Source organism: Cnephaeus nilssonii, assembly GCF_951640355.1.
Source record: "Cnephaeus nilssonii genome assembly, chromosome: 20".
Classification (NCBI taxonomy): Eukaryota; Metazoa; Chordata; class Mammalia; order Chiroptera; family Vespertilionidae; genus Cnephaeus; species Cnephaeus nilssonii.
The window spans coordinates 2,500,548-2,571,427 of NC_137091.1; the positions used below are offsets into that span (position 1 = coordinate 2,500,548).

General features: G+C 50.6%; 3 protein-coding genes across 3 annotated transcripts in view; all 3 read left to right on the plus strand.

The window, feature by feature from the left end:
• Positions 1-33,553: 33,553 nt before the first annotated feature.
• On the plus strand, positions 33,554-55,333 carry CES5A (carboxylesterase 5A; the record flags this gene model as incomplete). Its single annotated transcript, XM_079799537.1, has 13 exons — positions 33,554-33,692; positions 34,973-35,177; positions 37,076-37,214; positions 39,927-40,060; positions 41,527-41,680; positions 43,876-43,980; positions 45,717-45,821; positions 46,529-46,669; positions 47,722-47,790; positions 49,343-49,490; positions 52,151-52,300; positions 54,804-54,876; positions 54,972-55,333. The coding sequence occupies 13 exons, from the start codon at positions 33,554-33,556 to the stop codon at positions 55,222-55,224; spliced, it is 1,815 nt and encodes a 604-aa protein (XP_079655663.1). The 3' UTR covers positions 55,225-55,333.
• LOC307116359 (small nuclear ribonucleoprotein E-like) lies at positions 41,772-42,053 on the plus strand (the record flags this gene model as incomplete). Its single annotated transcript, XM_079800232.1, has 1 exon — positions 41,772-42,053. A coding segment is annotated over one exon (282 nt), but the record flags the coding sequence as incomplete, so codon positions are not given.
• Positions 55,334-66,697: 11,364 nt separating the features above from the next.
• Positions 66,698-70,880, plus strand: part of CES1 (carboxylesterase 1) — a 23,418-nt gene continuing 19,235 nt past the window's right edge. The window contains exon 1 of the mRNA XM_079799536.1: positions 66,698-66,836. Within this exon, the coding sequence (XP_079655662.1) occupies positions 66,785-66,836 (52 nt within the window). The 5' untranslated portion in view covers positions 66,698-66,784. The remainder of the gene's footprint in view (positions 66,837-70,880) is intronic.

Below are 70,880 nucleotides of genomic sequence, written 5' to 3' on the forward strand. Positions count from 1 at the left end.
AGACTCCGGCTGGAACACGGCATTTATCTCCTCCTCATTTGTACCACACAAATGAAGTTAAAATAATGGCATTTTGTTGGCACGGAGGAAAGCCGGTTCCAAAGTGCCCCACTTTCCCCCTTCCGTTCAGTGTCAGAGTTGATGCAAAATAACAAATGCTCTGGCCCAGTTTGCGAACGCTGCCTGGTCATGTAGTGAAGATTAGGACTTGTCATTCCAGTGAGCGGTGCTCCATCACGGGGCCTCACATCCTACGTGGACCGCCGCCTCCCAAGCCCCTCGGCGAGCCAGTCCTGGAGTGACCATCTCTGAGGGGGAAGCAAGAGGGGGATATGGCGCTGCTGAGTGGGTGAACCTTCCCTTTGAAACCCAAAAGGACGAGGGGAGAAGGCTGGACCCGGAGTTGGAAGACCCTGGTTGAAGTCTCCACTCTCATACCCACTCACCATGGGAACCAGGACCAGCCACAGATCACAGCATCATGCAGGGTATTGGGATGAGCACTGGACTGCCAGCCAGACTCGGGTTTGAATTGTACCTGGGCATCTTCCCCGCGTCTGACTGTGGGCCAGTGCATCGCTGTTTCTGGAATGCATGTTCCTCATCTGTAAACCGAACGGGCTGTGTGGACGCGATTGAAGGAGTCATTTCATGCTAGTTCATGTTGTGATCTCTAAGGATCCATGTCCGCATCTGTGAAGTGGGGAGAGGGAGTCCTGCGGGTTTATCTGGAGAGGCAAGGGGACCAGCTCATGGTCGGTGCCGGGAGGTTCTCTTAGTATTAAATGCTTGAGAACTGCTCCCTAGATCTCAGCAGCGTAACCATTAAGCATTAACCCCACTTTCTTTTATGGTCCCTTTGATAGGCTGGCTGCGTTTTTGTCGGAGCCATTATCTTACATTAGCTGCCTTTTTAAGGTCTGTTCATTCCTCAGTGAAGTGGCAATTCCGATTCCTCACACAGAACCAGCAGAACGGCATTCCACTGGCGACTGAGGCGGGGAGAGTGCTCTGGTCCAGTTCTACTCACTCTCTCCTCCTTCGCTGCTCCACCCTCCCCGGCTGTGTGTCCTGCTGCTTGACAGCGAGTCCCTGGGAGACTAAGGCGATGAGCCCATCCTGTACACACACACACACACACACACACACACACACACACACACACACACACACACACGAGTCTGAGGTTTATGGCATTGTCCCTGGAGACAGGCAAGAACAAGGCCACGCCCTCTGGGGAGGGGCCCGGACTCCCTTGCAGGCGTGGCCGGAACACCCCGGGCGGTGGGAAGCAGAGATGCTGGCCTCAGTGGGCTCCCTCTGGGTTCGTCTGACTTCCGGCATGTCCCCACGCATGCAGTCACTCTGGGAGGTAGGGGTGTTACAGGGTCTCTGCCCTTTGAAGATGGCCAGAAGCAAGGTAGAGTCCTCCCTCTGAACTTGAGGGAACCCGCAGAGGGTCTGGCTGTCTCTAGCTCATCAGCGTGTAAGCTAAGCGTCCCCGCCCTTTGAGAATGCAGCCAGCTGGCAACATCGGAGGAAAGTGGTAGACACACCAGACCTTTCTTTATCATCTGTGCCGTGTACACGGTGCTCAAGAGGACTGGGTCTCAGTGTGAAGGCCAGGGGGGCCTGGTGCGAGGGCCAAAGGCAGGCCTGGCCCCTGCTCTCTGCCTGCTCCCGGCCTCCATCCCGAGGGGGGCAGTAGTTACAGGCAGCTACTGCCTGAACCCGCCCCACACCCACTGGAGTGACAGAGATGAGCCTTAGAAGAGCAGGTGTGAGTTCACCCACCCTCCGGGCCAGCCCCTTGGTCGGCTGGATTAACCACTTGACTCCCAGGAGGACCCAGGAGTAAGGAAGCCAGAGGCAGGCCTGGCTCCCGGAGGCCACCCTGGCGTCTCCTTTTCCCCACGCGGCACGTGGTGACTTCACGGCAGTAAAATTTATGGTGGGTAATGGAGTGCCACGCTCCTTATTTGCTAATGGATGAGTTCAAATGTGGGGAAAGGTTTATTAAATAAGCCAGGCATACACCCCTGGGAGAAGGTGACTGTGAGTGAAAACAGTTGTATAGTTACCCAAGGAGGAAAGAAAATTTAAATGCATCTTGAAAGTTCTCAAAATTGGTTTAAATGTGTGATTTTTTAAAAGGCTGGGGGGATTCTTTTCAACAAGTGACTCATCATGTTTTTTGTTTTGTTTTGTTTTCTTCTACAAGAAATCAACGACTCTGCTCGGCTGCCGTTTAAAGAGGTTACCAATTGGTGTTTGGAGGTGGAAAAAGAAGCTAAGGGAACAGGACCCGGTGTGGTAGCGTCCTACAGCGGGTTCCGCCTGAGCTGGAAGGCCTTGGGAGGACCTTTGGTGAGTTTCGTTGTGCCCATGGGGACGGTAAGGCCCAGAGAAGGCAAGAGAGCTCTCCAAGGTCACACAGCTTGTAGATGGTACGGCTGGGAGGCAGGCTTCCTCGTTGCTCTCTCTGTGGAATGGGAATAAGAATGCCCACCTCACAGGAGTGTCGGGGGAGGAAACCAGGGGCCAGGAGGGGAAGTGCTTTGGGAAGTATACACAGTTAATACTTGGAAGGGTTGTGATGGGTGAAGGATTGGCTCCGAACCTCTGTGGTGGTTCATTCTGGTGAGGGGCCCACCCTTCAGCCTTTTCACCAGTTCTGCAGCCAGGACCACAGCTGGCTGAGATCCCCAGGAAATCCTCCTCCCCTCTCCTTCCTGCCCTGCGCCCCCACCCGCCCGCCCCCCCAGCTCCCCTCCCAGGGCCCTGAGCTGAGGAGATGGCACAGGCAGCCACAGCCCTGACATTTTCTTCCAGACAGTGACAGCTGGCGGGACTTTTAACTAAAGGGATAAAGAGCACGAAGGCATAAAAAAAAAAAAAAAGAACTGTTAAAAAGTGGCTTAAAAATGCGTGTGCCATCTGTTTGGCCACCACGGCTTTCAGAGAGTGTGTGGGGAGAGAGACCTTCCCCTCTCCCACTCCTGGGTCTCCCCCTGGTCAGGGCCCACCATGAGCAGATTGATCAAGTCTGCAAGTTTTATTTTTCATGTCTCCCAGCCTCCCTTTCTGCCCCTTTCTCTTCCTGATGTATGCCCTCATCTTAGCTTCCCGAAAAGACATTTTCTTCAGGTCCCCCAATGCTAATGAAGTCCTCGATCTGCAAAGTCCCGCACACTTGGCTCAAAAGGCAGGTTTTGGATTTTGGCCTTTGCTGTCTGCATGTGGTCCTAGTGTAGCGATAACAGACTTTAAAAGACAGTTAGCCATTTAAGCTCTTGGCCACCTAACAGTATCACAGTCTTTATTCAGGTTTTTCTTCGTGTCCTAAAGCTTTATCCTTTTCAATTCCGCTGATATTTCTTCTTAAGTTTGTCTGAGGAATGTTTCTTTTTTGTGAATAAGGTTATAAAATGCATATTCTAATTAGTTACCACTGTGGAATATGACAGTTACTAAGTTGTATGTTGATTTTGTATCTGTCACCATGATGAATTCATATTTGGTTATAATATCCTTTTGGTCTCTGTGGGCCTTCTTGGTAGATGGTTCTATTGACTGCAAATACTAAGTGTTTCTGTCTCTTTCTGTTCAGTGTTACATTTCCTGTTTTCTTCTCTTGTCCTTCTCCGTGGGTGAGCCGTTCGCCCTGGCCAGTGTGGCTCAGATGGTTGAGCATCATCCCATGCACCAGAAGGTCGCTGATTGGATTCCTGGTCAGGACACATGCCAGGGTTGCAGACTCGATCACCAGTAGGGGGCGTGAGGAGGCAGCCCATTAATGTTTCTCTCTCACATCGATGTTTCTCTCTCCTTCTCCCTTTCTCTCTAAAATCAATTTAAAATACTTAAAAAAAAAAAGTAGCAACAATTATAGGCAGCCCTGCCTTGGTCCTGACTGTAATGGGGTTGTTTCTGATAATTTACTATTAACTATGATGTGTGCTGTGTGTCCATAGTAGAAAACAGTATCAAATTTTATTTTTTTTAAAGGCAGAAATGGGCAATACATTTTATTAAATGTTGGCATCCATTGAGATGATTTAATTCCAGTCAAAAACATGGAAGGTGTTCTCATGTTCAGCCGTTCTTATATTTCTGCTCATAATGCACTACTGGTTTTGCGTTTCTAATACTTTGTTTAGGGCTTTTGTGTCTTAGCTCATGAATGATATTGACTCATGGTTTTTCCTGTTTTGTCTGTGCTTTCCTGTTCCAGTATTGGAATTGGGTTGTTCCAGCCACAGAGAATGAGCTGGTAGTTTCTGTCTTCTTCTAAACCCTAGAAGAGTGTGTTGCATGGATTCTGGATTCCTCAAATGTTTTGTAGAACATTCAACACTGTAAACGTTCTCACCTTAGTGAACTGGAGAAGGGTAGAGCTTTAATTACTGTCTCAATTTCTTCTATCATTATTGGTCTTCCATGATTTTTTTGAGCTAATTATTGTGATTTATTGTTTTCCAGAAAATTGCCCAATTCCTCTCAATTTTCAAATGCTTTGGTATAAATTTGCACATATTTTCTCTTTAATTTAAAATATGCTTTGTCTATTGTGTCTTTTCTCATTCTTAATGTTGTATTTTTCTGTCATTCTTTCCCACCCTACCCCCGGTCTCTCAGTCTTGCATAAGCTATTCTAGTTTATTGGTGTTTTCAGAGAACCAGCTTTTAATTTTATTAATCAACACTATTGATGCATTTGTTTTCTAGCTCATTACTTTTTTTGTATTTGGTCTTTATTAATACCTTTCTCAAATTTCATTGTGTTATTTTGTTTTTCTTTTTCTAACTTCTTGAGTTGAAAAGCTTGGTTACTTTGTTTTCAACTTTTTCTCATTTCTAAGAACTTCATTGAAGACTAAATTTTCCTGAGTCAGGAATATACCTTAGGTTTTTTATATATGGCCTCTCCTTGTCATACATTTTTAAATAGTGATATTAATTTCTCCTTGTTAACCTAAGAATTATTTAAAAGGAACTTAACATTTTCAGGTGTGTAGAAGTGTTGGCTATTTCTATGTTATTAGTTTCTAACTTATTGCATTTTGGCTAGAAGGTAACCTGTTTGACTTCTTTCTTAAGGGATTTGTTGAGATTTCCTATATGACTTAATATAGGAATTGCTTTTTTGAACGTTTCATGGTCAAGTAAATATAACAGTCTCTTTTATTAACATCTTACCTGTTAAATCACACCTTATAATTATAGTATACATGTTATTCACATCCTCTCTATTTGTACTTGGTCTACAGGTACTTGATCTGGTGATTTCTGAGAGCTGAGAGCCTCCCAGTCAGACGCTTAGCTTCCATCCTTAACCTCTACAGTCTGTTCTCCACACAGCAGCCAAAGGGAGCTTTAAAAGCCAAAGTCTAATCCTGTGTCTCCTTGGCTCAAAGCCTTCAATCAGTGCTTCGCGTCTCATTTGAAGCAAAACCCCAAGTCCTCCCATGGCCCCTGTCGGCCTTCTCCTGAGTTACAGTTTCTCCTTTCCTCCCACCCTGCCCCCTGGAGGCATGACTGCAGGGGGGTTTCTCTGGCTTAAGTTCCCCGTGGAGCCTGGGTCCAGGAGCCCTTCCTCGCGTCATCCTACCTGCTTGACTCTCCGTTTCCTTTTTCACCTTCTAGTCTTCCTCTGTGACTTGCTTGGGCCTCATGTTGAACAGAGCGTATGCCCTTGCCTTTTGCTGTGATCGATGGGGTGTGAGCAGGTGCAATGCCAGCCATTGCCTGAAATAAGCTCGGGCTGTGGACTTGCATTCTTGGTCTTCGGTCATCACCATAAGAAAGACATGGTCAGCCACGCCACGGGTCCAAGAAGAATGAAGGGATACCTGAACCAAGCCAACGTCAGAGCCAAACCCAGCTGAGTTGAGATCAGTTGAGTGAGATAAGCAGAGCTGCCCCAGCCAACCCACACATGTACGAGTAAGAACATACTATGGTTTTAAAGCACGTTACTCAGGGCAGTTTGTTACGTGGCACTATGATGGCCATAGCTGACTGATACACCAGTCTTCCGAAACCCAGCCAGAGTACTCACTCTCCCAGAAAAAAAAAATCCCTTAATGCAAAGACTTTGCCTAACAGTAGGGATTTTAGGTCTGTTTCAAGTCAGTGGGGTCAGTGGTTTGTGGTCTGTAACAGAAAAAAGGGGCAGCCACTATTGCCCAATTGTACCATGTGATGACTGCAAACAAGAGCATAGAAAGGATTTCCAGGAGGAGTAGGTTTGCTGAGGCTGGGCAGGGCTTTGTGCCTTGGGGCTTCTTCCCATTCTTTCCACAAGGCCTCCCTCCAGGACCCGGGGCTGGTCACCATGTCCTTGGCCTGAAGTGTGGTCTGACCGCGGGCCCCTGGGTCTGTGAGACTGGGCAGCAGGGCACTGCTGTTCTGGGAGAGGAGAAGACACCTTCCAAATGGACATCGTGGACATGTAGGACCGAGTCTTGTCAAAGTCTCGTGCTTTGCCTATTAGGAAAGTCACGGAAGAAGCTATTTTTTTCTTCTCACCCAGTGAAAAGATAGATGATGTTTCTAGTGCTTAAGTGAGTTCCAAACGGTACTGTAAATTCCATCTATTATTTATACAGCTCCAGCTCCCTGGAGAGCCCGCATGCCTTACAGGAAGAAAGGAGCGTCAAGTCCATGCGGAGTACGAGAGAGTGCAGGGGTTGCATCAGAGGGCATGGGGAGAGGTCTGAGATGTTCCTGGCGGTGTCTGTCGCAGGCGACCAGGAGCCTGGCTGAGTGGTAGAGGGATCAGTGTGGACAGAGCTGGCAGAACCTCTGAGATGATCTGGGCCTAGGATATTTTTCTATCTTTCCTGGTCCTGAGAATCAGAGGTCACTTGCTAAAAATCCAGATGTCAGATCTCTCCTCTGGAGATTCTATTTCGGCCACACAAAATGGGATCCACACATCCATACTTTCTGTAAGGATTCCTGGTTAATTTTGACCACGAGGCACGGGTGGAAAACAGTGACCTCTCAAGCTGCCCCATTTTATAGAGGAATAAAAGAAGCCCCAAGGAGGGATTTTGCCCCAGATCGCGAAGCCCCAGTTAGTGCTCAAGGTAGTCCAGGAGCAGATCTCTGAGAGCCGAGCGGCACAGTTTCAGAGGGCTGGTGTGCAGCCGCCCTAGGACTGACAGTGTCGCCTCTGGATTCCTTGCCTTTGGGGTGCTCATTTTCTTTCTTTAAGAGCAGTGGAAGGCAGGGGCCCTGAAGTCAGACAGGACCAGGTTCAAATCCTGCCTTTACTTCTCTCTTGCTGAGCAACCTTGGGAAAATGGTTTAACCTCTCTGAGCCATTGAAATGGGCATTAAATCAGATCATGTACCTATACCTGGTAGGCGTTCAATAAATAATGGCCTACAAAGTGCCAGATCCTATTCCAAGCACCGTAATAACCAGTGTTAACTCACTTAATACTTAAAAAGTCTGTTATTAACCCATCGTTAAATTAAGGCATGTGAGAACACAGAATTAGAATGACTTGTTGAAGATCATGCATATGTCAAGTGAAGCAGAGGTGAATTTGAACTCCAGCCGTCTGAACTCAGTTGAGATTTAGAGGCAGGACCAGAAAGTCACTTGCAGCATACAGGAGGGTGGGGCGTGGGGCATTTGGAGAGAGAGGGCGAGAGGCCTTTGGGTAGAAGGGCCTGTTCCCAGGGAACGGAGCAGGGGCTCCCAGGACCAATCCCTGGGAACTAAAGACCGGTTTCAGGGGCAGTAATCAGCATCGAGATGCGCAGGAGCCAGGAAGTTTCCTTGCACGGCCGCCTGCGATAAAGGAAAAATCCAGCCTGCGCAGGCTGCTTCCATCAGGAGTGACTGTAACAAGCCGGCTTTGGCCTGGTTTTCTTCGGCAGGCAGCCCCCTGGCTCTCCACACCCTTTTCTGAACCTGCAGGTGACACCGACCGCCATCTAGTGGTCTGCACAGGCACTGCACAGGCGTGGGGAAGAAAGGTTGGAGCCCGTTACTTGGAAGATGGCTCTGGTGTGGGCGGGAAGAGATCAGCCAAAGGACCTGTATGCAGAGATGCATGACCCATGGACACAGACCGCGGGGTGGTGAAGGCCTGGGTGGGGCAGGGGCGGGCTGGGAGAGGTCACTGGGGGAAAAAGGGGGAGATACGTAATACTTTCAACAATAAAGATTTTTTTAAAAAGGTAAAAGCCCTTTATCTTAGTAGTGAGTTTTATTCTGTTCAAAGCATATCCATACTTTTTACTTCAGTATGTCTTCTCACCAATCCAGGGAGGTTAACTCGGTTTTATGGGTGAGGCAACAAGTCCCTGTAGGGGAAGGGTCTTGCTTAAGAGCTGCATTGTCAGCTATGAATGGGACTAGAACTAGGACCCCCGGCTCCACATATAGAGGCACGGTCAGGTCCTGTGAAATCTCCTTGGACGAAGGAATGAAAAATAACGTATCCTGGAGGTCTGGCCACCTCCCTACATTGGAGAGGGGGTCCTTTTCAGCTCAACGACTGGTGGGATTTTTCCCTTGGAATGGGAATCCTCTGGGGAACATCTGGGTCGATAGTGTTTGTAGGGAGGTTTCGGAAGAAGACGAATACTACCTGTCCAGCTGCAGACGCGAGTACAGGGCAGTTGTTTAGGGCTTATCCGGTTCGGGTCTCTGATTTTAAAGATGGGAAACCAAGATTCAGGGGCGGGGGGTGGTGACAGGACTGACATCACACAGTGACAGAACCCTGGTGAAGCCTTCCCTCTCCATCTGGTCGTCCTGCTTTACGCACGCCAATGGAGTAGCTGGGGCGTGGAGGCTGCACTGTTTCCGGCAGACATAACTGTTTCAGCCCAGAGTGAAAATCAGATTCTCCTGTCTTACACGTCAGGCCACACAGGGTGCAAAGGAAAAGAGGAGCCCCTGGACCAGTGGTCGGCAAACTCATGAGTCCACAGAGCCAAATATCAACAGTACAATGATTGACATTTCTTTTGAGAGCCAAATTTTTCTAAACTTAAACTTCTTCTAACGCCACTTCTTCAAAATAGACTCACCCAGGCTGTGGTATTTTGTGGAAGAGCCACACTCAAGGGGCCAAAGAGCCGCATGTGGCTCGCGAGCCGCGGTTTGCCGACCACGGCCCTGGACAATTAGGCTTGTTTGGGCATCTGTAACATCAGCAGTTCTCAGACTGTTCGGATGAAATCTCGGGCAGAACCTGAGTATGTAGAAGGGATGAGTGGCGAGGAACGTGGAGGCTGCTGAGTGTCTCTGTGGTGCCTGAGAGCCAGGGAGAGCGCAGGCTGAAAACCAAGGCATTGGGTGAGGCGCACTGGCTATGGGGTCCTGACACCTGGGCGCTGGCCCTGGCTCTGGCACACGCTGCCTGGTCTTGAGAAGGACTCCCAGACCCCGATCCTCTCTCCCAGTGTCCTCACTAATAAGATGACCCAGTCTTCCTGCTTCCCAGGGTTGTTGAGAAGATCCGATGGAGGGAAGAGGGGAATGGTGTGAATGTGGTTTGTAGAATGTCAAGGCTGTATTCCTAAAGGGTTTCTTTTCGTTTTACTCCACGAGGGACCATTTATATGCAACAGAAATGCGCAGCGCTTAAATGATCTTTTCTGTGAGTTCAGACCGTTGTAATCAGCTGTGAAATCAACTCTCCAAAACAAGATATAAATAAGCATTTCCCTTGCTCCAGAAAGTCCTCCAGCGCTCATTGCTGGTCAACCTTTCCCCCAGGCAGCACCTGTTCCGATTTCTATCATCGTAGCTTAGTCGTGCCTGTTCTAGAACTTTGCGTGGATGAAATCACAGTATGTACTCATTTGTGCCTGACTTCTTTTGTCCACCATAATGTTTTTGAGATTCATCCAGGTGTTCTTTCCTTTAACTGCTGAGTAGTATTCCACTGTATGGACCTACCGTTGTTTATTTTCCTGTTGAAAGCATCGTTTGGGTTATTTCTGATTTTGGGCCATCATGCTTAAGGCTGCAGTGAGCATTGTTGTACATGTTTTCAGTGCACATATGTCTACATTCGTGTTGAAATGGGAGTGGAGTGTTGGAGCATCTATAGATGTACGTTTACCTTTATTACAGATGGCCAAACTGATATGCAACATGACTGTACCATTTTACATTTTTACAGCAATGCATGAGCGTTCCAGTTGGTCTGTAGACTTGACATTTGGTACTGTGGGTCTTTTTGATTCTAGCCATTCTGGTGGGTACCCACGCCGCCTTCTCAATCTGAGGGGAAAGCATTTAGTCCTTAGAATACTCCATGTATTTAGCCCAGGGTTCAAAGTTGACTTTTCTTTGGGGGAACTACCCCCTCATACTTTCTGTACACGAGGTGAGAATGGCCTGGCCTTTGCTCCCAGTTCCGTGTGCCCTGCTCTGCCCAGGTAGTGTATTCTACCCTCAGGGTACAATGATTGGTTTAGGAATGGGCATGCGACTCAAAGTATGCAACGAGAGTTATTTCTGAGACTTTTGTGGGAACCAAAATTTCTTTTCACTGGAGTTAACCACTAGGATAGAATCTTGCCAAGCCTGGGAAGAGTTTGCCCAAGTGTGAAAAGGTACATCGAGGAAAGTGGGCTGGGGAGGGAGAGAGACAAACTTCCCATGAGCTTGCCCAAGCACCTGGATCCAGCAGCTCCTGAAACCAGCAGGAACCCCTGGCATTCTTGAGTTTTCAGGTACATGAGAAAAAAATGTCACTTCCTTGGCATTAGCCATTGTCAGCTAGTGTTTCTACCACTTAATACGGAAAGAACCAGAATATATATTTTTGTTTCCTTTCAAACCTTTGAAGTTCCTTAGTCAAGATTCTAGGGACCCATTTCCCCCTCAAGCCCTAGGGTAGAATTCCCTTCCTTGAGATAGCAAATCGCTGATTTCATAATTGTCCAAACTGGAACGGTTGTCCCTAGCGAGCCTCAGCATGAAGACTGCTGGAGAAGCAGCGCCTGGGCGAGTGTGTGTGCGAGTCCACATCTGTTGGCAGGATTAACGGACGAGGCAGGCTGTGGGCCAGGGTTTATTTTTAATAATCAGAGGCCCATCTTGTTTTTGAAATGCGCTGCAGCTTCCTGTGACGACAGGGAAAAGAGGTTTCATCCCTACCTGCCCCCTTACTGGGCTGTAGGCTCCTGGGGTTTGTGCCCCCAGGGCCTTCCCAGCACAGAGCATGGCACAGAATAGGTGCTCAATAAACCCGTTGAGCTTTCTGGGACCTAGCTTTCTGGGGATTTGGAGATGACATAGCGAATCCACCCTGGGACTCCATATTCAGGAAGGAAAAATTAAAAGGAGCGAGGCTGGGGAAAAAAGACAGGAAAGGAACATTACCTGTTTCTCTGTAGTGCTTTGCTGTATTTGCTAAGATTCATCAGGCTCCCACACTGTGGGGAAGATGACATTTTTGGCAGGTCCTTGAAGCATATGCCCAGCTTGGTTGTCAAGATCATGGAGCCTTCGAACCATAGAGACCATGAACTTAGAGCCCAGGATTTTTCTGGTGGAGAGAAGAGGACCCTCGATGGAAAAGGGCTGTGCCCAAGGTCCCATGGAGAATCAACCGCAGAGGAAGAATTATGTTCCGTGTAGGCTTCTCCGCCCCCACCCCAACGCCTCCCGGCACAGCCCACGTGATGCAGAACTCATTGGTAGCTTTCCCACATTTCCGGAAGTGCTCCTTTGGGGTGGAGAGAGGTTCCAAGGTTTGGATATGCCAGTGTGGCTTGGCCGCCTTCCACTTGTCTGTCACTTATCCATCTGTCAGTCCCCGTGGAGGTCTGTGCAGCACGGTTGAATTCGACCAGGCAAAGTGTGAGGTGCAGAAAGTGCAGCCAGAATCATGTGACTTGCCTTGGCCAATGGGATGCGAGTGGAAGTGACATGTGTCGCTTCATGATGGAGGTCGTCAAGGAGGCCTGGCTTACTGCTGTGTCATCTAACGGGTTTATTGAGCACCTATTCTGTGCCATGCTCTGTGCTGGGAAGGCCCTGGGGGCACAAACCCAGGAGCCCACAGCCCAGTAAGGGGGCAGGTAGGGATGCAGTTGTCACACAGGGTGAGCACAGCACATAGCCAGTGCTGTGTCCCAGGCAGGACGGGCCAGCGAAGGGAATGGTCTTCCCTGCTGGTCACTTGAGCTGGAACTCGAAGACCATGTCAGGTTCTCCAGATAGGCTAGGCCAGTGGTCGGCAAACTCATTAGTCAATAGAGCCAAATATCAACAGTACAACGATTGAAATTTCTTTTGAGAGCTGAAAACCGACTTCTGCACATGGGCCACGAAGTTTCAATCGCACTGTACGCGCGTGCCTGCACGTGGTATTTTGTGGAAGAGCCACACTCAAGGGGCCAAAGAGCCGCATGTGGCTCGCAAGCCGCAGTTTGCCAACCACTGGGCTAGGCACGTAGGGAATTCCAGCAAGAGAACTGCCCTCTCCACTCGCTCCTCTTTGGCATTTAACTTACTCTATCCTTCTTGATATCACCCACGTGTCTGCCAGATCTCCGCAGCCCATTTGCTGCTATGCTTATCCTCTTTGTGTCTCAGTTTTCTCATCTGTAAAATGGGTAGAATAACGGTGCTCCCATTAATGTTGTTTTGAGGATTAAATCGTTTAATATGTCTGAATAGGCATGAAGAATGTGGGAGAACAGCCAGTACATGGTGGGCACTCAGTATGATGCTCTCTATATAATACATGCTCAAAAATACTTCCTTCACCAAAGTGCTCCTTCACTTCAAGTAACTCCTCATGTAAAGTAAGAATTGTATTCTGGCTGTTGGGAGCCTCAGGCCTCCTGTCAGAGGGCACCCTTCCCTCCGTGAGCTCATTCTCTGCTCTGTGCTGGTGTCAGTCCATGACCAGCCGGCGTTGAAGAGACAAAAAGAAGAGCCCTCGGGCCTGGCTTGAAGGCTGAGGGCCAGATGGAGAAACACTAGGTATCCTTGGATCCAACCATAAAGAGACCCCCATAGGAAAACCCTACTTCCAGCTCGTAGGTGCTGTCACATAGAGACCATCACCACTTAGGAGAATTACCTGATTTGGCAGAGAGAACCAGAGAGAACCCAGCAGATTCCCAAATGGGCTGTCCAGCAAGTGTTCCAAACAAGCACGCTAGGAACGGGAAGAGGTTGGCCTGCGGGGCCTCAAAGATGGCATTGTGCAAAGGAAATGTCAGGTCTCTCCTTTCTCTTCCTCTCCGTTAATTCTTGGAGACATAGGAGGCTCAAAATCACAGGAAGTCAGAGATGCTGCTGAGGGGGGTCCAGCAATAACAACACCGTTACTGGGGTCCTGGGAAGACCAGAGATGCCAGAGGCTGCAAGGAGGTCTGGGAGTTGAAGTGCTGAACTCAGTCAGGAGGGAAGACCTGAGGACATGGACTCTCCTCTCTGGCAGCTGTGAAGGACCCATCTACATATTGGGATTTTGGCAGCAAAGGCCATTTCAGCTTTTGTGTGTCATTCTCTGACTCAGTGTTGTTCTATGTTGCTTCCTGTTTATTAAATTCTATTCCTGATAACTTCCTAATGAGAGGGTTGGCAGGCACACTTGTCTCATATTTCAGATGGCCCCAGGAGGACTAGGTGGAGTGTGTGTGGAAGGGAGGTTATGCCAAAAAAAGGCATGAATCAATGAAACTGAGCACCAGACGGGTTCATGGAAGATGGGCTGACAAAGCAGTTACACACAGACATCTACCCAGAGAGAACCTGAGGTCACCTGGTTGTAAAGAAGAGGGTGCAGAATGCAGAGCTGGGAGAGAGTGAGCTGGAGGACTTCTAGGAGTAGGTGGTTCTTGACTGGCCTTGAAGAATGACTGGACTCTGGATATATGGGAAGGATGGTGTTCCAAGATGGAGACCATAATTTTCGAAGCAAAATTGTAATAAATAAATACTTATTGAGAATCTACCATGGGTTAAGCACTGTGCTTGTTACCTTCTGCATGAGAGGTTGAATACGCTTCTGAATCTGGCCCGTGGGTCAATACTGTACCAATATATAATTAACAAATATTTATGGAGTACTTACTATGGACAAGAGTTTTTTCCATCTCATATGTTGACACATTTCACATATTCATTTATTTAACCAACAAGTATTTACCGAATGTCTACTATACAGTTTGATATTTTGCTCATCATAGACCTTTTTTGCATTGGTTTTAATTTTTAAAAATATTGCTTGAGGATATTACATATGTTGATTGCTGAGTACTTTTGGTGCCTCACCCTAGCCCCTTGCCCTGGTTTGGGGTGATGGGAGGCTTGTGGGGAATGGAGACCTTACTGGGCCAGTGTGGATCGGAGAGGTGAGTAGGGGGATGCATGTGAGAGATAGAATCAGGTTGTGTAAAGTAGGAGTATCAGCTAGTGTCACAAAGATGCTGTGTGACAAATCAAACCCCACCAAGTCTCAGGACCATAACACAGCAACCATTTATCCTCATACTCGCAGCTCTGAGCTAGGCTGCCACTTGGCTGGGCGAGGCTGGCCCCGGCTCCAGGCTGCGGGTTTGGTGATGACAGGATGTGTGCTCTGCTCCACGGTCACCGCAGCACAAGGCAACAATCAACCTGGGAAAGCAAGTGTCCGGCCACTTCACATCTTCTAACTTCAGTGAGCCAAAGCAAGTCACCAACCCCCAAATCAAGAGGCTGGGCAGTTTACTCCACCCACCATGAAACTATGGCAAAGGTGTGGCTATGTAATCCTGCTATGGGACCGGGAATTCACCCTCGCACAGTTGGGGAAGACAAGAATGACTCGGGGGATGGGAAAAGGTGCTACACTTCAGGGTGTGGCCACTCCACCTCTACCTGCTCCTTACCTGAGTCTCAGATCTGCCCCAGAGCATCGGCATCCCTAGCCAACTCAGGCTTCAAGAACACCCAGGTCAGGTGTGTGGTGATACGGCACCCGGAGCCTTCCGTATCGGTGATAACACAAGAGGGACTCAGTAGCCGCCTGTTTGCTTGTTTGTTTTTTCAAACCTTATGCCAGCCTACCATCCTGGGCTTCAGCTGTGGAGACCATCCCACCGTGCTTCATTCCTCTGGCAGCCTTTGTGTCGCTGTGCAGAGCCTGGGAATGAAGCCAATGGGAAGTGCAAAGCTGAGCAGTTCTAAGAGACCAGGTCCTGATCCATCATCGGAGCTCCTTGATACAGCTGTGCCTGAAGCCAGACCTTCTCAGTGACATGAATCAATAAATTACTTTTTTTGTCTTGAGGCGACATTTGCATTAGGTTTTCTGTCACCATGGCAAGAGTGGCCAGTGCTTGATACAAGAGCTTACCTACCCACAGGACTCCACGTGGGAGGGAGGGGGGCAGGTACTTCCTAGCCTCAGTGTGGTAGAGAGCCTGCTGCTCCAAGTGTGGCTGGTTGGAGGCGTATTAGATATGCAGAATCTTGGGCCTCCCCCCCCCCCCCCCCTCAGCAGAATCCACATCTTCATTTTGATACATTTTAACAGAGCCCCAGGTGGTTTTATGCACCTTAAAATTTGAAAAGCATTGGTGTTGAGAAGGTCACGGCGCCCTACCTCCCTGAGCCTTTCTTTTGGACCTGGGTCCAGTTTAGCAGACGACTAGAGTTTGAGACCAAGGTTCACACCATGGCTTTGTTACTTACGAGTTAAGGGGCAAAGAACACAGGTGCGTTTTTAAGTATCTCTGCGTCTGTCTGTTTTCTCTTCTGGAGAATGGGGGTAGTAACGGCTGCTTCCTCTCAAGCTTTTGAAAGGACTCGGTGAATTGAACTCACGGGAAGTGCTTGGCATACTTTTGGGGAAAGAGGAAGAGCTCAAAATGTACAGTGATGATGATTTCCACAACTCTACACTGTGGCTGCTCTACATTCAACCTGAAAAACTCGGATAGAGCAAATGAGACAACGGATGGGAACCATTTTTAGAATGTGTGCATTGATGAAAAAGTGATTTTTCTAAGTCTTAAAAGAAAATCGTGCACAAGGGTTGTGCCATTTGCATGTAGTTGGCAGTTGGTTGTTTTTGACCTGTTAGCTTTGAGCCGGGATAGGCGCCAGGTCAAGAGCAGAGGCCACGGGGGGGGGGGGGGGGGGGGGGGGGGGGGGCAGAGCTCTGAGCTAAGAGTCAAAGGGCAGCAGGGGCCGTGCCTTCGAGGTAGGAGAGACCGGAGCATTTGGACAGGCTGTCCTGGCTGAAGACAGACCCCAGAGAGGCCTGTCGGGAGGGGCGGGGGGACTTTGGGCTTTACCCGGCAGGCACCTGAGGTAGAACTCATCATAGTGACCCTGCCTTCTCTGTGGCCCTGTGCCCTGCTGGATTAGGAAACTGTTTCTCCAACTGTGTGGCTTCCATGTTGCACAGACCTCAGAAAAGCTCCAAGCCGGCCTTCATTGGCTGACAGCCCAGCCCTACTGCCAGGGAACACAGGGTGTCATGGCCTGGAAGCTGGTGAAGGCCATGGACAAGGGGAGGCCTCCGGCCTGGGAGTAACTCAGGAGGCTTGGCCCGTGGCCTTCTGCTGGTGATTCTGTGTGTGGCTAAGAGTCGGGCTACCAGCGCAACTGAGACCATGAGCCGAGGCAGGAGGGAGGTAGGAAGGGGCTCTGGCAGGGCACTGCCAAGGCTACAGCACGAGATCTGCCGCCTGGTCTTGGAGAGGACACGTGGATCCTCTGCTCAGAGGAATCCTGGGTGTCCTTGACTGCACCCTGGGGATCCACCCCGGGGGAGATACCAACCCTGGCTGTGAGATCGGTAGTGGCTGGGAAGTGGGAAAGGATAAAAGTGTATTTAGTGCTATTAATGCTCACCATCAGTCTCTGAGGTTACCTGTGGTTTACAAATGACATGGACATTGAGAGAGGGAGAAACTCGCAGCTCCAGCTTCAGGCGGGAGGAGGCATCACAATGGGATGAAGACAATGGCCCAGCAGTCAGGCAGAACCAACCAGGTCCCAGTCCCCCTCTTACTGTCTCTTCCTTTACTTACGCTCTGAGATCACGGGCAAATCACTTCACCCCTTTGTGCGTTCATTCAAAAAGTAGGGATAAACATACCCTTTTTTGGGAGACGGATGTTAAAAGTATGCGTGGTAGCACAATTAAATCCATAGTGCAGAAGATGGGACATAGTAAGGAGGTGAAGGTTGCCGACTGTTAGCTCATTCAGAACCTAGTGGGCTAGAGGGACTAAAACATGGACGGGGTGGTGAATGCAGGAAAGGCCTCTCTGAGGAGGTGACACTTCAATGGAGACAAAGGGAGCATTCTGGGATAAAGGGCTCATCATAGGAATTCATTATATATGGTGATGGGAGGAACTGGAGAAGTGACTTCTGGAAGGGGAAGGAAGAATTAGAGGACCAGGGGAAGAGCCGGTAATAGTCCCGGAGACCGGGTGTAGGTGGATAAGTTGGAGTTGTAGGGATGTCCACGAGGGGAGGTTATGGAGAGGGCTGTGGGTGCTGTTGCCTCTGTGTGTCTTCCACCTACCTGGGCCTGCAGCTACGCACCTGGAGGTGGACCTTGGGTAGCTGTTGGTCATTAGGGCCTGCAGCTGGCAAGATGAGTTGGGGCTCCCCAACATTCAACAGATGGGACACAGAGCAGAGGAGAGCGAGGACAAGCTGGGACGCTCCAGGTACCTCTGTGTCGGCTCACTGGCATATCTGACTGTTACGATCTTTCGAGAATAACGGCTAATGCTCACTTCCTTTTCCTAAGTCTTGTGCAAGTTCCCATGTTGGCTAACTCTATCCCAGAACCATGCAGTAGGGCGATTCTGGGAGATGGAGTCCTCGCTGATCCGGGTGGATAGTGCGATCCATCCCAATGCTGGTGCCTTAGTTGCCAAGATAGGGAAAACACGGAGGGAGGCACGTTTGGGGTGGGAAAGGCAGGAGTTGTGTCGTGGACTTGTTTAATCTGAGATGGCCCCCGCGACCCCTGTCTCATGCTGCTCGTACTGTGCAATTCTCACTGGAGAGCGGGCTGGACTTAGACACTCCGTCTAGCAGGTAGGATTTGGCAGAGGTGACGGAATGGCACATCTGAGATGAAGTTACGGAAAGACCACGCTTCTGTGTTCGTGCTCTTCCTTGTTCTCTTGCTCACTTTCTCTGAAGCAGGGCAGTTGCCATGTCGGAAGCACTCGATAGCGAGATTCCCATGACAAGGAACTGACGGAGACCCCTGGCCAACGGCCAGTGAGAAACTGGGACTCTCAGTCCAGTGACCTTTCAGGAACTGGATCCTGCCAACAGCCACATGGTTGAACATAGGAGCTAAATTTTGGGGTAGTTTGTTACGCAGCAGTGAATAACCAACACAAATACCTTAAGTGGATATTTGTGCTTAGGACTCAATGCTTAAGGGAGAGGTCAAGGGTGGACATATATGTTTAGGAATCATGAATATGTCATGGTATTTAAAGCCATGGAACTGGATAATATTATTTAAGTAGAAACAGTAGCCAGAGAATAGCAGCTATCTGAGGCGTGAGTCTTGGGCCTCCCCAGCCTTTCAACAGTTGGGCAAAGGAGAGAGATTCAGCAGAGCAAGTGGGCGTGAGGTGGCTAAGGTGGAAAGAGGAAAAGCAGTGGGGTACGGTGTCGGAAGTCAAGAGAAGGTCATGTGTCAAGGTAAAGACAGAGAAATGCCCATTGGCTGCGACCATGTGGAGTTGGTTGGTGACCTGGACAAGAGCAATTTGAGTGGAGTGGAGGCCCACCTGAGGACAGTGGGGAGGGGAGGGGATTTGCCCACCTGACTGTGTAGCATGAGGCATGCCCCCCAAAATATGGACTTTCCCTTTCAGTGCCAGAATAACTGTTGGTTGGCTTTCCTGTGAGACTCTTGCCTTGGGAGATGGGGGGCCAGAGAAGACGACAGAGGTTGGGCAGAATGGAGCCTGGCTTTGGGGAAGTGGGTGCAGCTGGAGAAAGGTTGGTGGCAGAGCCAGGGAGCTCAAGAGGAGAAGAGGTTCATTAGTTAAGGTAGATGCTTTGTATGGCCTGAGCTAGAACTCTGTCCTTTAGTCATTCAACAAACACTTAACTGTTGTGTAGGGCTCTGCCAGGCAGGGGCAATCTGTTATTAGGTCAGAAAACACCCCAAAGGGAGAGGATGCAAGTCTAGGGGAAGACAGATGTTTAAAATTTTTGGAACCTTGAAATTAGTCAAGTATAATAAAGGTATGTCCTGTGCTATGAGAAAGCGAGGGAAGGTAGGCCGGAGCTTGACTGGAGGTGGGAGAGTGGGGGAGAGGTGGCGGCGAATGAAGACTTCCTGGAGGAGGTGGCCCTGAAGCAGAGGCTTAAAGACTGGCTGGCTAGCACTGTGCTGGGAAGATTGTTCCAAGGCCCTTCTCTCCACTCCTCCCCAACCCCACCTGCTCTTCCTCCTTTTCCAACTCCTCCCCCTTCCCCTTCTCCCCTTCTCCTACACTCTCTCTTCCTTCCTGGCCCATGATGAAAGGCCTTCTGTGGCCTCCCTCCCAGCTGATGAATTATGCATGCCCTTCAGCGGTGTGCCTGGCATCCAATTAGGGCTGTGGCCGGGTTGATAACAGATTAAAATGTAATTCATTGAGGCTGACATTTAAGCCCCAGTGTGAATGGCAGGGAAGAGAAGCAATGCTCTCCCAGACCTCGTGCGTGCGTGAGTGGGGCTTCCTCTCAGCTACCTGTGCTTGCTGGGCCAGTGCTGGCCTGCATGCTGGGCCTTCTGAGGCACAGGGGGCTGGGGAAAGGTCCCTGGCAGGCTTTGGACCAAAGCAGCTTTTTTTTTTTTTTTAAATTTGGGAATAATTTGAGGTTTACACCAGAGTTCTGACAATAGAACAGAGAGTTCCCATATACCCTTCACTGAGCTTTCCCCAGTGTTAACATCTTACGTAACCTCGGTACAACGATCAAAACCAAGACATTAGCATGGGTACAGCACCATTAACGAAGCTACTGATGTTTTCCGGATTTCATTCAGTTTCCCACTGACATCCTTTTTCGGTTCCAGGATCCAGGCCAGGATCCCACAGTGCAGAGCAGGCGTTCGAGATCATGCCTCTGCAGAGACAGCCATCCCTCCCCGCAGGGGTTCTCAAACCTTTGAGAATTAGTTTATTATTATTATTATTATTATTTAAAAGGATTTTGTTTAAAAAGCTCATCCTTCCCTAGATATTCTGGTTCTGTAAGTCTTGGGGAGAACCCTGGCATCAGTATGTTTAACAAGCACCCAAGGCAGCAGAGAATGGCTGCCCTGACCAGCACTCCAAGCAAAGTTGGGTTGGTTCCCATTTCCTTTGGCAAATCAGTTGTCAGCTTGCAGAGTCCCCTCATCCTCTGGCTTGGGCTTAAGTCAGAGCAGGGCTACCTCCATCCATCACCTGTTAACCAGCCTCTGGCAGGGAAGAGGGCTGGGCTCACATGCTGGGTGGGGCAAAACCCCAGAGAAGCCCTGCTTGGAGCGGAGAGGAAAACATTCAGCTGCCAGTTACGGATATATATATATACATATACTAGAGGCCCGGTGCATGGGATTCGTGCACTGGTGGGGGGCGTGGCTGGCGGGGATCTGCCCGCTATGGGAGCGCTGCTCATCCCAGTCAGCTGAGTGGCTGTGGACCCACCCTCTGAGTGGTTGCTCCTGCTGTGGGAGCGCCGCTCATCCCGGTCAGTCAAGCCCCTGCACTGAGTGTCTGCCCCCTGGTGGTCAGTGTGCAACATAGCGACTGGTTGACCCATCATTCTGGTTGGTCTGCCCTTAGGTCACTGGGCTTTTATTATATAGGATATGTACTTTCTCATTTAATCCACAAAATAATCCCTGTGAGTAAATGCTATTTTCCCTGTTTTAGAGATGAGGAAACGGAACAATAGTGATATTAAGTTCAGGGCTGCCAGATTTACCAAATAAAAATACAGGAGGTGCAGCTAAATTGGAGCCTCAGCTAATACTGGGGACATACTTATATCTGAAAATAAACTTGTGTTCATCTGAAATTCATATTTCACTGGGCCTCTTGTATTTTATCTTGCAACCCTAATTAAGTGATCACCTTTGGTTATAGAGCTGGTAAGTAGGCCTCATCCTAGATCCGGCTCCAGTGTCTCTCTCTCACTGCCCACCTCACCTGCTGGACCATACACTACAGGAGGTGGGCACCATGTATATTTGTCCCCCGCTGTATCTCCAGTGTGGGCACAATGTGGTAGTAGGTGTTTAATAAATATTTAGTGAAGAAATGAATGGCTAAATGCACACATGAATGGACTCACTCCTTCCTTTGTACCAATGGAACCTGCAAATGATGGTGATTAAATGGAAAGGCTAAGCCGGGGAGGTGATGTGAGACCACCTTGCTGATAGAAGTGCAAGAGGAGCGAGGGGGCTGGAGGCCTCATGCCCACACCTGGGAACCCCAGCCCTTGCACCCTGAACCGGGGAAAACAGCCACCTCTTCCCCTCCCCTCTCAGGACCCCTGCTTTCCTGACCGGGAAGAGGATTGGGCCCCTTCTAGCTCCCGGCTTCTGCACTTCTCTGATTTTGCTTTCTCACTTCACCTTCCCGAGTAGGTTAAAAAATATGGCCAAATTAAAGGGTTTGCTGCCGACTACTAGATATTTACTTCCAAGTCAATATGTCTTCTCTCTCCTTGTCTTCCCCTCCCAGCCTCCTCCTCTACGACACTTTTCTAAGCACCACCATGGAGCCTGGCCTTGTGTTCCTTTCCTGAAATGCTCCCTTTCCACTTCTTGGACGAAATCAGAAGCCCAGAGAGACCCGGCCCAGCACAGTTCCTCGCAGACAAGGAAAGACATCGGGAGTGCATTGTATCTTTTTAAAATAGACCGGTTGTCGTCGGGATGTATTTTTAGCTGTGGGAGAGATTGGCACACTCTCCGTGCCACCATCTGCCAAAGGCAGTTGCTAGGCAACTGACACTGACGACAGCAAGGGGATGACTTCATGGAGGATCTGGGACCCTGGCTGCCGGATCCTGCTCCGCTGTCTAATTCCAGCGTGCCGACAGACAGGCCCAGCGGGCTAAGCATTCCCCCGCTTCTGGGAGAAGCCAGGAAGCTGCTGCAAGGCCTGGGAGCTGAGCTCAGAGGATGCTGTGCAGGTAACAAGGGAAACTGAGGCATCAATGAAGCTGTGGAAACTTGAGATGCTCCTGTGGTTTCAGGCTCTGGACTCAGTGACTACAGTTCGCACACCCTTCCCTTTGGCAGCCCCATCAGACTGGTCTGAGCCAGAGAGGGGGCTGCTTGCAGGCCGTTCGCCCAGAGCAGGCTTTCTGGACCGAGCACTGGCCGGCCGGCTGGTGGCCAGGCTTCCTGGCTTCTGGCCCGATTCTGCCTTTAGCTCTCTGGGTGGTTTGGGGTGAGTCCCTGACCATCTCTGACTCCCACTTTTGTCACCTTCAAAGTTAGGGTAGAGAACCAGGTAAAATGTACTTATAAAAAGGCAGAGTAACCATGCAGTAAAAATAATCCGGGAGTCAGCCCTGGGTTCAGATCCTGACTTTACCCCTTCCGGCTCATGTGTGACTTCAGGTGAGGTACTGAGCTTCTCAGGACCCCAGTTTCCTTATCTGTAAAGGACAGAGTAGCACTCTCATTGTGTCGCGGGGATTCCACAAGGCGGCACATGGAAGGCACACAGCAGAGCACCTGTATTTTGGAGCTCAGGAAATGGGTAGGTGGTGTTCCATTTCTGTTGCAGAGGCTTTAAAGTATTTACAGCAATCATTTCTCCTCTTCCAGAGTGATGGACTTTAAAAATATGTCTTTGTTGGTTTTAGAGAAAGAGGAAGGGAGAGGAAGGGAGGGGGGAGGGAGGGAGGGAGGGAGGGAGGGAAGGAAGGAGGGAGGAAGAGAGAAACATTGATGTGTGAGAGAAACATCGATCGGCTGCCTTCTGCACGCCCCTGCTGGACCGCCTCCCAGTTCTCGGCTTCTCGGCCACCTGATGGACAGCCCCACATGACCTAGCCTGCAAGGCCTAGCTTCACAGTCACCTCTTCTGGGAAGTGTCTGCTGGCTCCCCCAGCTCACCTCAAGTATGCTTCAGCTCATTTGCCTCTTATTTCCCTCAAAGCAAGAAGCCACTCTTTTTCTTTTATTGTAGCATTTTTAAGTACATGTGCAATTGATAAATAAAGAAACTGCATTTTGGTTCAACTTCATGCCTTTCCTCTCCCTTCCACGCCAAGGTCTGGTGTGAAGTAGGGATTTAGTAAATATTGGTTGCATGGAGGTATCTTTCTACCCCCGGTTAGCTCCTCTTCTGACCACCCCACTCCCGACTCCTCTGTGTGGGAGAATCTAGACATTTTGTACAGCTGCAGCTCAGCGGGGCCCATTTTGGCTGGAATTCAAGGAGTAATTACAGACAAATAAGTATTCTTACAACCCACATCAATCAACGTCCCTCTCCTCAAATGCTCTTTCCAGGAAACAGGGATGGTCTGAGTAAGACGCTGTCTTGGACAGCCCAAACTTCTTTCTGGGGCCCAGGGAGTGTGCATACTCAGAGGGGCCCCAGCATCAGCCCCTGCAACAGTCCGCAGAATGTCCGGCGGGCCCCTTCCAGCAGACAGGCCTGAATTCAGCTCCCGTCTGTCACTGTCTTCCTCTGTGAACTTGGACGAGGGATTTAACTTCTCTGATCTTCAATGTCCTCATAGGTCATATGGAGTCGTTGATATGTCCTGGGACTGTTGTTGCAATGATGAAACGAGATAGCATGTTTAAAGCATCAGAAGATGTCCCACCCCTTACCCTCCTCCAAGGCGTTTGAGTTGTAAAGAAGAAATCACCAATGGCGTTTCAGGCAACAGGAGGAGCTGGACATTGATATGCTGCCCTCCTGTGTGTTCCTGTCAATCAATGCGTATCAGGGTGTATCTAGCAGGGACCCCATTTTTGTGTCCTCTGAGTGCCCTTCATACCTCACTAGGCCCAGGACTCGGACAGCTGTGGATTATAGCTCTGATAAACCCTACTCGATTGTGAACATCTTTTGGGGAAGGTTTGAGTAAACAATGATCTCATAGAACGTTGGTCAGAACAGAGCAGAAACCAGAGTAATCTCCCCCTCCTCCTCCTCCTCCTCCTCTTCCCCCTCCTCCTCCTCCTCCTCTTCCTCCTCCTCCTCCCCTCCTCCTCCTCCTCCTCCTCCTCCTCCTCCTCCTTCTCTTCCTCCTCCTCCTCCTCCTCTTCTTCTTCTTCTTTTTAAATATATTTTATTGATTTTTTTTTATACAGAGAGGAAGGGAGAGGGATAGAGAGTTGGAAACATCAATGAGAGAGAAACATTAATCAGCTACCTCCTGCACACCCCCTACTGGGGATGTGCCCGCAACCAAGGTACATGCCCTTGACCGGAATCGAACCTGGAACCCTTCATTCCGCAGGCCGACACTCTATCCACTGAGCCAAACCAATTAGGGCCAGAGTGATCTCTTCTTGCATCCATTCTTGTGTCTTCTGTGGGCAGGTCCTCAGGAGGTCAGGCCTGGTGGTCCCTGACGAAGTTGTGCCATCACATCCCACCTGCGGGCGGAGAAGAGCCCTGCTGGGGGCTTGGCCAGACTGGACAGCAGGCAGCATGTAAGAAAATGTCTACTGCCCATCCGTGCCCCAAAGTGTCCAGTTACCACGAGAGAGAGAGGATGTCTACGCCTCTCCCTCCCTGGCCCTGGTTGCCCTGGCCTGCCAGGTGGTGAAATTTCCGTTTCATTCTAAATGGAGCAGGGCTGGTGGGAAATCTCTGGTGGCTTCTGGCAGGTGACAGATCAAAGCAGGGCTCAGCAGTCAGAGGCGCAATCAGAAAGGCTGGGATCAAAGGGGAAGGGCTTCATTCGAGAGTGAACCCTTTGAGCCTCATCCCAGCCCTCGCCAAGGCTCCTGGCATTCCCGGTGGAAAGGAAGGAGGGCGAGGAGTTTGCGCTAAAGCTGGCTGCTGAAGCCATGTGCTAACACGCAGGCCGTCCCAGAACAGCTGCCATGTCATTGTAACGCTTGAAGTTAAAATAAAATGGATGGATTTATAAGTGGAAAAGGGGATCAACATTAGTGGGGTCAGAAAAGCCATTTTCAGGAGCCCTTGGGTTGGCCTAAATCCTGCCTGTAAAATGGGAGGTGCAAGAGTTCGCCATGGAAACTGTCAGAGGGAAGCTGATTCCAGGGCTGCAGGGCGGTGGGCGGGCGCTCAGCGCACCGGGGGATGACTGAAGCCGCAGTGAGTAGGAGATTTGGAGAGGCCGGATTTGAGGCTCAGGTGCGTTTTGTAAGAGGCAGGCTTCCTTGCTGAGGGTGGGGCATCTGCTTCCCAAACTCTGTGGTCGGAAGCTTCCTGTATTTTGTTTGTGTGAGGGTGTATTCTAACTTCATAGTAAGCCTTTTTATCTATTTATTTTTTAAAATTTATTGATCGATTTTTAGAGAGAGAGAGGAAGGGAAGGGTTGATTCTTGTATGTGTTCTGACTGGGGATCGAACCTGAAACTTAGGTGTATCCGGGCGACAATCTAACCGATGGAGCTATTCAGCCAGGGCCTACATTTTTATTTTTTTTTTTTATTTTTTTTTAATATTTGACTAGGATGCTCACAAGGTATTTGCTTGCTGGCTTTTCCCCCCTCCCTGTGTGGGAAATGGAAGAGGTCAGAAGCTCTGCCCCTGACTCAGGCAAACCCCTCCCCTCTTTGTGCCTCAATTTCCCCATCATTCAATGAGGATGTGAGACTAGATGAGTGCTTTCCGGGTGCACTTTTCAAAAAAGCGTTTAACTAAAGCTTGGGCAAGGCACGGGGTGGGTGGGATTTAAGCGTCCTAGTACTCACGTGAGTGTGTGCGTGTTGAGTTCGAGGTGGCGTGTAACCTGCCACCAGCGCCCCGCTCCCTCCTGGCTGCAGAGTGTGGGCAAGCTGGACTCTTGCTCCTGACCCCGAATCTGCCTCATGAGGCCCCGGGTCGATCTCCAAGGTCCTTCCCGACTCTGACAAGCAGGGAGCTCTGCTGTGGGCTGTGAGTCCCCTGTGCCCTGAAGTGACTGTGTCATCACAATTTCATTTTTCTTGGAGGACACGTTCCCCTGGGCTCCCGGAGGGCCCCCTGCCCAGTGTTATTATGGGATGGCACCGGCTCATTCTTTCAGAGTGAACAGCTTCTTGTCCATCAGAGGCAAAGCTGTTGTTCCTGAGAGGAAAGCCTTGCCATGCTCCGGGTGCTTCTCCGAGGCCTTTTCTGTCTCCATCAACGTGAGTGGGTATTCATCTCACTGAGTCCCCAGCAGCTGGCCTCACTTTGCATGGCTGTTTGGGGATATAGTTTTTTGTTTTTTTTTTTTTAACCGAACAGATTTTCTTTTGAGTTCTGGATGAATGTCAGCCCAGGTTTTTGGTGGGAAGCAGGCTCTCTTTCTGAAACAACTTCTGGGCCCGGCACCCAAGCGGCAAATTGGGAAGAAGCCATTTCCCGCAGCTGGAGAACTGAGCCGGGGTGGAGGTCAGGCTGCTGTGTTGACAGGAAGGGTGCACAAGGGTTGAGGGGCCGTGCTCTGTTCGGACCCAGCTCACTTGCTGTATGACCTTGGGAATCCCCTTATCCTCTCTGGACCACATGGCTTGCCATCTGTGCAATGAGGGGTTTGGATTTGATGGATAGTTTGCAATGAGGAAGAACATTTTGGAACCCTCTCTTAAATGGAAATCTACAATGAGTGGCCAGATTATTATGATCTCTGAACGCATAATAACCTGGCCACTCAATGTGTGTGTGTGTATATATATATATATATTAGAGACCTGGTGCATGAATTCGTGCATGGGTGGGGTCCGGCCAGCCTGGCCAGGGGAAGGGGACATGGGCGGTTGGCCGGCCTGCCTGCTGGTCGAACTCCTGATCGAGGGGACAATTTGCATATTAGCCTTTTATTATATAGGATATACACTGAGTGGCCAGATTATTATGCGTTCAGAGATCATCATCATCTGGCCGCTCAGTGTATACAAACCCAGTACGAACCAGGGGGAACCCCTGCTTTTGTACGTCAAGAATGTCAGCTATGGGCTGTGTCATAGGGTTTAGCCCAGGGTTTCTCGGCCTCAGCCCTGTTGACCTTGGGGGTGGACATTTTGGGGGGCTGTCCTACAGGGTGTTTAGCAGCATCCCAGGCCTCTACTCACTGGATGCTAGTAGCACCCCCCCAAGTTGTGGCAACCCAGCATGCCTTCAGATATTTCTGAATGTCCCCTGGGGGGCGGAGGGGAAAATTGCCCCTGGTTGAGGCCCACCGTTTTAATCTAATAAGACAATGAAAAAGCGAGATTTTCCTTTGAAGGGAGGTGGGAGGGAGTGGTACCCAAATCCATTGTCTGTGGCCCCAGACACTCTTCTGACACGTCAGTGTGTCAGGAGACAACGACTAAAACCTCATAGTCTCAGAGGCCAGAGCGTCTCTTAGCTCAAAACTTCCATGGGAATCCAGGGTCCACTTTCCAAGTCAGATTTTTATTTTACTTTAGTTTGTATTTTTATTGATTTCAGAGAGGAAAGGGGAGAGAGACAGAAACATCAATGATGAGAGAGAATCATTGATTGGATGCCTCCTGCACGCCCCACACTGGGGATCAATCCCCCAACCCCGGGCATGTGTCTTGACTGGGAATCAAACCATGACCTGGTTCATGGGTTGACACTCAACCACTGAGCCACACCAGCCGGGCCAGATTTTTAACTAGAAAAGCAGAGGAGGGAGCTGTGGAGGGATGGTCAGCAACTTCCTCAGTGCTCCCAGGCCCTGCTTCTGGAATGAATGTTTAGTCCACAAAGATTTATTGTGCTTTTATACTTCATTTGGAGCTTTCCTCCTTTATTCTGAAGTCATTTGCTCTTTTTTTTCTTTTGCTTCAACTATGTCTTGCCTTAATCTCTTCCAGAAACTCCTCACAGACACACCCAGAAATAGGCCCAGTCAAACTGATGCATAAAATTAACCATTACAGCGGGCTTGAACAGATCACTCCCTTTGGTTTGCGGGGGAGGGTGACAGACAAGAAAGGCCAACCATCCTGGACTGTGGGTGCCTCAGAGGGTCCCAGCACCATTTATTCTCCTTTCCTGAAAACCCCTGTCCCCCTAGCCTGAAGGTGTCTTGGCCTTTTGGTCAGATTAGGGAACAGATCACTCCTCCTGCCCCTGGCTTCCTGCTGGCTCTCCCCTCCCCCGTCTCTGCCTCCAGGCAAAGTGCTTTGTTCCTCACTGAGGACCTCAGGGAGTGGTCTCTGGCAGTTGGATGCTCTCTGCCAGGGCCTTGGGCATGCAGAACACGTAGCATCCCCTGGAGACACACGCTGGAGAAGAGCAGAGAGCTCTCGGCACCCGCGTGAGTGAGCAGGCCAGGCCTCCCGGTGCAGCCTGGGGCGGTGGGGGCTGGTCTAGGGATGTGGGAATGCCCTGGGGCCCCCAACACACAGACACTGTGCCTTGTGAAGTCCGGACCTGGGTGAGCACTCCCCTCCCCCAGGCAGGTGGAGTAGGACTTAAGAGCACAAGCTTCCTAATCAGAGTTTTCCTTTCAAATGCTGACTGCCATTTAGCGTCCAGGACCTTTGGCAAGATAATAACTTTTGGAAACACCAGTTCTGTCGTATTTAAAATGAGGATAAACCGCGTCTCTCAGGGTTGTCGTGAGGAGTAAATGAGACGGTGCGTGTCGCCCTGGCACCTGGGGCGGGCGGGGGGGGGGGGGGGGGGGGGGGAGTGAGAAGCCTGTGCCGTTTGTGTGAGAATAGTGGTCAGGAGTCAGGCACCTAGGTTCTTCAGGTCCATCGCCCTCAAGATCCACTCCCTCTGTCCCCCAGTGTCCCATCGTGCTGAGGAGGAAGCTGGCTTTGGTCATCTCTAGACGCCCCCTAGTTGTAATTCTCTTAGAATCATGTGGTCAGAGTTGTTCCTTCCAGAGACAAATCTGCAGCGTAGAGGAGTGCGTAAAAGCTCAGACTTACAAGTCAGGAAACTAAGTAGTCAGTTCCCCTAAGCCTTAATGCTCTCATCGATAAAGTGGAGTAATAATACCCACTTCATACAGTTGTAGGAACATCAAGTAAAGGGACGTGTGCAAAGCACTTTGCACCATGGGGCCATGATAATAACAAGAACAGTAACTATTACATAATCCTATATAATAAAAGGATAATATGCAAATTGACCCTAACCGTGGAACGACCGGGAACGACCGGTCACTATGATGCACACTGACCACCGGGGGGCAGACGCTCAATGCAGGAGCTGCCCCCTGGTGGTCAGTGCACTTCCACAGGGGGAGCTCTGCTCAGCCACAAGCCGGGCTGATGGCTGTGAGCACAGCGGCTGTGGTGGGAACCTCTCCTGCCTCCTTGACAGCGCTAAGGATGTCAGACTGCGGCTTAGGCCCGAGGCTTAGGCTGCAGTTGGACATCTCCTGAGGGCTCCCAGGCTGCCAGAGGGATGTCTGACTGCCAGCTTAGGCCCGATCCCCCAGGGAGCACACTGACCACCAGGGGGCAGCTCCTGCTCTGAGCGTCTGCCCTCTGGTGGTCAGTGCGCATCATAGTGACCGGTCGGTGGTGGCAGGTGGACATCCCCTGAGGGGTCCTGGACTGCGAGAGGGCACAGGCCGGGCTGAGGGACCCCCCCCAACCCCACGAGTGCACAAATATTTGTGTACTAGGCCTCTAATGATTGTATAATATTGATACAATTACTCCTATAATTTAAATAACTATTCTCCTCCAGTTGCAAGGAGCTGAACTTGTCGATCTTGACTCCCACAACAATCACGGAGGTAATGTCACTACCTCAAACTTGGTACCAACATAGGACATTCTTTATTGTTTACAAGTGCTAAGTTAGAATGCTGAGCCCTCACTCTGCTCCAGTGGTGGGAAATGTGGCCTGAATTTGTCCTGGGTTTGCTTCTTCCCTCCAGTTTTGAAGATTGGGTCCTAATCCCTGGGCCTCAGGGCCGAGGCATGGATTGGGGACAGGAGGCTTGCAGGGCCACGTACTGCTCCCACACTGGTCCCCACAGGGTTCTACACCCAGAAGGTGTGTGTCCTTTGGGATGATGACATTTGGGGCATTGGATTTGGCCGCCTGTGCGATGGCTCTTGGAGTCCTCTGCCTGGGTGCGTGTTGCCATTCCATCTGGGGCTGGATTCACCCTCTCACGAGCCGGGAACCTCGATGCAGGCTCCCGCTGTTCAGGACTCGCAGGGTTCTCCTCCCCACTCTCCTCCACCCTCTCCGCCCCCTCCGGGGCCTGACTTTCTGGAGACAATAGTCTAGAACTGAAGTGTTTGACAGAAGTTGCTTCTTTTTCTGCCTTCCCACATCTTAGCATAAGCAGCTAGGAGCCCACTAAATGAGGCAGCATTCGGTCCCGTGAATTTTAGGTTTTTTGCTATGACAGCCTCCAACGTCTGCATACCAACGTACGTCCCTGTTATATGTTGCTGTGCAACAAGCCACCCGGATCAGAGTGACTTCAAAAATAACCACTTCTTCAGCTCGTGTTCCTGTGGGTCAGCCGTGGGCATTGGGCTTGCTCGGGCAGCTCTGCGGTCTTAGCTAGGGCTTGCTCATGCCTCTGTGGTCAGCTGCCAGTCGGCAAGCAGACCCCCATCCCTGAGCCTTCTGATCTCCTCCTCAGAGCTCTGCCATGGCAAGTCCAGCACCTCCAGCTCATTTTCTGTGAGCTGTCATGATGTCCAAGCTCCCGAGAGCCACTCCTGCAGCCTGTTCGACCAGCCCCAAAGCGTTCTTTCAGGACAATAAATCCGGAGTCATGAGAACATTGCTCTTGCAACTAGTTCTCTCCTACGCAGTCTCCTGCCTCATGCTCAGGTCCATCGCCCTCAAGATCCACTCCCACACTTGTTGTTCTGTTCCTACCAGGACACATTTGCCATGTCATGTAATTAACTCAGGGAGAAAGCCATTTCCTCCCAGAGAATGGGGCTGTATTCCTTGCTAGGGCTGTGCTGAGACCTGGCCCCAGTTCTTGGGCTGGGGCAATGCATGGAGTAGAGTGATCTTTTTTAAAAATATTTTTTATTTATTAATTTCAAGTATTTATTGTTGAAAGTATTATATATGTCCCCCTTTTTCTCCCATTGACCCCTTAGAGCCTGCTCTCTCCCGCCACTGCCTCAGCCTCCACCATCCTATTGTGTGTGTCCATGGGTTATGCCTATATGCATACAAATTCGTTGGTTGATCTCTTCCCACCTACCCATCCACCCCCACCTTTGCTCTGAGATTCCACGGTCTGTTCCATGCTTTATGTCTTTAGATCTATTGTGTCCAACAATTTATTTTGTTTGTTAGATTCCACATGTGAGTGAGATCATGTGATACTTGTCTTTCTCTGACTGGCTTATTTTGCTTAGCATGATACTCTCCAGGTCCCTCCATGCTGTCTCAAAGGGTAAGAGATTCTTTTTTACTGCTGCATAGTATTCCATGGTGTAAATGTACCACGGCTTTTTTATCCACTCATCTACTGATGGGCACTTGGACTGTTTCCAGATCTTAGCTATTGTAAATTGTGCTGCTATGAACACAGGGGTGCATACATTCTTTCTGATTGGTGTTTTGGGTTCCTTAGGATATGTTCCTAGTAGAAGTGGGATCACTGGGTCAAATGGCAGTTCCATATTAAATTTTTTTGAGGAAACTCCATACTGTTTTCCATAATGGCTGCACCAGTCTGCATTCCCACCAGCAGTGCAAGAGGGTTCCCTTTTCTCCACATCCTCGCCAGCACTTGTTGTTTGTAGATTTGTTGATGCGAGCCATTCTGACAGGTGTGAGGTGATAACCTCATTGCTGTTCTAATTTGCATTCTTCTTATGACCAGTGACTTTGAGCATTTTTTCATATGTCTCTTGGCCATCTGTCCATCTGCTTCGGAGACGTGTCTATTTAGGTCCTTTGCCCGTTTTTTAATTGGATTGTTTGCCTTCCTTCTGTTAAGTTGTATGAGTTCCTTATATATTTTGGATATCAACCCTTCATTAGATGTCTCATTGCCAAATATGTTCTCCCAAACAGTGGGCTCCCTTTTCATGAGGGTGATCTAGATGAGGAGAAGCATTTTCATGTGACACGCATGTCACAGATCGAGTCTGCTCTCCACCCTGAGGTCATTGCCCTGCTACCTTCAGGTTTCCTCTAGCTTCTCCCGTGAGGATCGGAAAGTGGGCTTTGAACCGCACTGCCTACCACCTGGCACAGATGAAGGTGTTTTAAAGCCAAGCCTTGGACGGAGGTCCTCTCGTTGTGGTTTCCCCCTCAGGGTATCAGGAGCGTGATCTGGGAGAACAGAGAGAACCCATCAAAGGTCTGCGCCTCTCAGGGGCCATCCAGGCCACTGGTTTGTCTACTGATGAGGACATCAGGGTCTTGGAGGTGAGGTCAAAACACGATCCTCAGGGCATGAGATATGTAACAATTGCTTTGGGAATCTCAAGTACATTGCTGGTCCAGTTAGTAGTGGGAATGGGACAAATTGTGGAGCTGAAGGTCTGTATCCAGCAGGCACTTCATACCTGCTTGTGCCTACCCCACCTCTCTCAGGAAGTGACTACCCTGGGAAACCTCCCATGTGTTAGATTGATGCTTCCCAAAGCCTCTATTGATATTGTTAAATTCCTGCCCCAACATCTCTGAGGGTGGGGCAGAAGGATGCATTTTCAGCAAGTGCGCCAGATAATTCTGATTCCACCAGCCCCGTCCCAAACATTTGGGAAGCCCCATTCTGGGCCCTCTGCCGTGACCCACCTGCTGTGTCTCAGAGCATGGCCTTGTGACGAAAAGAGTACAGCAGAGAGAACCCAGAATGCTGAGGGCAGGTCCCAGCAGAGCCTCCTCAGATTTACACTGGAGGCCCTGGGTCTAGATCAGAATTGCTATGACACAACTCAAGCCAGTAGAAGTGGTGCATTGGGCTCACATTGTGGGTGTGTTGTTGTTGTTTTTTAAAACAACTGAGGCCACATTTAATATTGTATACTTCTGGTGTGGCCTACCAACATTGTCACAAAACAAATGTTTCCTGAGGTTGAGAAGTCACTGCCCCTTTAGACAGAGCATGGGTGGTCCAGTTTTCCACAGTCCCCACCACTCCCTATTGCTCTCCTGACCAGCTACATTCACTGCTTGTTTGCTACCTTCCCAGTCTCTGAAGTTGAGGTCTCTGGCTTACCTGATCCCAAATCTACTTCTACTCCTCTGTGAGCCCAAAGCCTAACAAATTATTTTTCCCCAGATCAAGGCCCAGTCTTCAGCTGTTTATGCAAATCAGAACAGGAAAGTCTTGCTTGGCCAAGTCCTTCCTTGAATCTTGGCCTGATGCTATGCTTCACCAATCCTGTGACCTGTGTCTGCCGGCTCAACATTTGTCTGCTAACAGGAGGCTCTTTCTTGTCTCCGACGGAAGCTCTCTGAGGCCAGCAGCAGCCGTGGATGTCCAGAGAGTGCAGGCGGGCCAGCCAGATGAGTGGAGAGTGGGTGCACCCAGGCCAGACCCTGATCTGGGCTGTTTGGGTCCTTGCAGTTGCCGCCGAGGGTGAGACACCCAGTGGGAGAGAAGGGCTCTCAGAGGATGAGGTAGGAGGGGGATTTCCCTATCTTGGAGGATTGTCCACTGGTGGAAATGAAATTATTGCTCAGGGGTCTCTGAGGGCCCACGGCGGGCTGTGTAGTCACCTCAGGGCACTGACCAATGTCCTGGTGTTGTTGAAAGCCCCAGGGCCAGGGTCTCTTCCTGGGGCACATGGTAGAGCACAGAAGACCTCCGGTCCTGCCCTTGAATTTCTCACACCCTGTGGGGGGCTTAGAGAGCCCTCTGTCCTGGGACAGAGCCTGTGCTTTTGTGGTGCTGGCTGCCCAGGCAGGAGCTTCACTATTTTAAAAAATATATATATGTTTTATTGATTTTTTACAGAGAGGAAGGGAGAGGGATAGAGAGTTAGAAACATCGATGAGAGAGAAACATGCCTCCTGCACACCTCCTACTGGAGATATGCCCACAACCAAGGTACATGCCCTTGACCGGAATCGAACCTGGGACCTCTCAGTCCACAGGCCGATGCTCTATCCACTGAGCCACACCGGTCAGGGCAGGAGCTTCACTATTGAAATGACCTTAGCTGAGGTAGCACCAGCACACCTGGGTCCCACTAACTCAATAGCCGGGCTGCTAACCTCCGAAGGCTCCACATTCTATGTGGCAACCGGGAAGCCCACGCTCTCAGTCTCAGAAGTCTCACCCTCAGACCCCTGGAGGCAGACGGGCTGATTGCAGGTGTCATCTGCGTGAGAATTTTTTATTTTCATTGCTGAATATTTACTTTATTCAAAAGCATACACCTAACTCAGCAAAACCACCACTCCATAGATGTGCTTGCTTAAGATTCCTCTGGGTAAATGTGAAAAGTTAATTGAGATTTAATTTTATGAAAAACAAAAAGTCGTCCTATAGGTAGGTGATGCACAGACAGTTGTGGGTTATGAAAATGATGGAAACCCTGGGCCCAGTGATTCTGTGCAGGCCCAGGCTCTACAGGGCCTGGTGTGTATCGTCAGTTCCATAGGAGGAGGCTTCTGGGCACAGAAGGGAGAAGGGTTTCCACGGTAACCAGGGGACATATGGCTTGGTGCTGTGTTCCCAGAAGAGACTAAGCTTGTGCTCTGATACAGGTGACTTCGAAGGCAAATTTGAAGGAAGCAATGGACATGGGTTCCTGAGAAGGAATCCAGATACTTCCTGTTGCACCACTTCTGGGCCCAGAAAGAGCGCCCCCACCTGGGGAGCTCTGAGTTGGGCTTATTCCTGGCCTCTTCCCAGCCAGCTCCTGATTCCTCCCATGTGTGTTCCCTTAGGGACAGCTGGAGATGCACCCGCCCGGAACACCAGGCTGGGCTGGGTCCGGGGCAAGCAAGCCACTGTGCTGGGAAGCACCATGCCTGTGAATGTGTTCCTCGGGGTACCCTATGCTGCACCCCCACTAGGACCCCTGCGATTTACAAACCCAAAGCCTGCATCTCCCTGGAATGGCATCCGAAACGCCACATCCTACCCTAATTTGTAAGACTGGGCTTGGTCCCATGGGTGGCCTGTGTCCTGGAAGTGGGGGCAGGGCATTGAGGGGGAATAAAGGTCATGCAGCCCAATGGGCAGGGGGGGCATCGGGGAGGAGGAGGAGAGGACTACAGACGTGGCTTCCGTGATCACATGGCACTGTTCAGAACATGCAGATCCCCTGAGCTCCCGTCCAAACTTCCTGAATTGGAATCTTCAGACCTAGAAAACTGGATTGTCTGAAAGCTCTCTGAGTTCCATCAGGTTTGGGAGCCACTGTGATGGGCTTACTGATTGGAAGGGATGGTCCGCCAGGCCTGGTCTCCTTGGTCAGACTGGATAAGGGCTGTAGAGTGAAGAATCACACTAAAGGGATGTTAGTTCTAGCTATCAGCCCTGTGCCCAATACAGAGCCTAGCCCCCCAGGGAAAATCCATAACAACCTGTGGAATGATGGCACGGGTGTGTCTCTGTGACACGGAGGGACTGGGCGGTAAGGAGCTCCCAGTCACTGCAAGGTTTCAAGCTTAGGTAGGCAACCAGTTTCCTGGGGAACTGTGGAGGGGCCTCATGCATGAGGTGGGAGCTGAGACTTGGAACTCCCCAAGAATTTTCTGACTGTCCAATCTTGTCAAGTCCTCAGGTTGGTCACATTCCTGGCATTGCTTTCACAGGCCAAAGGTGTACCCTGGTGTCAGGAAGCCCCCTAAGCCACAGAAGACCCCATGTGGCCCAGGGACTGAGGACACTAAGCGGACACTCATCTGTTTGTTTGTTCATTTGTTCATTCATTCATTCATTCATTCATTCATTCAGCTCATATCAATAGCTAGATTCCATTAGGCCCTGGATGACACCACTGTGGGTTAGACATAGCTGCCCTCCGGAACCTGCAGACTGGTAGTGGTGGTGGGGACATAAACAGTAATGACAATTAAAATATAGAGTGACAAGGGCCACCACAGGGGATCGGAGAAGGTGCTGAGGAGGCACAGAGAACCACTTAGCCTAGCTCTGAGGGGAGGTCGGGGATGGCTTTTCTGGGATCCTGAAGCCTCGATTTCTGATAAACAACTTACAAAGGGGCAAAAGGGCATACAAACTGGTCAGGGGGTAGATTTGCAGCAAATCTGTATGCTATTCTACCAAGAAATTAAAGTGATTGAGCACTTTGTAGAAATATTCATATGCACAATCTCATTCGATCTTACTGTGTGTCAGGCTTGGGGATAGGGGCTCTGAGGTACTTAGGTGACTAATACAGAGCCCTAGGCTTCTAGCTGCTCAGTTGAGCTGGGGCTATAATTACACTCATATACAATTCTAGGAGAAGTTCTAGGGAAAATGTGTGGGTGTTTCCGAAGATACCTATGGTCTATATGGAGAAATCTCAGGAGGCTTCTTGGAGGAGGTAGCATTTAGACGGAATCTGAAAGAAAGGGAAGAACATGAGCAAACAGAGGAAGACAGCAGTCTAGCCAGAGGGACCAGCTTGAGCAAAGGCCTGGGTGCAGGAGTCTCTCTGCCAACCTGCCTCAGTTGGTTCCTGGAAACTTCCTTTTGTTCCTCTGGGGTCAGAAGAGGGGGCTGCCAGAGCCACGCTCTTCATTAGCAACCCAGTGTCCTGACCTCTACAGTTTGGGGAAGTGCTGAGCCAGCCGGGGTCTTTGTGCGTGTGTCTGGATCGTGGTGGTGGGCGCTGGGGGTTAATGGTACAATTAGTATACACCATGTGCGTTCCCTCCTGAGAACCAGATCTCAGAGAATCATGATTTGTTCACTTGTGTCCCTGGGTGGAGGGGGCATGATTAACTGTGTACCGAAAGCCCTCATAGGCATCTTCTGCTCAGGCCCAGGCGACAAGTTTGCTGACAGCAACTCCAGGGGTTTCTCCTCTTTCCAAGGTGCTTCCAGAACTCAGAGTGGCTGCTCTCAGATCAACACATCCTCCGGGTGCATTACCCCAAATTCAGAGTGTCAGAAGACTGCCTGTACCTTAACATCTATGCGCCAGCCCGTGCAGACACTGGCTCCAAGTTCCCGGTAAGGCTGTCTGCCGTGCTGGGGGCAGGTCCTGGTGCTGGGTCCCTGGCAGAGTGGCTGGGGGTCTGGAATCAGCCCCAGCCTCCTATTGGGTAAAATGGAATCATTGACATGTCAATAACTTCCTTAAAAAGTCATTTGAATGACGTATTCACTTTACCTTCTTTTTGCTTCTTTATTGGCAGTGACTTGACCTTTGATTTTTATGTTGTTTTGTGTTTCCCCCTCTGTTGAATATTTAACGGTCTGTAAACATTTAGAGAAGGCACTGCTTAAAAGGACTCTGATTATTTTTGTGTTTGTTTGTTTGCTTGAAAAATCCTTCTTTTAAAGAAAATAATTGCCTTCTCCAATTTTTCTGTTTGCAAGGAAGTCAATCAGGTAATAATGCGAAGCATCTCATTTAAGATTGTGAAAGGTCCCTGTATAAGTGAGTAAAAAAGGTGCAGTATAATTTGTAACCACACCCTCCCATCATCTTTTCTCCCCCATGCCAGTACAATGGGAGACTCGCTCTGTTGCATTACAACAGCAACATCTATTGATTGCTGACGTGTGCTAGGCACAGTACATTATCTTATCGAACCCCCCATAGTAACCCAAAGGGTCAGGATTATTGAACCCATTCTCTAGATGACGAAGATGAGGCACAGGGAGAGAGAGTGTAAGCGCCTTGCTCCTTGCTCTACCCCAATAAGTGGCAGATTCTTGTGTCAAAGCTAATGCTTTGTCCAGTTCTCCTTTTTCCTCAGTGGCTTCCTTCTCTCTTCCTGCCCCAAGAATGGCAGTCCCTAATACAACCTTTAAAATGGAGAATGGAAGGCATTTATTTTCCTATCTAATAAAAGAGTAATATGCAAATTGACTGTACCTCCACTATACCCACCAGCCAATCAGGAGCGAATATGCAAATAAACCCAACCAAGATGGCTGCAGCCATGGAGAGCAGGAGGGAGGCTTGGGTTTCCCCAGCAATGGAGGAAGCCAAGCTTCCCACCTGCACTTGCTGGTCCAGGTCTCCACTCCATGCTACACAGTTTCAATGATAGAAGATAAATAAATTCCAACAAAAATGACGGCAGCCACAGAATTGGAGAGAGCAGGAGGCTTGAGTTGCTCCAGAGATGGAGGAAGCCAAGCTTTACGCACACCCTGGTCAGCCCAGGCCTCTGCTTAAGGCTACAAAGTTTTAATTATAGAAGATAAATAAATCCCAACAGAAATGGCTGCCACCACAGAGGGAGCAGAAGGCTTGGCTCCGCTCCAGGCTACAAAGTTCCAATTGTAGAAGATAAATAAATCCCAGATACCAGGGCCTCTGCTTGGGTCGACGGGGGACATGGCCAGCCTGCAAACCACCACAGGTCCCTCACCCAGGCTGCCCCACGCCCCAAGGGAACCCCCACCCTGATCCGGGACACTCCTCAGGGCAAACCAACCGGCCCCACCCATGCACCAGGCCTCTATCCTATATAATAAAAGAGTAATATGCAGATTGACCATCACTCCAACACACAAGATGGCTGCCCCCATGTGGTCAAAGATCCTGCCCCCATGTGGACAAAAGATGGCCACCACAAGATAGCCAGCAGGGGAGGGCAGTTTGGAGGGACCAGGCCTGCAAGGCAGGGCAGTTGTGGGTGATCAGGCCAGCAGGGGAGGGCAGTTGGGAGGGACCAGGCCTGCAAAGGAGGGCAGTTGGGGGCGATCAAGCCTGCAGGGGAGGGCAGTTAGGGGTGACCAGGCAGGCAGAGGAGGGAAGTTGGGGGCAACCAGGCCTTCAGGGGAGGGCAGTTAGGGGCAAACAGGCTGGCAGGGGAGCAGTTAGGTGCCAATCAGGCTGGCAGGGGAATGGTTAGGGGGTGATCAGGCTGGCAGGCAGAAGCAGTTAGGGGCAATCAGGAAGGCAGGCAGGTGAGCAGTTGGGAGCCAGCAGTCCTGGATTGTGAGAGGGATGTCTGACTGCCTGTTTAGGCCCGATCCTACCAGGCAGTCGGACATCCCTCAAGGGGTCCCAGATTGGAGAGGGTGCAGGCTGGGCTGAGGGACACTCCCCCCCACCCCTGTGCACGAATTTCGTGCACCGGGCCTCTAGTTAAGTATAAATAGTGATAATAGCATTTGAATAATTATTTATGTTCCTCAGTCCCAGTTTTTGTAATCAATATAGTAAAGTTTCTACACTTCTCTTCCCTTTTTTTCTCTCTTCTCTTCTCTTTGTAGGTAGACAAAAGCCTTAGATTAAAAAGCTTAAGCTGCTTTTGCTTTCATACATGGCTTACAATGATCTCCATCTTCCTGTGGGTCACAAATTCAATATTTAGTTAATACTTTCTGAGCACTTGAAATGTGCCAACATTGTTCTAGGAACCTCAGATGGAGACTCTTGTTTAAACCTCATAATAGCCTCATAAATGAAATACTTGGATTCTTCACATCTTACAGATGAGAAAAATGAGGTTCAGAGAGGCTAAGTAATCTGTCCAAGGTCACACAGCTAGTCAGTGGCAGAGCTCAGACTTAAACTCAGGCACTCAGATGCTGGAGCCCACATGCTTACCCCTGAGCCTTCTTCCAAATACAAAACCTCTGATGCTCTTAAGAAAGGAAAATGAGACATTTGCCTTCATAAAGAAAGAAGGACCCAGAATTCACAGGGAGGGGATGGGGATGCTCCACAGGCTGACCGGAAAGTTCCTCTCTCCTCCTTAGGTCATGGTGTGGCTTCCGGGGGGTGCCTTCCAGACTGGCTCAGCCTCCATCTTCGATGGGTCGGCCCTCGCTGCCTATGAGGATATGCTGGTTGTGACTACCCAGTACCGGCTAGGAATGTTTGGCTTCTTCAAGTGAGTGCCCCCAAATGATTGACACCCCTCATCCCCAAGGGGCAGCTGTGTGCAGCCATAGGAGATTCAGTGCCCAGCATCCTAAGGAGGAGCCTTCAAGGACATTGAACAAATTTGGCCCAAATTATTAGGTAATTTTAGCAACTCTAACAGATAACCCCCCCCACACACACACGTATTAGTGGCTTAGAGCAATAAACATATTTTCCTGACTTCAGTAAAATCTAATTGAGGGTTCCTGACTGACAGACATCCTTCCAAATGGTCAATCAGGGACCCAGGCTCCTTCCACCTGTGGCTCTGCATTTGGCCAGCAGGTGGAGAAAGAGGTTGGAGGATCATGTGAGGGCCGGCTTTCTGGGGCAGCCTGGAGGTGGCGATCATCTCTTCTGTTTCCACAGCATGGGCAGAACTCAATCACATGGCCATGCCCAAGGCAGACGGGGCAGCGTAGCCCTGGAAGTCAAGGACACAGAGTGTGTGAGCCATTAGTCGTCTCTGCCATAGGGCCCCATCTCAAGGCTCCTCAAATGCTCACCTGAGAATAGTCACTGCATTGCATTGTCTTCCCATCCCATTAATTGTCCACCCATCCTGGGAAGCATGCTCTCTGCATGGTTGCAGCATGAGGCCATGGCCAGACCATGACCCTGAGGTCAGACTCATTGGGTTTGGATCCCAAATCTGCAGCATTTTAGGTCCTGGGCAAGGGATTTGCTCTCTCTGTGTCCCGATTCCCTGTCTGTGAGGGGCCGAGGTATCCAGCAGTATCCTTAGGGCTTGATTGCAGATTTCATTGAAGGGAATTCGTGTGAGCTAGGCCTCAGAAAATGCAGCCACTGCCAAACCGCCTCCCAGCAGAGGGGCCTCGAGTGGTGTATTAAACATAAACATACTGGTCTCTTGATATCCCACCCTCAGCCCCTGCTCCTTGCCTCCCCTGATCGCACACATAGAGGTCAGCCTTTTAGCGGGAAGGTGGAAAAGGTGGGGATAAAGCCCAGAGGGGCAGACGGAGAAAGACCAGCACCACCTACCTCACAGGTGTGGAGGATTACGGGAGCATCAGCCAGAAAGCCTTTAGGACAGTGCTGCCGCTACTGTTATTGTTGTCATTATTTACTTAGGCATTCATTGGACCCTCTGTGCCCAGGGACGTCTTGCTCCTGGTGCAGACCAGCTCTCAGGAGCAGGACTCTTCTGGAACCCCTGGATTCAGGGGAGCCCATGAATACCCTGAAATTGCACTTACGACACTGTGCATTTTTCTGGGGTGCATAACTTTCCTCAGATTCTCAAACCAAAATCCCAGCAGAGGGAGAGAGCCAAGCCTGGTGTTCCCACTGCCCAGGTCTGATTCTCAGCCCTTCCCTGGAGGGCGTGGTGCTGCCCTGACGCCTGCCCACAGCCTCGGCCGCCAGCTCCCAGTGGCCACTAAGGGTTCTCATTCCGCCTCTTGCCCCTAGCACAGGGGACAAGCACGCGCTGGGGAACTGGGCCTTCATGGACCAGCTGGCTGCCCTGACCTGGGTGCAGGAGAACATCGAGTTCTTTGGTGGGGACCCACGCTCTGTGACCATCTTCGGCGAGTCGGCGGGAGCCATAAGTGTGTCCAGCCTTGTGAGTTCTCTTCGGTGGGGGAGGTTGCAGAAATGAGGGTGATGAGAGTGGCTCTGAGAGGGCGTGCGGCTTAGTGTGGTCTTCGTGAGCGTCCACCACGTACCGCGGCCAGGGCCGGAAGGTGCAGGAGGCGAGGGTGCCGCCCACCCACCTCATCTTCAGATACTTGCAAAATAGGTCTCGGATTCAGGAGTGGCTGTATGAGCACGTGAGTATGTGGACAGAAGGCTGTAACATCGGTTTTGATGAGTATGTGAACCTCGTATTAGATGGTGCAGAGGAGAGTCATTCTAAAACAAAGTCAAGAAAACAACTAGGTCGGATCATGCTAAAAGGAGGTGATGTCACTCTGCTCCAACGTGTCTCCACCTAGAAATGACTTAATGAGACATTATTGAGAGGCAACACGGTTTGTGTTTTGTAGGTGTCCTTTGTTGGGAGAATATTCTTACCCATTTATTCATATTGGCTTACAATCCCCTTATGTGACTACCAGATGACATTAAAGGATGTTGAATCATTTTTGTTAAAAAAAAAAAAAAGAGGATGATGAAACCCGTACATCTGATTGGTGCTTCATGTTGAACAAACACTTCCATACACATGGTCTCCCTGGAGCCTCACACCATCAGTCAGGGGCTCCGTCTCGTTTTAAGGACGAGAGCTGTTGTCGGAGAGTTTCCATAAATCATCCAAGATCACCTAGTGAGAGGTAATTCGAGGAAAACTCACTTATGTGCGTACAGCTGAAGGCCTGGCATCCAGTCATCAGGACTGGTCATCGTTGAATAGAGGAGCTCAGCTAAAAGGATGCATGTAAACATTTTCACTTAAAACGTAAAAGGTACCTTCCTTCGCCAGTAGTTTGATGCAGGGTCTTACTTTCCAGAGTCAGTCTGCGGACTGGAGGCCCAGCAAGGCTCTCCTGCATAACCCCCCACAGGATCCGTTGCCCTTAAATTGGGGGTTCGGTGTCCTTACGGTGAGCACCCACTTACAGATGCTGCAAAGAAATATGTGGATGCAGCCCACGTAGGGAGCTTTCTTTCCCCTCATGTGATTTACTCTTATCTTGTTCTCCCTTAATTTGGTAGCCATATTAGTTAGCTACCTACCTCTATCAAGTTACCCCCCCCCAAAAAAAAAAAATAAACCCCACATCATTTTGTTTTCTTTTTACACACACACATCCATTGGTTCCCATGATAGTTCACTGGTTAAGTACTGACAACGGCAAGTGTAACTGACAAAGCAGATCTGGAAGCAGACACACCTGGCTCTTGGCAAGAAATGGATGGGAAGAGAGATGTGCAGAGGGGCCGGAATACGCTCCGGGCTCTGCGTTCGGAATGGTCAGTACTTCCCGGGCATCCGGTAACATGCTAACCACAGAAGTCAGTCACATGGAGGTGGGTTAAGCTCCTACTGTATAACATTTGACAACATACAAGGTATTCTTTACCTTCCATATAAACTTATAAGGTGGATTATACCAACTTTACATAAGTGATAGCAGCCACTATACATGTGTGCTTATTACTTAACCGAGCGCTGTACGAAGCCTTCTGTATTCACACTTCTCCTGCTCCTCAGGACAAGTTTGTGACGTGGGCTCAGTTTTTTGTTTTTGCTTTTTAATATGTTTTGTGTTGATTTTAGAGAGGAAGGGAGAGGGAGAGAGAGATAGGAACATCAATGATGAGAGAGAATCGATTGGCTGCCTCCTGCACGCCCCCTACTGGGGATCAAGCCCGCAACCCCGGCATGTGCCCTTGACTGGAATCGAACCCAGGACCCTTCAGTCCGCAGGCCGATGTTCTATCCACTGAGCCAAACCAGTTAGGGCAAGTGGGCTCAGTTTTTACTGCAGTTTCATAGTAGAGTAAATAGATGCTTAGAAATATCCAGCAACTTGCCTGAGGTTGCCCCATCGGGAAGTAAAGGGGCTAGCACCCAGACACCAGAATGCTTACCCTCAAAGTTCATGAGGAACATGGGGCTCAGAGATGTTATTTAACTTGCCCAAACCTTCCCAACTAGTCCTCGAACCCCCCAACCAGGACTGTTCCTTCTCTGAGGTTAGCTCTCTAAAGCAGGCTTCCTGGGAAGTTTTCCTTACGGAAGGGGTGGGTGGTGTGTGAAGGGCGGGACGCCCCTGGATAACTTTTGCGGGATCTCCTGTGCTCTCTCTCCAGATTCTGTCCCCGCTGGCCCATGACTTATTCCACAAAGCCATCATGGAGAGCGGGGTGGCCATCCTCCCCTACCTGAAGGCCCCGGAGGAAAAGAGGAATGAGGATGTAGGTATATGTGAACACCTCTCCGGCTTCCTCCCCTGGGTCAGGTGTTAGCGGACCATGTGCTTGGCCTTACTGACCTGACGGAGAATCTGACGTTGACTTGAGGCGAAACATGTTGCTCCATGGAAGGCCTGCTTCAGTAGGAAATGGGTCCAGGTGCACAGTGCAATGCTGCTGGTGTGCCTGTGTGTGCGTGTGCATGTGTGTGCATGTGTGTGTTCATGTGTGTGTGCATGTGTGTGTGTATGTGACAGTTCTCACATTGTATCCATCAATCTTTGTTTGTGATATATATCTTAGTCCCCTGTACCTACTCTATTCCATCTAGAGTACTCTGATAAGATCCTGATGCTCTTGCCAGCTCAGTAGGAAATAACACTGTGACTTATTAATATTGTCTGGCAGGAGATTGGGAGGGGGAGAGGAGGCGTATGTCCCAGATGTTCGTCATCTGTCATCTCGTCTTTGCACTCTGCCAGATAGTAAGGTCCTGGAGACCAAGGCCCCTGTCTCTTCCATGTCCCAGCATAACGTCTGGTGTACGTTAGGCGACTCGAAACGTTTGCTCGAGGAATGAGTTCACGAATGAGCTGATTCATTGAATGAATATTAATTAAACAATGGGCTATGGAGTCATCTCCTGGGTATTATTCATGTTAGTGGTGCATTTTCTTAAACACCTTGTAGAAGATAACAACACACACCAAGAGCAAAAACAGAATCATAATATTGCAAAGATACAGTCACTGCAGACGGAAAATTGATTTTGGTAACGTGATATACCAGGCTAGTTTCAGTGTGTGTGGTGTGTGCGTATTCATCCACCACACACATAGGGAATGCCCATTGCTTCCCCGCTCTGTGTTGGGACCTGTGGGTTTATAAGTAGAGAAGGCACATACTATAATCATTTTGTGATAAGGGTTTCAAGCCCGCAATCCATGGGGATGTTTGGAGGTGGTCCTCAGACTCTTACGAGGGCTTTCATTGGGTTCTCAGAGCATCTGTGATCCCAGAAGACTAAGGACCACTTCTTTCAAGGGACGCCTTCTACGCATGTGGAAAGTTCAGTGACAGAGCAAGAAGGTGTTTAGCAAAGGGCTGGGTTGAGAAGGTGGGGACCCTTGGGGTGATGGGAGATCAGAGGAGGAGGGGATTCGTAGGGACTGCAGTGTCTGAAAGGACATCCGAGAGAAGGTGGGACTTGGGTCTTAAAGAGTGAGACAGAAAAAAAGGACATCAGGGCATTCCAGGCTGGGGGTGAGGGTGAGGCTGGAGCAGAGCTGACCAACAGAGACTCTGAGCTGGACTCAGGCCTCAACAGACCTTGCAAAGCTGCTCCTCTCCCTTGGGGGCTCCTGACTCCATGTGGCACCCCAGAGTGGGGCTTCTGGGCTCTGTGGGGCCCACTGCCAATGGAGCCAACGTCACAGGTCTGTGACATCACAGGTCCAGCCATGACCAGGAATCCTGACTCTGTTCCATGGCCACAGACTGACAGATCCTCACTCCCAGCTCCTGCACTTGCTAAACATGACAAGGAGGGTCAAGCGAGAGCATAAGGATGACCCGGGCCCGCCTGCCCTCACTGTGTCCATTCTATGACAGGGACACGGGAATGGGGAGGGCCAGCAGGCTGGGCGTCGTACAGGAAGGACCGGCCTGGGACTGGACAGAGGATGTCGCCACGCTTCATTTCCCTACGGTGCTCTAACCTGGTCCTTCTCTGCCGACAGTTGCAGATGATTGCGAATATCTGCGGCTGCAGAGCGGACGACTCGGAGGCCCTGCTGCGGTGCCTGAGGGCAAAGTCCTCCCAGGAGCTGCTGAGCATCGGCCAGGTGAAGGGTCTGGGCGGGGCTGCCCTTTGAGTGGAATGGTGGACAAACCTGACCGCTCTTATTTACTTTGACTTGGGACTTGGAAAGGTATGGGGGCTGGGGATTCATGGTAATGGCTGTAAAAATGTGGACTGTAGGTCACTTAAAAATATATATACTTTTATTGAGTTTAGAGAGGAAGAGAGAGAGAGAGAAATAGCAATGATGAGAGAGAATCATGGACCAGCTGCCTCCTGCACGCCATCTAGTGGGGGATCAAGCCCGAAACCTGGGCATGTGCCCTGCCTGGGAATCGAACCGTGACCTCCTGGTTCCTAGGTTGTTGCTCAACTACTGAGCCACGCCAGCTGAGCTGCAGGGTAACAGTTGGCTGCAGGTACTCCCAGAGCTTCAGTCGGTGGGAATTTGGATTTCTAACGAGTTCGCAGGTAACACAGATGCTGCTAGGAGCCAGGCTTGGAGAACCACTGGCTAGGCCACTGTTCCTCGTAGGTGGATGCTATGATTACCCCTTATTTGCAGATGAGGAAACTAAGGCACAGAGACGCTGACCCCCTTGCCCAGGCAGCCGGATGTATGGGGATGGACCAAGACTGGCTTAATTTCCCTTTCCTGTCACATTTGCTAGAGTGGGTTGGCTCGGAGGCTGGGGTTCGGGGCCGGCAGAATTTGCAAACAGAGACAGCTTCCGCCCTTTCTCATTTCAGGTAGCCAAGTCTTTCACGCGAATGGTGGATGGTTTTTTCTTTCCTGACGAGCCTCTGGAACTGCTGATTAAAAAAACATTCCGTTCAGTTCCTTCTATCATCGGGGTCAATAACCACGAGTGTGGCTTCCTGCTGCCCATGGTAAGAAGTCTCACTCTGCCTCCTGTCGCCCCCTCCACAGAGGGGCAGGGGTTTGCTCCCACAGCCGGCCACTCCCCGGATGACGCATGTGTTTTGAGGGATGGAACCCATCCGCCGAGCACAGAGCGGTCGTCCTTCCTCTCTCTGAAGGAAGGTGACTAGGGATTGGGGTCAGCCAGGGCAGGTGTCCGTCCTGCTCCTCATTAGGTTTATGGCAAAAGAAACAACTCTGTTTAAAACACTAAGAGACAATGGGATCCATTTGAGCTCTGCTCAAAACACCACAAATGCTCGTTTCAAATACTGGTAAGCACAGTTCCTACTTCGAAGCTATTAAAATCCATGCAGGTTTGGAAAACTTCAGGCCTTTACACCTTCACGTTCTGGCATTTGGATGTCCAAGAATGCTCTCTAACCTGGTGCACTGGTGCAAGCTGCAAAAGCATCAACTCCTTTCGTTCATCCCACAGGAATGAGCTGAGCACGTACTGCATGCTCTGAGCTCTTACAAAACCCAAGCAGGCAACAGTGAGCAAGTCATACGGATTCAGGTTTCCGCATGCCTCCGTGACCCCCTGGTTCATAGGTCAATGCTCAACCACTGAGCCACACCGGCCGGGCACAAATGCCCTCTTCTGATGAGGACATCAGTCAAATTGGATTAGGGCCCAGCTAGCATCCTCATTTTAACTTCATCACCTCTTTTTAAAACCCTGTCTTCACACATAGACACATTATGGGGTCCTGGGGTTAGGGCTTCACCATAGGAATGTGTGGGAGACACACACACACAGCCCATAATGTGGCCTTTCCACAGGGCAGCTACGGGGTCCCACAAGCTACAGATATAACAGATGGCTGTCTTTTATCAAATGAGAGGAGAAACTTGCTTAACCGATGCACGGAAGCTATTTCTACCCATGGCCCCGGGGGCTGGCAGGGTCACTGCTTTTCCCAGCCTCCCCTCTGGAAGGGGGCGCCTGCACCCTCACAGAGACCAGCTTCCCTTCCGATGCCTGAGGTGCTCACAGGTGCCCCGCTTCTCTCCACAGAAGGAGTTCCCTGAGATCCTCGAGGGCTCCAACATGTCCCTCGCCCTGCAGCTGCTGCACACAATCCTGGTAAGAAAGTTCTGGATTCTGAAACCCACCTGGGACCGGGGACTCATATTCGCTGCATGCCCGCCAGGCTGTGGCCTGGGTTCTAGCAATACTGAGGGCCATTCTTCAACCATTTGTTCATTCCCTCCCTGCACACAGGCATCCCGAGCAGGAGGATGGAGAGCCGGACCCCTTTCCTTCCTCCCTTTCGTCTTTCCATAAGCATTTATTCAGTGTGTGCTCTGCGCCAGGTCCATTTCACCCACTTATTCATTGACCAAGTGTTAAGTGAGCGTCCACGTGCCCCGCGCTTCCCTAACACTGGGGTGCAATGATACGCAGGCACGTCTCTGCCCTTGAGGAACCTGTAGGCTGTTGGGATGGACAGACCCCACGAGACACTTCCGTGCGTCGCTGCACCAATCAGGGCAGAGGGATGCCCAGGGCTCCGTGGTATCTGTGTTGTCCGCGGTGTCCGTAGGAGGGAGCAGTTGGCTCGCTCAGGGGAGGGATTTGGAGTTGGAGTTAGGTTTGTCTGGCGAATGGAGGATCAGGGCTGAGAGGAGCGGGCGGAACCGAGAGAACCAGGGGGGGCAGAACAGTGTGAAGAGGTCAGGGAAGGGGTCGGCTGCCGCGTATGGAAGGCATATAAGGTTCCATCCCAGGGGCTGGGACAGAAGAGCGACATGATTCGATGTCCATTTGAGAAAGGGTCCTGTGTCCGCAGCGTGGTCCAGGCTGGAGGCAGGGGAGCCTCAGGTCCTAAGGCTTAGACAGGGTGTTGGATGAGTCGTGGCTGCCTGGTGATGACAGCTGGGACTAAAGTGTGAGTGCCGGCCCGGAGGCAGCGCTGGTACCAGGGGCAGGGCTGGCTTCACGGGCATGGGATCTGTGTAGTGCCAAGGGCCTTTTGCTCAGAAGGGTCCTACACGTGGTTGGATGTCCTGTTGTCACCATCTTGAAATTCCTGTAATTTTGGAACCATTTTTCACTTGGCACTGGGTCCCGCAAGTGGCATAGCCAGTTCTGCCCAGGGGTGGCTGTTTCTGAAACACTTCAGAGAGGTGTGTATACTGTGATTAAGAGCATGGGATTTTTAAAAATATATTTTATTGATTTTTTACAGAGAAGAAGGGAGAGGGATTGAGAGTTAGAAACATCGATGAGAGAGAAACATTGATCAACTGCCTCCTGCACACCTCCTCCTGGGGATGTGCCCACAACCAAGGTACATGCCCTTGACCGGAATCGAACCTGGGACCCTTGAGTCCGTAGGCTGACGCTCTATCCACTGAGCCAAACTGGTTAGGGCAAGAGCATGGGATTTAGATGCAAATAGTCTTGTGAAAGAATCATGGTTCCACCAGTGTGGGGCCAACCACTTTAGCTCTCTAAGCCTTAGTTCCCTCATCTGTGAAGTGGGGCTGATTCTGATCATTTGCACCACAGGCTCGCAGTGTGGATTCCATGGGCCAGTGCGTGTGGAGCGCTCAGCATCACGCCTGCACAGGCAGATGGCCCACGTGGGGGCTGCTGTCGCTGACCTGGATCTCCTGTGACTGATCTCTTGCAGCACATCCCCAGCCAGCATTTACACTTCGTGGCGGATGAGTATTTCCACGAAGAGCAATCCGTTTTTGAAATACGAAATCGTTTTCTGGACTTGCTTGGAGATGTGTTCTTTGTGGTCCCGGGGCTGATCACGGCTCGATGTCACAGAGGTGAGTCCCCGAGCCACCCCCCTGCAGGACCACAGCACAGCAAGGCTGGGCCTGCGGACCGGCCCCCGGCTCAGCCCTCTGTCCCCTCACTGAGGGGGACCTCTCAGGGGTGTCTGGGGTATAACCGTGAAGGCCAACTTGTGTAGTTGCCCTGCCTTTCAGAGTTCAGGAATGGTGATCCTTTGTTATTGTTTGTGTTCCTTCTGCTTCTTCAGGGCCGTGGAGAAAACTCCCACCTCCCCATAATTTTCTGGGGCCAAACTTCCAGGTTACTTTCTGTTTGTAAATGTCTTAGCTATAAGGAGGGCTGGAGCATTCAGAAAGAGAAGATTATTTGTGTGGACACAGACCCACTCTTCCTCCCTCTTTCCTTCCTTCCCTCCTTCCCTCTTTCCTTCCTTCCCTCCTTCCCCTCCTCCTTCCTGCCCTCCCTCCCTCCTTCCCTCCTTCCTTCTTCTCTTCCTTCCATTCTCCTTTCCTTTCCTATAAGAGACTCACTTTAAAACTAAAGATGCAAATAGGTTGCAAGTGAAAGGATGGAAAAAGATATTCTATGCAAGCAGTACCCAAAGGAGAGTGGGCATGCCATCTTCATGCCAGACAAGAGGCATCAGGATGGAATTGTCACAGAATTGTCACAGACTAAAAGAGACAGAGAAGCACATCATATAAAGATAGAAGAGGGAATTCATCCAGAAGATAGAACAATTATCAATCCATATGCACCTTACCACAGAGCCCCAAAATGTGTAAAGCAATAGCTGACAGAATTGAAGGGAGAAATAGTTTTGCATCAATAGTTGGAGACTTCAGCCCCACTTTTAATAATATCTGGATCAACTCTGCAAAAAATAGGCAACGAAATAGAAGATTTGGACAACAACAGGTCGGGGCACGTTCTTCTCAAGTACGCATGGAGCATCCTCTGGAAGAAAGCGTATATTGGACCACAGAACAAGTCTCAATAAGTTTAAAAAGATGTAAATCATCCCTAGTATCTTTTCCAAACACAATGAACGGAAATTAGAAATCAATATAACAAAAGGAAATTTGGAAAATTAACAAATACTTGGAAAGTAAACAGCACACTCTTTTTTTAACATTTAAAAATTATGGCAAAATATGTATCACCAAAAAAATTTAGCATTTCAGCTATTTTTAAACATATGGCTCAGTGAAATGGAAGTTTATTCCCATTGCTGTGCAGCCGTCACCACCATCCATCTCCAGGACTTTTCATTATCCTAAACTGGAACTCTGTCCCCATGACACAGGGACTCCTCACTCCTTCTGTCTCTATCAATTTTGACTATTCTAGCTACCTCATATAAGTGAAATCAGACAATATTTTTTATTTTGTATCTGGCTTAATTCACAGCATAATGCCTTTGATATTTACCCAGGTTGTCCCATGTATAAGAATGTCATTCCTTTTTTAAAAAATATTTTTTTATTGATTTGAGAGAGGGAGAGGGAGAGGGAGAGGGAGAGGGAGGGAGGGAGGGAGGGGGGAGAGAGAGAGAGAGAGAGAGAGAGAGAGAGAGAGAGAGAGAGAAATATCAATGATGATAGAGAATCATTGATTGGCTGCCTCCTGCATGCCCCCTACTGGGGATGAGCCCACAACCCAGGCATATGCCCTTGTGCCTTCAGTCCACAGGCCGATGCTCTATCCACTGAGCCAAACCGACTAAGGCCGAATTTCATTCCTTTTTAAGGCTGAACAGTATTCCACGGTACCACATTTTGTTGACCCCTTCAGCATCCACGGACATTTGGGTTTTTTCTACCTTTTGGTTATTGTGAATAATGCTTCCATGAACATTGATATACAAATATCTGTTCAAGTTCCTACTCCCAATTAGTTCGGGGGCATGTCCAGAGGTGGGATTGCTGGATCCGAAGGTAATGCTATGCTGCACATTTTTGAGAAACCACCATATTGTTGTCCACAGTGGCTGCAGCATTTTAGGTTCCCAGCAATACATAAGGATTTCAGTTTCTCCACATCCTCCCCAGCACTTGTTATTCACCGTGTGTGTGTGTGTGTGTGTGTGTGTGTGTGTGTGTGTGTGTTAAACAATAGTCATCCTATCCATGGCTGTGAAGTAGTATCATTCTCGTTATGATTTGCATTTCCCTAATGATTAGTGATGTTGGTGTTTTAATGGGAGACTTCGTAAGCATGATCGCCCTTATCCAGTAGAGGAAAATAAAAAGAAGATTCAGAGAAAGAGGGGGAAGCTAGAGCACAAAGGCCTTTCGTAGAAGAGAGGTGGAGGAATGTGGGGTGCGCATGGGGCATCTTGGAAGCAGGGAATAGCTTTGTTCTGTTTGTCAAAGGCCGTTGAACCGGGTCAATGAGAGGAAGTCACGGAGGTAGACCTTGGGTCCATGTGAAGGGCTTTTTTTGAAAACTAGAACCCTTGCCCTTGCAGCCTGCCCTGGACGGGCATCGAGCCCTTTGCCACCAGGGCTGCGAGGGCCTCTGGAGCAGGAAACGCTGGTCTCCAGGAAGGAAGAGGGAAGGCAGCGTTGTCCAGGTCGCCTCTTGTATGGGGGCTGCCCCACCATAGGTTTGGGAATCGGGCCGAGCCGGCGGGGATGAGCCCCAGCCCGCTCCCCCGCAGGGCGCTGACCGGCTCTCTCCCCCGCTGCAGACGCGGGCGCACCTGTGTTCTTCTATGAGTTCCAGCACCGGCCCCACTGCTTCAGGGACAGCAAGCCGGCTTTCGTCAGAGCCGACCACACGGATGAAATCCGCTTTGTTTTCGGAGGCGCCTTCCTGAAGGGGGATGTCGTCATGTTCGGTAAGGAACCCGCCTGGTTTGGGGCGGGGGCGGCAGGACCACGGGGGAGGTGGGAGAAGACAGGCCTCCCCACCGTTTGCCAAAGCCCCTCACCCGCCCCAACACTACGGGGCGCTGGGGGACTGGTTTTCATTTATTTGTTTACTCTGTGGCTTACAAACGTGACCTTCCCCCAACGTGCCCTCCCTGGTGCCTTTAGAAACCGCGATGCGAACCCCGGCTGCTGGATGCGTGTTCCTCGTGTACTAACGCCTGAAGGGTGGGGCGCGGGGGGCAGTCACACAGTCTAATTAAAAAGATCAGAACCGCCTTTCCCATCTCCCTGGCTGCTGGTCCACCGCCCAGCCCTTTTCAGAACCCCCGCGGGGCTACCACCCAGGGCTTTAAAGGCAAGAACCTCCTTTTCCGTCCTCGCAGCCCAAAGTGGCCCGGATGCCAGCGACCTCGTGTAAATGCTGTGGACGGTTACTGCTGAGGGTCACTCGTGTGTCCCTGAATTGATGGCCCGTTTGGTGCCAATCAGATGAGGTTATCAACAGAAACAGTGACAGGAACTGCACACAGAAACTACCCTAAAATACTTCGCTTTAGACAGTGTGCCAGGCGGGCTCCTGGCCAGTTCCCGCCGGCCTCCGGCACTGAGGACAGAGCTGCTCCTGTAGAGCGTGTGCGTGTGCGTGTGCGTGTGCGTGTGCGTGTGCTGCGGCGCATTCACCCCTTCGTTTGTCCATTCTCGTCTTATCACACCGATCATAGCAACCCCCTCCGAGGTCGCCACGGGGTGAAATGAAATAATTCTCACAAGCACACTTATTGTTACTCAGCAGCCATCACAGAGCCTGAACTATTGATGGGTACACACTCTCCACGTGGGAAAAATAGAATGGCATATGTGTCAAAGCGTTAAATTCCGTGTTTTCTAAAGAGCTTCTAAAATCAATGAGCAAAGAAACTGGGCAACAGAAACAGACAGTCTGTGGAAAAGGAAATGTGTCTGGCTTTGAGATGTGAAAACCCACTCAGCCTCACTGTCAACAAGGGGACCGAGGACTTGTCTTGACTGAGGAACCGTTTTCCATTGGGAAGAACAAGACATTCCCATCGTTATTGGGGCAGGTGTGGGGAAACAGGCAACCTCATAGTTAACGGAAAAGCCGACGAAAATCTGAAATGCATATGGTCTTTAGCCTAGCAGTTCTACTTCTAGGGTGTTTGTGTGTGTGTGTGTGTGTGCAATTATACTTCCGCACGTGCAAAAATAAACCTGCTCACTAACACATTGGTTTTACTAGCAAAAGCCCAGAAATAATGTAAAGATACCTTAATAGAGTGTTGGATACAGGAATTATATATTTATACCAGTGGCCCGGTGCATGAAATTCGTGCATATTAAAAGGGAATTAACTAGAGGAAATATTTTAATATTACTATTTGCCCTTTCTCTATAATAGAAGTGTCAGAGATGAAAGAAAATTAGTAAAATGTATATGCAAATCTTCCTCCTTTCAGAGTCTGGGGCACACTGTGGGACCCAGAATCAAGTCCCCGCCCACCCGCGTGTGCCTTGAAATCGTGCGAGACCCAGACCCAGCCTGCCCCACCCCCGTCAAGCCCTGCAGAGCGGGGAGCGCAGCCTCAGGTCCCCCGGCCTGGCCTCAGGTCCCCCAGCCCCAGCGTGAGGGCGCGAGGGTGCAAGGGCACGAGGGTGTAAGGGCGTGAGAGCGTGACAACCATCTTTATTATATAGGATAACTGCATATAAACATATATGTAGGGTGTCCCAAAAATGTATACACACACTTTGAATATTTATAGAGGCAGTGTTTATTAAAATACATTTCATTTTCAAAATTGAGCTATCAGCTGTTAAGTATGTATACATTTTTGGGGGGACACACTGTTTTATAGAACAATAAATAATAAGTGGAAGTTTTATAGGCGACACTGTGGAACTATCTCCTAGATAGAATTTTAGTAAAAAAGAAGATGCAGAATCCGTGTCCATTTTGCTACTGGGAGTATAAAAACGTGTCCGCCTAACCCTTGTACATGCCTAGTCGGCCTTCAGAGGGCGCCCAAGAACCTGGTATCAGTCACTGCCTCAGGCTGGTAACAGTGGAGAGAAGAGATGGGAGGGAAACTCATTTTTATTAGATACTCTTTCTGCACTTTAGGTTTTGTGCTTTGAACATAATGCTTTGAGCATTACTCCTTCAAATAAAGAAATGCAATCATTAGAGAGAGGAGAGAGCGAGGGTCCCTGTCCCCAAGGCACTTGTAGCCTCAGGGGAGTGGCTGGAAGAGCATTGTGCACAGGGAAGATGTGTGTTCAGCCTCACTACTTGGAGGCCATGCTTTCTCGGGCAAGTCCCAGGTGCCCTGAGCCTCAGTATCTGCAAAAGCAAAATGAGAAAACCGGGAGGAGGGATGTGAAAGGCATTCATCAAATGCAAGGCACCTCGGCACCATCCTGGGAGCCGGATTTTGTGATTATCTCCCTCAGAAGGAGCCACCGAGGAGGAGAAGTTGCTGAGCAGGAAGATGATGAGATACTGGGCCAACTTTGCTCGTACGGGGTAAGTACGCCTCGGGGTCTCCCACAGCCGGCGCTTGAGGATGAAAAGCTCACTGCCCCCCCCCCCCCCCCCCCCCCCCGTTTCTGCTCTCCCAGGAATCCTAACGGAGCTGGCCTGCCTCTGTGGCCGGCTTACGATCAGAAGGAGCACTACCTGCAGCTGGATTTGAACCTGAGTGTGGGACGGGGATTGAGAGCCCAGAAGGTGGAGTTTTGGACGGAAACCCTCCCCTTGGTCATGGCCACTTCTGGAGGGGGCCGCCTGGGCCCTCTTTTCTCCGTAATCTTCCTTTCCCTGCTTCTGCCTTTCTTTGCCTCTTTTTCTCATGGAGGGGGTATCTCCGTGTGAACTGGATTTTCCTCCTCCTGCTGCAATTTCTCCCGCTATCGTTGGCTGCTTTCTGTTGTTCAGCTGCTTTACAGAATCAGCTGCTTTCGCTGATCCTTAGGGAATTCTCTGCAACATCAAAAAAGTGCAATTTGCCTTGAAGGCTACCAGATTTCTTCAATACATCTGCGGGGGGGGCGGGGGGGAGCTGGCCTCTTAGTTGGCATAATAATGATCGTGTTATGCATATGAAATAAAAGCAGAATGTAAAATACATGCAGGGAACAGAATTTAATTCTGGGCTAAAAACTACCCCCCCCCCCCACACACACACACCACACCCAAGAGGAAGCAGATGTCTATCAGAAAAGGTGTCTGCTTGTGTTACCTGAAACGTGAGTCTTCCGACCCCATCCAGGCAGGCTGCAGCCACAGCCAAGCGTGGATGGCCTGACCATCACTGGCTTGAACAGGGCTCTTCTGTGGCTCAGAGAGAGGTGGGGAGGGAGGCATGCCAGCCAGCCTCCTTCTCAGCAATGGAAACCAGACACCTTCTAAGGTCAGGAACCCAGAAGTCGCACTCCAGGCAGCAAGGTCAGGCCAAGGACACCAAGGAGAAGAGATGTTTCCCTGATGGGGTGGAGGCGAATCGATCGTTCAGGAAATCGACACTGGGTGCCTGCTATGTACCAGTGTATCCCCACTGGGAGACAGTGGTGAGCAAAGACATGCTCTCCCCCAACTGGTGAGCAGACAGACAGACAGGGAGCCAACATCCACCCAAGTGATTATCTTTCCGTTTATGGTTGTTCCCTCCACTCAGCGGAAGTAAGGTGTTTTAAGGAAGTGTAACAAGGGAACCTGCTTTAGATTGAAGTCGTAGGGGGCTGTCTCTGGGAACATAACACTTATAATTTTAAGAAGGAGGGATTGCAGTTAACCAGAAGGTGGGCAGGGAGAATGATGCATACCATCATTCCAAGGATGCACTTTTACTTCTTATATCCACACCATCCCTGTTATATCCTGATCTCATGGACCAGGGTAATTCATGTTTCTCTATGATGGCTTCAAGATTACACATGAGGTACACAGAATAAGAGGGTTCCTGAGATGTCAGTCACTTAGGGTTCATCTGGTTCATCAACTCCTAGTCTGAATCTGGTCCCCAGAATTGTTCTCTTTAGCCCACGTAAGGCCAAAACATGGTTTTGGAATTCGTTTCCAGCTAGTTTTAAATCAGGACTGTCACATTAAAGGCCACGTTTCTAGATTCTCCGGAAAACAAAGAGGGAGAACTAGCAACATTGGAGCTGCTTTCTCACGTGGGAACCAGGGCCTCCGACAGCTCACACAGCACCTCTGTGCACAGTAGAGGCGTCCTGTCCTCACGACCCCACAGACATCTTCCAGGACACGGTCACTGACAGGTCTCTAGCCTGCGACGTGAGCGGCAGCACCTCTGAAGCAGCGCCCGGGTGCCCTGCACGGCTGTTCTCAGGGACCCTGACAGCACAGTCCGCAGGCCTGAGTGGCGATGCCCCACGACAAAGGCAAGAGCTCTCGGCTTTCCACAGTCCCCACGACTCGCCCAAGGCCTGTGCCTGCCGTTTTCACTCACTGATATTACCTGGCCTCGGAAGGTATTTAAGTGTGGAGCCCTGACCTCTCATTTTACAATAATCTGAAAAGGTGCAGGGATCCCCCCAAATCCCTTAGTGAGCCAGTCCGGCGTGGCTCAGTGGTTGAACATCGATTTATGAACCAAGAGGTCACGGTTTCATTCCCAGTCAGGACACATGCCCGGTTGTGGGCTCGATCCCCAGTGTGGGGCGTGCAGGAGGCAGCTGATCAATGAATGATTCTCTCTCATCATTGATGTTACTATCTCTCTCTCTCTCTCTTTCCCTTATTCTCTGAAATCAATAAAAATATATTTTAAAAAATCCCTTAGGGCCCTAACCAGTTTGGCTCAGTGGATAAAGCGTTGGCCTGTGGACTGAAGGGTCCCGGGTTTGATTCCGGTCAAGGGCATGTACCTTGGTTGTGGCCACATCCCCAGTGGGGGGTGTGCAGGAGGCAGCTGATCGATGTTTCTCTCTTATCAATGTTTCTAACTCTCTATCCCTCTCCCTTCCTGTCTGTGAAAAATCAATAAAACATCTATATTTTAAAAAATCGCTTAGGGCGTCAGCAGCGGGGCAAACCCAGGCCCAGAGTCTTGTCTTTCCTCTCTCAGCACATGACCCCTGGCTGTTGGATTGCCTCCACCTTAGGTGACTGTGGGAGTGGTGGATCCGTGATGCTCCGGCCACTTTATGGCTCTAGAAAGAGGGGCTGAGCCATAGGCAAGCAAGCTGGAACTTCAATTGCTTCTGCAACTGCGGAAGGCTGATTTCTACATTGGCATTTCAGGAAGCTAACAGCTAGAAAACACCACTCAACCCATTTTTAAAATACTATCCTGCTAAGTGGCATCACACGTATTATTTATATACTGCTCACAGTCCCTGCATCCTCAAATATGGTTGTAATTTTGGTAGGTGCCTTGCAAGAGAGAGTATATGTTCCTGCTTGTTCCCGTCCACGTGCAATCAGATGTACCCCTGAATTAAAGTTGAAATATAAATGTCACCGCATCCTGATTTCTTCCTTTAATTCAGGGGTTTCTATGGGGTATAATTAGGAGACTGACTTGGAGGGCTTTCCCAAAATTCCAGTGCTCAGGCCATGCCCCAGGTCATCTGAAGCAGGATCTTCTCGGCTGGCTCCTGGAAATCCATATTTTCAGTTTTGAGGCATTCAATGCACCTCCCTGATCAAGAACTGCTGAGGATTGTGGCTCCGTGGTTGAGCGTCGACCTATGAACTAGGAGGTCATAGTTCGATCCCCATCAGGGCACATGCCCGGGTTGCGGCCTCAATCCCTAGTAGGAGGCATGTGGGAGGCAGCTGATCAATGACTCTCTCATCCTTGAAGTTTCTATCTCTCTCCCTCTTTCTTCCTCTCTGAAATCAATAAAAACATGTTTAAAAGTATATTTTAAAAAGAACTGCTGAGGATTAATATTGTGTCACATGCATCTTCCAAGTTGCTGAAGGATCTTTTAAAAAACCAGCCTGCACATCTGTCTGCTGTGGCAACATCACCGTCTCTTTAGCCGCTAGCTGGCTCCTGGGCGTTTGTGGGCATCATTTGATGAACACCTTTGAGAATGAGTGCTTTTAGTTAAACTTCTTTCTGGCATCTGGATTTACAGGAGAGGCACAGGGTCAAAGGCCCTCTACAAATTCACTTCCCAAAAGGGTCATGTCACTTCATATTCATGAGAAACACGTGCATTCCATAGTCACCTCTGCTTTCTCATCATTGAGAAAACAAAATATTTCATTGCTTTCTAATTAAACATGTAGGTTTTTACAGAAAATCCTTTTCTTCCCCTCCCAAACAATCCTGGATCTGAATCACTAAATTGAACCCAAACAAAACTGCAGAAACAAACCAGATGTTTTTGCCTGTGAATTTCCTAATGGCCAGCAGAGGGCAGCATCACAAAAGGGGAAGAAAGGCTTCCCTTCCAGGCTTCTAGGTGGTTGTGATGGGATGGAGACTGGAGAACCTGGAGGGAAAAGAACAAGTCAAAACAGTGAAATTACAAACTACCGCCACTTATCCTTGTTCCCCCCGTAGCATCTGGAAGGTGAGAAGGGCTCTCTGACCTGGAGAGTCTGACTGAAGGAACTCGCAGGAGGGCAGAGGTGGGGCCAGCCGTGGTTTTCTTTCCTCCCGTTCAGAGTCCCCATCAGGTCTAGGCGCCGCCTCCTCTCCCCTGTGGCGCCCTGTTCCTCCCTCAAGGGCACTTTGGACTCTGGACCTTTCTGCCCAACCCCAGAGCCCAGTTCCCCTCCTTCTCAGCCTCTGACCCTGGCTGCAGGTCAAGGTTTTCCCCCGGGCAGAGGGTGGTAGGCGGGCTCACCCATGCACCCGGAAGCTGCCCTGCCTGGAGCTGCCCCGGACAACACATACACAAGACAAACCTCCTTCCCACAGCGAGATGGACCCATTCGGCACAGCCTGTGTTCTGCTAAAAGTTTGTGTTAAGAGTTCGTTTTATTCCCTGGGAAGGAAGGGCATTTGTCACAGTACAAAGCAATTTGTTGGCAAAGAGACTTGTTCTCCATGGACGGGTCAGAGTTCAGGTTGGGCCTTTAAGGTTGGGCAGGAGGATAAAGGCCAGCAAGGTGTGGTGGGAACAGCATGGACGTTCAGTGGTGGCCGGGGGGGGCAGCCCAGTGGGCAGCGTGGCTGCATTTGGCAAGGTGGCTGGAGCATACCTTGGAGGCTTAGGGGGGTCGCTTTTAACCTTGACCTGCAGGAAACAGACTTCTTTCTTTTCTGGGGGTGGGGGTGGGGTGGAGTGATTGATAAAACGTGAATTCATCTACCCATCTAGCTGTCCATCCATCCATCCATCCATCATCTGTCTATCTAATCTCTCTGGGCCCCTTTCTATAATTACACTTGAAGCTCTGTATACCTCCTGGAATTTTCCTGTATAAGAGCCAATACATTCAATATCTGCTTTAGGTAAGTTTAACTAGGATTTCTGTGAGTATATACACTAGCGTCCTGATCAGAATAATTGCACAGTTGACTATTTGTGTTTTATTCATTTCTAATACTTACATAGTCTTTGGTAATGTTTCTGTAAGAGTCTTGTCTCCTCCATTAGATAGTATGTTCTGAAGGCCGGGAACACATTTTTAAGTTTTAATGGAATATAATATACATGTAGGAAATGATATAGAATATAATAGGGTATGTAGGTTAGTATATAAATTAGTGTAACAATATTATATCTTATACTAGAGGCCCAGTGCACAACTGCATGCACCAGTGGGGTCCCTCGGGCTGGCCTGTGGGATCAGGCCGAAACTGGCTCTCTGACATCTCTTGAGGGGTCCTGGATTGAGAGAGGGCATAGGCCAGGCTGAGGGAACCAATCAGTGCACGATTGGGGCTGGGGAGGGATGCGGGAGGTTGGCCAGCCAGACCGTGGGAGGGCTCCAGGGCATGTCCCGCCCATCTCGGTCAGTCCCAATCAGCTGGACCCCAGCAGCAAGCTAACCTACAGGTCCGAGTGTCTGCCCCCAGTGGTCAGTGCACGTCATAGCGAGTGGTTGAGCAGCTTTAGCATATCATTAGCATATTACACTTTGAACAGACAACCGGACACTTAGCATATTAGGCTTTTATTATATAGGACTAGAGGCCCGGTTCATGAAATTCGTGCATGGGGGTGTGTGTCCCTCAGCCCAGCCTGCACCCTCTCCAATCTGGGACCTCTTGAGGGATGTCTGACCTCCCGTTTAGGCCTGAGTAGGATTGGGCCTAAATGGGCAGTCGGACATCCCTCTCACAATCCAGGACTGCTGGCTCTCAACTGCTTGCCTTCCTGCCTTCCTGATTGCCCCTAACTGCTTCTGCCTGCCAGCCTGATTGATGCCTAACTGCTCCCCTGCCAGCTCAATTGCCCCTAACTGCCCTCCCCTGCTGGCCTGGTCACCCCGAACTGTCCTTCCCTGAAGGCCTGGTCCCCCCCAACTGCTCTCCCCTGCAGGCTTGGTTCCCCCCAACTGCCTTCCCCTGCTGGCCTGGTCACCCCCAACTGTCCTCCCCTGCTGGCCATCTTGTGGTGGCCATCTTGTGTCCACAAGGGGGCAGCCATCTTTGACCACATGGGGCAGCCATCTTGTGTTGGAGTGATGGTCAATTTGCATATTACTCTTTTATTAGATAGGATAGTTTAGTAATATATAATATAGTATATATGTTCTCTATATATTATATATGGTGCCCTGATGAATTGCCACTGACTGGTCATGCTTGTGTACCCAGCCCCTAGATCAAGGCACAGGAGATGGTCAGCATCCCAGCATCTGGAACTCAGGTCCAGGCCCTGCCCCACCCCCTCTGTCCAAGATGGTCACCTCCATCCTGACTTCTAGCAGCGTGCTATCATCATCCTGGGTGCTGTGCTTCATGTAAACAGAACCGCGTCTCCTTCATCTGGCTCCTTTCTCTCCACATCAGGTGTGTGACGCTCTCAGTACGAGGCTGCAGGTTTCTCGTCATTGCTGCGGACTCATTATGTCTGTGAATAGGTCATAAATTACCCATTCTACTCTTGTTGGGCACTTGGATAGTTTCCAGTTTCCGGGTATTATGAATAGAATATTATAAATATTCTAGAACTTGTCATTGAGTGACAACCTGCATGCCTTTCTTTTGGATCTTTATCTGCCACCGGCTTTTCTGGGTCCCGGGCGGTCGTCTACGGCAACTTTATTTAACCCCCCCCAAAGTTTCCTGAAATGGTTACACAAATGTGCCCTCCTTACCAGCAGACTAAGAGATTTCCGGCTGCTCCATGTTGTTGCCAATACTTTGGTCTTTTCTGAGGACTACTACAAGTTTATTCTTATTAATGACTGTATATTTCCTTGCTTAGTTTGGTTAGGTATAACAATTTATTTACAAAATTGCATTCCGCAAAACAAGTTACTTGATAGGAAGCGAGGGCCATGGAAGATGAGTTAGCAATACAAGGGCAGGGACAACGTTGTCCACCCTCAGGACCAGGAGGAGGGGGGTGGCCAGGGGTTGGCGTCACCAGGGGTCACTGTTACTGCAGCCATTTCTTGAGCTTCAGGGCACTGCCTCCTTTTGACCCTCAGAGTTTGGACAGAAATCATATTCTGTGGCCGCTGCCAAGGCTTCCGATCTCTGCTGTAATCAGGCGATTGGGTTCCCTGGGTTCAGTTCAGTTCCAGGACTGGCAGAGACAGGGCCCCTGTGGGAACGCTGCCCCGGGGGGTGGGCCTCGGGGCAGAGAGCTGCACTCCCCAGGGGCACACATGGGGGTATCTGCACCCCCACTTCCAGAGACTTCCCCACTTTGAATCCCTTTGTCCGGGGCTCCCTCCTCCCCGTCCGTCAACTTTCACTTTCTCTGCTCAACAAACAGTGGTCATTGCTCTGGCCTCTTCCAGCTTCATAATGCTGTTGCCTTCGTCCCCTCGGCCATTCTGTTGGTACATGCTGGCTCGTGCCTTTCAAGACTTTATTTCATGTCCTTTAAGAAGAATTTGGGGATGGAGTGGAAATAAATGCAAGTGCTTGATCCTTCTTTATTAGGAAGTAGAGAACTTGTTTAAATGCACATTTAAAAACAGTGTTCTATGTGTTTCTATTTTTTTTCCTTTCCATTGAATTTACTGGGGTGACACTGGTTAACAAAACGATACAGGTTTCAGGTGCACAATCCTGTACCCTGTATTGTGTCCTCCCCTCCCCGTGTGGGATGGATTTTAATGGGCGGCAGCAATTCCTGCCACAAATAATATCCGTTCCATCATGGACTTTGGTATTAGGGATTTTGTTTTCTAGTACACAGCAAAATCAATACAGAACCATTACATAAATGCTTTAAGGTGTGTTCGCACACCGTCTTAAATAACCTTGCGTAACTCCGGGAATAAACGTACTCCACTTTGCTGAACACTGAGCTTTTGTATTTCTTTGCTTTTAGGGACAAGGGCCTGATTGTAGACTCGGTCCCTGCTTGCTAGCACTGCTCTCTAAAAGCTTCCTTCAGCCTTTTAAGAATAAGAAGAGGAGAAAGAGTCAACCAGAAAAACATGTACAAATTTAGGCCCAGAAAAGTTAAGATGGAACTATATTTTGGAAAGGGCTCAGCAAACTCAAATTGTTATTGATGTTCTTACAGCCATCTGAGCAAATACAGCGACCTCACACTAAAAAGCGTGTTGTGTGTTCTCTTACCCTGAGGATTGCCAGAGCGTATCTGTGCCCCAAACTGTCCCCGCCTTCTCCTGGTTGTCCTGGGCATTGAGAAGTGACAAGATTTGGAGGAGCAGAGGAAACATGCGAAACCATGAGGTAAGGGTGGCAAAGCCACGCCACGTGGATCAGCGATCAATAACCTCTGACCCATGGCTCATATCCAGCCCAGCACCTCTTTGTGAAATACAGTTTTATTGAAACACAGCTGTGCCCACAGCCCTGGGGGTGCCTGTGTGGCTTTTGCTACCACAGCAGAGTTGAGTAGTTGCCACAGAGACCCTATGACCCCCAAAGTCTAAAATACCTACTAGCTGGCTCTTTACTGGAAAAGCTTGCCGACCTCCTGGTAGGTCCCCGAGTGACCCTCTGGAGAACAGCACCCCAGTCCTTGTGAATAAGCAAGAAACCAACCTCTGAGATTCTGGGACTCTCGCACCGTCGTTTACCCTGATTTCACAACACACGCTTACTCAGCAGGAGCTAAACTAGGAGGCCCCAGAGCCTGCCTGCTGGCGGTGGCCCGACTGCCAGTGGTTTGTGCCATGTCGGATAACCATCTATGCCCACGGGGGAGGGGGTGCAGCTCTGCTCTCCAGGCCCCACCCCCAGGCTAAAGTGTCCCACACCTGCTCTGTCCCGGTAGGTCCTAGGACCAGGTTGACCCCTGGGGGCCACCACCTAATTACAAAGCAGCCTCAAGGTCATTGAGATTGGAGAACGGAATGTGATTTATGTCCACTGATCTGAGTGTCAACGAGGAGAGGTTCCCTGAGGCCCAATGAATTGGCTGCAGTAAGGGTGACCCCTTGATCAAGTCGGTGCCTGGTCCCCTACCCTGTGGTCATGATGGTGGACAAGGTGTCCCTGCCTTATGTTACTGACCACCCACCGTCTGCACTTTTGTAAATCAATTAGCGGTGTTATTACTTCTATGTCCATATTCTCTTTATGTTTGCCATCATTTTACCATCTTCCATGCTCACCTTTATTCGTGGCAAGTTATCCAGGTCTTCCACTTATGGACATGCAGTAACATTTTATTAAAAAACAAACAAACATTTTATTGATCTTTTACAGAGAGGAAGGGAGAGGGATAGAGTTAGAAACATTGATGAGAGAGAAACATCGATCAGCTGCCTCCTGCACACCCCCTACTGAATATTTGCCCGCAACCAAGGTACATGCCCTTGACCGGAATCGAACCTGGAACCCTTTAGTCCGCAGGCTGACGCTCTATCCACCGAGCCACACCGGTCAGGGCTGTAACATTTTCTTGTTGGATGAGTGTGTTTAAAGTAAAAGACACTGAAGAGAACTTGCTAATAACATAGATGGTGTGCTGACGTGGCAGAAAACGGGATGTTAACGTGAAAATAACGGAGGTTCCAGAAACACTGCATGTGTTCTAGGCTCCTCGGGAAAATGTCAGAGTTCTCAGTTCACAGGATTTTGGTTTGGAGTGGATGGTACATGAGCCACTCACTGCCTTTCTTTATCCAGAAAGGAACCCCAGTGTCACCCAGTGGCCCCCCACCGCTGGTCTGCCTGTGCCGTGTTCTCCGCCACAAAGCCTGTGCCGACGAGAGCCATGGTTAGCGGGCAGAGCCAGTGAGGGCACAGGAGTGCACGGGCTCGCACTTGTCCGGTGCTTGCTTGCGTGCATGCTCGCCATATACCTGCTGAGTAAATTGATGGAGATGGAGAGGTTGGGGGGCTAATTTGGAGCCCCCAGGGGTGTCTTCTCTCCTAAGACTTGTCCAGCTGCTTAGGAGTTAAGGCCAATTCCTAGCATTTTCTCTCCAGATGATCCATTTCCACATGGAAAACCTGAGGGAGCTCCCCCAGGGGAAAGCTACAAGTTCCCAGCCACCTCCCGCGGGCGGACACATGAAACGCTGCCTCTCTGTAACGTGAGGCAGGGGCATATGCACGTGAGCCAAGCGGAGGTCTGGCTTCGCACTCCAGCCGCACCCATCCCTTCTGCAGATGACCGAGCCCGGCAGGCACGGGGCCAGGCCTGCAGGTGGCGGCCCCTGCAGAGTGGGTTGGTGTCCCTGGTGTGACTGAGCAGTGGGACCAGAAGAATAATTCACGCTGGGGCTCAGTAGTTTGCTGATACAGCACCCTACAGTCTTCAGAGGCTAGCAGCCAGGCTGTGTTCCCAGATTGCAAAGGCCCGTGTGTGTGTGTGTGTGTGTGTGTGTGTGTGTGTGTGTGCATGTGTGTGGTGTGTGTGAGAGAGAGTGTGTGGTGTGGTATGTGTGTGTGTGTGTGAGAGTGTGTGGTGGTGTGTGTGTGCATGTGGTGTGTGTGTATGTGAGAGTGTGTGGTGGCGTGTGTGTATGTGTGCATGTGGTGTGTGTGTGCATGTGGCATGTGTGTGCGTGTGGTGTGGTGTGTGTGTGCATGGTGTGTGTGTGGGGTGTATGTGTGTGTGTATGTGAGAGTGTGTGGTGGCGTGTGTGTGTGCATGTGGTGTGGGTGTGTGTGTGTGGTGTGGTGTGTGCAAGTGTGTGCGTGGTGTGTGCGTGCGTGCGTGTGGTGTGTGTGTGGGGGTGTATGTGTGTGTGTGTGAGAGTGTGTGGTGGCGTGTGTGTGTGCATGTGGTGTGTGTGTGCATGTGGGGTGTGTGTGCATGTGTGGTGGTGTGTGTGTGTGTGTGTGTGGTGGTGTGTGTGTGTGTGTGGTGTGTGTGTGTGTGGTGTGTGTGTGTGTGGTGTGTGTGTGTGCATGTGGTGTGTGTGTGTGTGCATGTGGTGTGTGGTGGTGTGTGTGTGTGTGTGTGGTGTGTGGTGAGGTGGATTAGAAGTAGCCTCTGCTCAGAGGACAGCCCAGATGGCCCCGGGTGTGCAGAGATATGGGGTGCTCTTTGTCCGGGTGCGCTTCATGACCCGTGTTTTATTCCCTGGATAAAAGATAGGAACCCCACCCCAGGGCAATCTTTTCTTTTTCTTTTTAATTTTTTTTATCCTCACCCAAGGATATTTTTCTATTGATATTTAAAGAGAGTGGAAGAGAGAGGGAGAGAAATATCGACGTGAGAGAAACACACCGATTGGTTGCCCCCTGCCTCCGAGCCAAACCAGGGTCTGGGCCGGGGCGGAGCCTGCAACCCGAGGTACGTGCCCTTGACCAGAGTTGAACCCGGAACCCTTCAGTCCGCAGGCTGACGCTCTATCCGCTGAGCCAAACTGGCTAGGGCCAGGGCTATCTTTATAGAAGCAGTTACCTCTGGGGACTGACCACCACCTCCCCCTCTCCTCACCCCCCACCCCCCACCCCACCCCCACATGGGAAGCTAAGACATTTGTCCTAAATTCCCCAGTTGAGCAGCTGTGGGCTAGGAGTTGCTCACAAAGTTTGCCGCCTGCTCTGAGGCCCCAGACCACCGCCTCCCCCTGTCCAGCCTTGGGAAGCTCACTGCCCGCTCAGGCTGGAGTGTCCAAGGGAGAAACTCTTATGTAACAAGTTGTTTGACAACTCAGGTAACCCGAGAGCTGTGTCCCGGCTGTTTAGGGGAAAGAGGGTCACCTCTGGGTGGGCGTGGCCTAGAGGCCCTGGCTGCGCCCAGCGCGAGCCGTTGACCGGGAGCTTTGGTGTTGCTTCCTGATTAGCTATAGGGCGGCAGCGGGCGGGAGCTGAGGGGCGGGCCGCACCGCCAAGACGGAGGCGCTGGCACTGAGACCTGCAGCCCGGAGCTGCCGTCCTCCCACAATGTGGTTCTTCCCTCTGGTCCTGGGATCCCTGGCCACTTTCACAGCTTGGGGTGAGTCCCTGTGAAATGCAAATAGCGGGGGGAGGGGGCACATTTGGAAATCCGTGTCTGGTGCGAGGTGGGGGAGCTGCGTGCAGGGCAAGCCTGTGACAGGTGCAGTTCCGAACAGCGTGATGGGAGTGCCATCCAGTGTCTGCGGGAGACCCAGGGGCGAGGAACCGTGGAGACGGCCGCTGCGCACGCGGCAGGCGCGCGGACCACGGCTAACCTGCGCCTGTGGGAGGGCCCGCAGGGGCTCCTTTATCCCCTGCTTGTTGGTCCAGATGTGGCCACATCGTGCGGCGGCTTAGCCGCACATTAACATCGACTCCGAGGGCCACTCCGAGGGCGTGCGTGTCCTCAGGCAGGGCGCCTCCTTCTCTAAAGGGGGTGACATGGTACACCTCCTTGGGGAGGGGGCTCCCTAAGGGGGGGCTCTCCTGAGGATGAGATGGGCTGTTTCTTTGGGGATGGAGGAAGTGCCACGGAAGAATCCTGAAATAAAGGGGTTGTTTTAAGTGTCCTGTTTTAACAGGCACTGCTGGGAGGGCCAGCAGATCAGGAGCCACTTCACTGAGAAAATAGGCTGTTACTCCCAGTTCCAAGAGGGGGGAGGGCCCCCCACCATGATGGCCGCAGGGTGAAGCTGCGGGTACCTCCAGGGACCGAGGGAGGAGGGAATGAGGGCAAGAGTCTCGAAGGTGGTTGCAGGTCAGGGCAAGCTATGCAAACAGCCAATTTCAGTGGCGGTTGGCAGGTTGGCAGGGATCGGGCCCTGGAGTGATTAGGGCAGGGAGATAGTGGCTGGGGCGTGAGAGCCCGAGAAAGAAGCTGTTGAGGGATGGGGGCAGGGGCACAGACTCTGGCATGCCAGAAGGGCAGTTGGGTGACTATCTCTAGGACTGGTTCACTCTAAGGGGCAGGGCAGTCCCTCCAGAGTCAGCCATACCTGGGATGTCAGTCGATGCATCAGAACAGAAAATAAAAGACATGGTGAGGATTTGTTCTATGGGATCACTTCGCTTTCCTGGATCTGGAGCTAAAACACAACGGAGGCCAAGATACTGTGTCCCGTTTGATTGAAAACCCTGTCTAAATAGTCAGTTGAGTCCCATTGGAGCGGCTCAGTCGGTTGAGTGTCGTCCTGTGCACTGCAAGGTTGCAGGTTTGCTACCCAGTCAGGGCACATACCTGGGTTGTGGGTTCAATCCCAGGTCAGGGCGTGTATAGGAGGCAACCGATTGATGTTTCTCATATTGATGTTTCCCTTCCTTCCTCCCTCCCTTCCTTTCTCCAAACATGTTCTCAGGTGAGGATTAAAAACATTGAATCCATAGTCAATTGAACCAGGACCTTGTTCGTAAGACCGCTGGATGCTGACCAGTAGTCCTGAGGGCTACATCAAGCATGTCAAACTTGCGGCCCACCGGTCACAAGTTTGACATGCTTGGGCTACATGATTAAGCAAGGGAGAAGGAAGTTGAGTGAGTCAGGGTGCTGGGTAAGGCCAGTTAGAATCAAAGGAAAAATAAATAAATAAAGGCCAGCCCTAGCCGGTTTTGCTCAGTGGATTGAGCGTCAGCCTGTGGATTGAAGGATCCTGGGTTCGATCCCAGTCAAGGGCACATGCCCAGGTTGCGGGCTCCATCCCCAGTGAGGGGCGTGCAGGAGGCAGCCGATCAAAGGTCCTCTCTGATCATTGATGTTTCTCTCTCCCTTCCTCTCTGAAATCAATAAAAAATATATTAAAAACAAATAAAGGCCAGATTAAAGAAAATGAAGTTTCTGCATGATTATACTGTCTCTGGCTCCTGGACCCACAGTGCGGTGGCCCTCAGTGCCCCGACAGCCCAGGCCCCATCTGGGCTTTATTTTCTTTCTGGTGGCATGCACTCAGTTCCTGTTAAAACAGGACACTTTAAAACAACCCCTTTATTTAAGGATTCTTCATTGGCAATTCCTCCATCCCCAAAGAAACAGCCCATCTCATCCTCAGGAGAGCCCCCCCCCCCTCTGCCCAGGAAGGTGTACCATTGTCACCCACTTTAGAGAAGGAGGTCCCTGCCTGAGTGTCGGGCAGAGTAAGAAGGCAGCCACGTTAGGAGTGGAGCGTTCCCTAACTGCTGGCCACCTCCTGGCAAGGCCATTCCGTTTCCCTCTTTAGAAAGCCCATGCTTGGCTGCCTCCACTTCCTCCTTGTTCCCATCTGTAGAATGGGCAGACTACTGCCGCCCTGGCAAGGCTCTGGGGAAGAGTCAATGGACCGGAATGCCCATCTGATACACAGGAAATGCTCAACATGTAAACATGACCTATATAACATACGTGGCAACTGCTGCTGTTACCATGACTGCGTAGGTCTCCCAACACAACCACCCACTTTTCACCCTGGCCAACTGGGCTACTGGGCGCTTCATGTCTCCTGAAGGTTATCATTGACTTCATAAAGGCCAGGCTCATCAAGTCTGGTTTCTTCTCAGACGTCACCCTCCTTCCCCTCTTTGAAGCACTCGGCACGCGTGGCACCCTTTCTCCCGTGGCCTGCATGCTGCTCACCTCCACCCTGCCCCCACCACGGTGCCCGCCTCCCGCCACTCGGATGGGGATGGTCCTCAGTCTCGGCCGCAGCTTCCCCTGTGCTTTCTCTGCGGCTTTTCCTCTTCTCTCCGCCTGGCCTCCTCAGTGACGTCATACACACCCGTGGTTTGTACCTTCACCTTCAGGGAGATGATTCTCCTTGGCCCGCTCACCTGCCTCCTCTGGTCTTGAAGGGCCGGCTTCCTGTCTTCTCACCCGGTATTTCATTGACAGCTCCCCTGCACCTGTCTGACATGGAACTCGGCGTCCGCGCCAGCTCCTTCATCTTCTTCCCCTTCTCCGTCCCCCACATCTGGTCAGGGGCCAAGCCCTTCTGCAACATTCCTTACAGACATCACTGGTTTATTCGTAGAAATCCTTGTGCTCATACAAAGGAGTCTATGCTCAGTGCAGAAAACTTGGAAAACGCATAGAAACACCATCACCTGCAATGACACCACTCCTGGGTAGCTTGATGCACACGCTTCCGAGGAAGTCCGTCTGATGCTCATTGTAATTAGCAACCACAACGGAGGAGAACACCTCGAGGGCCTGTTAACATGGGATTGGCTGTGCATGGCCAGAGACGCGGGTGCAGTTGTGTAAGCGCCTTTGCATAACAGGTCTCCAGTGGCACTGGGGGGTTTGCTGAGTCCAGATTTGATTTCCTTTGTTGTTGTTGCTGTTGTTCTGGCCACACACTTTGAGGGAGATGGTGGCCTTTTGTCAGGACCTGGAGGGGAGCCATTGAGGCTGAGAGGCTAGGAGTCATTTCCGAAGGGGAGCGCTGGAACACACTGCTGCTGCGGGGCTGGGCAAGAGGAGGTGGGGGGATGGGCCCATCCTGTCTGCAAGTTCAGAATGGCCCCTGGCAGGTCGAACCAGGACTGATGCGGAGGCTGCAGGGGAGAATTCAGCCCAGTGAGGGAGGGCTCTGTCCCTGCTCCGTGCCCCTGCTCAGAGCCACCAGAACCTTCTCACGCCAACCGTGTCTCACTTGTTCTCCAGAACATTCACGGCTGCTCTGCTCCTGTACCCACTACGTAAAGCCCAGGCCCCTAGCCTGGCACCCGAGGCCCTGCAGACATGAAGCTTCTCATTCCAGGATAACTTTCCACTCCCTTCGATAGCTCAGGCCCAATGAGTCATCCTCTCTTCCTCCGGCAGGTGTTGCCTTGTGGTGTCTCTCCCCCCACCCCCGCCCCCGCCCCGTTCCATCTCCCCTTGTTCAGTCTTCCCACAAGTCCTAGCACCAAGGGCACACCTCCATGAGGCCACCAATCAGAAGGCCTTGCTCCCTCTTCTGTCTCCTGTAACACCTAACGGATACCTCTCTCATCACACCCACCCCTTCCTTCTTCCTTCCCAGCAGTGGGGTCCAGTAGTAAGTGGCTCATTCCCCCTGCAGGGTTCAGGCTTCGGAGAAGAGGGGCTGCCTGTTGCTCCCCCTTTCGTCCTGCAGCTCAGCACCAGCACCTC